This window comes from Conger conger, chromosome 5 (genome assembly GCF_963514075.1).
Source record: "Conger conger chromosome 5, fConCon1.1, whole genome shotgun sequence".
Taxonomy (NCBI): Eukaryota; Metazoa; Chordata; class Actinopteri; order Anguilliformes; family Congridae; genus Conger; species Conger conger.
This window is the reverse complement of record NC_083764.1, coordinates 9,492,878-9,564,966: the sequence shown is the minus strand read 5'-3', so window position 1 is coordinate 9,564,966 and position 72,089 is coordinate 9,492,878. Positions and strand designations below refer to the sequence as shown.

Below are 72,089 nucleotides of genomic sequence, written 5' to 3'. Positions count from 1 at the left end.
GTGGGAATGAAGAGATGTGTATAATGGCACTGCTTTCATTTTTAATGTAAAATAGTTGTGCAATGTAGGGAAAAATAGGAAATGTTGCTTACCAGAATAAATAAAATCAGTAGACTGAATCAACCTTGGTGGGAGTGAGTGTGTGTGTGTGTGTCTGTGTGTGTCTGCGTGTGTGTGTGTGTGTGTCTGTGTGTGCCCTGTGATAGACTGGTTAACCAGTGTATTTGTGCCTCTCGCCAATCCCCAATGCATGCTGGGATAGGCTCCAGCACCCCATGCGACCCTGGACAGGAATAAGCTGGGTAGATAATGAATGGAGGGGTGGATGAATCCTGCTCTTACAAAGAAATATGTTTAGTCTGTTTACCATCAGGAAGGAAAGTCAAATGCTCCTACTTTCAGTCCAACTGGAAAATTATGCGCTTGCTGTACTTTTTCATCCAGGGAAGCCCCTTCTTGCTCATTCAAAGAATATCCTGACAGATGAAATACAGTAGTTATCTCAAGGGCAGGAATGTTAAAAAATGTAATTTTTCCCTTCACTGGAGCTGTAGCTTTATCCGAATCAGCTTCGAGGCATTAACTCTTCAGTGATTTTTCAAATACCCAGTTGATCACGACACTACATCTGCCCAGGTTGACTTGGCCTTCACATTGTGTTGATTTGAGAAATACTCACGGTAGTACTCAGGGAAAATAAATGTGTGACTTATAACTATGCAGGTATACAGGATACGTGAAAGGGCATCCAGACAGTGAGTTTAAATCTAACTGTGGCAGCTGTTCTCTGTTTGCGGGAAGGAAGCAGGCAATCCGAGGACCATGGCTACTGATTAAGTAGGCATACACCTGGGCAGCATTTCGAATCAGTGCAGGAATTTAAAAGTGTGCTTCTTTCCACAGTAGGTGGTTGAGACCAGGAACAAGCAGAAGAGGAGAGAGAGCCAAGACACCAGAATGCTGAAAAGCTCTGTGAGTCGGGTTATTTTCTTTGCATTTGTTATTTTTGTGTATTATTTTAGCCCAAATGGGTGAAGGGTCTTGTTTATTTGTTCATTTGTGGGCATGTGTTCTCTCTCCTTCCAGCTTCTGTTTGCATAAATAAGAGCGGGTGAGAACCGTCATTTTTAATATCTCCCTGTGTCCAGCTCTTCTGTCCTCCCAGGGGTGTATCACAACATACATTGTTTTTACTGCTATGGAAGTCATTTTACGATTAACTGTTACACTGCATAGACAATAAGACAATTAAGTGTTTATCAGAAGTATTTCAAAGAAAAAAGTAATTTGTCATCGCATAAAAAACATGTCAAATCAAATTAACATTGACATTAGTTTGTTTTCGTTTAAATGAAAGCCACTCAATAGAACACAATTTGAACTGAAGGCACTGAAGGTCAACTCCATTCTAACGATGCTACCATGTTGCAATCTATCATTTCGCTTTTGCAATCCAAAGCTATTTATCACCACAATCAGAGACTTTATCCACGAAGAAATGCATGCAGCTACCAGCAGTGAGAAGCTACGACAGCCCGCGGGAGTCATTTTAATTATTTTATTTCCATAATCGTGATCATTCAGTTCTTTGACGGTATTCAGCTCCTCAAGCTGTGCATTACTGCAATTAATAGCTATAATGAAAACCACAGAGCTGTCTAACCACAAGGGATTATGCGGCACGCGATCATGCATTTTCAGATATCGTACAAGCCGAATACACAGAGTTTATTGCCCCATTCCACCGAAGCCTTCAGATTAGTTTTTGAACATGGTCAGCAGATTCACAATTTGCTATTCTCTTGTAACTGTGAAATTAATTTGAGAAATACCCCACTGAGCACTCAATGGATGACGGGCTTAACATGTGAAAGTACCATGAAATTAACGACTGAAAGGTTTCCTTTGGAAACTGCCTGACTTAAAGCAACATGCATTAAAACATTCTCATATGAAGAATTGTGTTTACAGTTTAAAGGGCTATTGTATTTGTTTGCATGATTGTTTTATGGTGTACTGTATAATGTTCAGCATAGTACACTAGTATATGTGTCGTAATGCATACAGCAAATTTATGGTTTTGGCATTTGGTCGGGAGTTTGCCTCGTCCCCTAGCCTGTCTCAATCTGTCACTGGACCACTTACATTTATTCCGGCCTGGATTCAATCAATTTTGTCCTTTAAGTTTGACTTACATATAAGTGCAGGCTGCCACTAACACCGGCTGGCAAGTTTAGCCGCCTCCTGACAGTTGAGGGCAAACGTTGATTTAACTCGGGCGTCTGTGGCCTGGTCTTCTGTCTGTAAAATATGCCTGTGCCTCGTGTCTGTTCGGATCAGTTCCTTCTCCGTTTCGGAATGCTACTCACATTAAACTCAAATCCCGGGTGCTGGCTTCCCGGGCGTTCGAGGGCACAGGTCCGTCCAACCTTCTGTCAGTTATTTGACAGCGTCTGACCAAACGATTGACAGGGTCCCTTAGCAGGAATGCCTTGAGATTCGATTGGGTTTTCACTTAAGTCCATAAGTACTGAAATTGCCTATGCTGAGCAACAAATTACTTTGAGTAGGGAACCACTTGAGTGTTGCTTTAAACGAAGCTTCACTGCTTAGTCTTTCTGAATCTGAATCTACTCAGTTCAACTCAATTCAATTTCATTTGTACAGCTCTTTTTACCGAAGACGCTTTGCAGCAGGGGTCACCAGCCCTGTTCCTGGAGATCTACTGTCCTGTTGGTTTTCACTCCAACCTCATTCAACAGCTTCAGATCTCATTGAGCTGCTAATTAGTAGAATCAGTTCTGCCAAATTTGGGTTGCAATGAAAACCTACAGGTTGGTAGATCTCCAGGAACAGGGTTGGTGACCCTTGCTTTACAGAGTAACTGGCCTGAGTCCACAAATATCTAGCCCATTAGGTAAAAACTCCCCAGTGGACAGAATATCCCTAAAACGGTTACGATAAAAAACTCAATGGGAAGAAATCTCGGAAGGAACCCAGCTATAGAGAGGCTGGGAAGGTACTGGATTTGACACTGATCAACCATTTTGTTTTTTCTTTTTTGTAATGACAACATTAAAGACCAATACGGTGACGCACGGTGAAGGATGCGTGTCTGAAAGCAGAATTAATCTTCTATAGGTGCCCAATCAGGAATAATACAGAAATACCATTGGGGCCAACGGGAGCACATGGAGTCAAAGGTCACGACAAGGCCGCAGCCTGATCTAATTAACAGACGCAGGGCTCCTCTCCCTCTCGGTATGCCTGACATCATTTCTGGCTTGGAGTTTGTGCTGATGAAGGCGCATTAAATGGCGGCGGTGACGTCAAGGTCGCGCGTCGCGTGGGAGACGCGGATGCGGCTGCCTGGTTACCGCTCGGAGACAGCAGGCCGGTAATCCTGCCTCCGCCTGGCCGCGGGAAAGGGATGAGTCACTGCTCCAATCAGCTGTGGAGCTCACCTTCACACACCCCCTCCTCCAACACGCGCACACACACATACGCACACACACACACATACGCACACACCCTCCTCCAACACACACACACATACGCACACACACACGCATACGCACACACCCTCCTCCAACACACACACACACACACACACACATACGCACACACCCTCCTCCAACACACACACGCACACACACACACATACGCACACACCCTCCTCCAACACACACACACACACACATAGGCACACACCCTCCTCCAACACACACACACACACACACACACACACATACGCACACACCCTCCTCCAACACACACACGCACACACACATACGCACACACCCTCCTCCAACACACACACACATACACACATACGCACACACCCTCCTCCAACACACACACACACACATACGCACACACCCTCCTCCAACACACACACACACACACACACATACGCACACACCCTCCTCCAACACACACACACACACATACGCACACACCCTCCTCCAACACACACACACACACACACACACACACATACACATGCATACACACGCGCACACGCACACACCATGTGTGAGACACTGCAGTTCAGAGTCGCTGAGGAGCACCTCTACCTACATAGAGACGGACTTTTTAAAATAGAGTCTACTGTAAATGTATCATAGTGTCCTTGATTAATGGTCCCCAGAACAATCGCAGGCATAATTAATTTAAGTTCTCTGATAATTTTTTGCTTCATTGTAGCTTACTAAGGAACCATTTTAACATCTTAATATCCACACTCACAGTTTTTGCTACACTGGAACCATGCGGCTCGTGTTTTGTGAGCCATAATGTGATGAATATACATTCCATAAAGAGTCCTGGCTCCTGTGCAGTGTCTGTGGAAATAAGAAAAGGAAACATTTAATTAATAGGCCAGAGCCATATGACTAATATGAATAACATGAATTTGAATTCCAAAAAATACCTTTCCAATGTATTGTATCTTATGCATTCAAGTTCAGACGAAGAGGTAACTATTTATAATTATAATTATTTATGGTGCCAGTTTACACACTGTTCACACACAGATATAACTGTTAATAACAACAACAGGTTTCTCATAGCAATTACTGTGTATCTGCTGAATGTGCTGTAAAATGTATGAAAGCGTTAGCAATACACAATTTGTTTATGTTCAGCGTTTAGAGGACATTGCTTGTCAGTGTTACAAATATAGGGCTGCCCAACTCTTTTCCAGGAGATCTACTGTCCTGTAGGATTTCAGTCCAACCTTCATAAAACACACCTCACTCAAGAGCTACAGATCTCCATGAGCTGCCAATTAGTATAATTAGGTGTGCCAAATTAGGGTTTAAATATAAAACGACAGGACAGTTGATCTCCAGGATCAGGGTTGGGCTGCCCTCTGCTAATACTTCTTGTTAACAGTATTTACCACTTGAACTTATGAAGCAAAATCATGCATATGAATCCATAATTAATTTTGAATATGAGAATATAAACATGTTGCGCTGAAACCTATTCCTTAACCTTTTTCACAGCTGTCTAGCTTCCTGGTTGCTCCCATGGTAGTCAGAGTAAGATCACGGCAGACATTGGCACACCTGTGATTTTGGGTCAAACTAAGTTAAGATGTACTGTAATACATACAAATGATCACCATGATCATGAATAGTTTAATCAATAGTATGTGGGAATGCTACCGCCTCTCCCACCGGGCTGCTTCACAGTGCTTACCCAACCCCTCTGCGTCAGGCTCACCGAGTGAAGATTGGCAAAGTTATAGAGCCCTGCATTAGCGTGACATAAACAGAAGTACTCAGGTCTGCCCATTTATTGCATTAGTGCAGTCAGCCGGGCTTTCTGCTTTCAAGGGTCTTGATTTGGAGAGTTGAGTTCATTTCCATTTTGCCATTTTAGAGAGCGACTTGAACCACTTTTCACATTCCATCCACTTATACAGCCGGGCAATTTTTTCACTGGAGTAATTCAGGTTAAGCACCGTTCTGAAGGGCTCAACATCACTGGCCTACCTGGGACTCAATCTTCTGACCTGCAACCTGCAAGTTACAGGCTGTGCCCCCCCATAACATTTTTACTACATTTCCCACCCACTGGTTCATCTAACCGTATTTCAAACGAAGCGGTTTCTCGTTCACGCAGAATCATCGATTTGCCAGACTCAGTGGCCGGTGGAACTGAACTAGTAAAACCTTTCGGTGTCCTCAGAACCCAGCTTGATGTATAGTGCTGCTCACTCCAAGCCCTCCTCTGCGCGGGAGTATATTGAACAACGAACGTGCCTTCACAGCGTTCCCCAGGGGAAGGGAAGGTATGGGGCTGTGGCTATGCAGGACGGCTTCCAGGGAACTCAAATGTAATAATTTTCCACAAAAAACAGAGGCCTTCCACAATTTATCAATTTAAAATGGAAAGGGTTGATTTTGTACTAAATATGAATTAATGGAGTAGTTAATCCATGCCACTAAGATTTAGCATTGTATTAAATACACATTGTAGTTCATTAACATTGAACCTTAAAGTGCACTGGGTAGCCGCAGGAGGTGTATGGTAGAAACCATGGTTATGCAATTTCTGGTTATAAATGGAATTTATAACCAGGCAGGTATTATGCCCTCTGTTATCTGAAATACAGTTTGTGTGAATACATAATATGAATAGATGAGGGGGAAAAAAAAAAGCTGCTTCTATAAACGCTACAAAAGTTGAGGTCGGGGATTATTCTGGCTCTCTGGCTTTTATTTGCAGGCAGTCAAGGGTAGTATATTCTCCTGTGAAAGTCAATAGGCTCACATGTCCATGACACTGCCCTGGCTCTGTGGGATTAATGGATGAGTTTAGAGAGAAGCCCGTCGTGGCACCTTGCACTCAGGGGCTAACACATTAACATACCCGGACACTAACATGCCACCTCAACCAGGAGGCGAAGAAAGGCCTGCGTTTGTGCCAATGGCAGACATTCATAGCCCGATCCAGCTCACAGTTTTTGAAACTGCGAGTAGTAAAATTCTCCAGTAACAATTTTGGTATTTCATATTTGTTGGTTGTTGGATGTTGTGTTTACACAATGTATATGCACTCAGTGAGCAATTCATTGGGTAGAAGTACACAAGCTATTTAATCAGCCAATCAGGTGGCCAAAACTAAATGCATAAAAGCATCCAGTCATGGTCAAGAGGTTCAGCTGTTGTTCAGACCAAATGTCAGAGTTTGCAGAGAATGGTGCGAAAAACAAAAAACAGCAGTTCTGCAGGCAAAAATGCATTGTTAATGAGAGAGGTCAGAGGAGAATGGCCAGACTGCTGAAAGCTGACAGAAGGTGACAGTAACGCAAATAACCACACATTACAACAATGATATGCAGAAGAGAATCTCTGAACACACAACACATCAAACCTCTAAATGGATAGGCTACAGCAGCAGAAGACCAAAAGCCGAAAAAATTGGTCTAAGTGTTCACTGAGTATACAAATCACAAGGCAGTTAGGTATATTGGGAATACAACTGCAATAAAATGCCACACACAGTTTTTCCCATAGCAATTTAACATGTGACTGCTGGTCTGGACACAGTGTCGTGTTGCATTCCGGGATTGAGAGAAAGTTTGCGATAAGTACTACGGTAACAGACTGGGCGATGCTAGGCAGTTGCTTGTAGCATTTGTGGCATTGACGTATTTACAGAGTTGCACAGGACTTGGGCCTAAAGAGGAAGCATTAGACTGCTATAAACTGGATGGTTCCAGAGACTAGTAAATGTCTCTGTCCATTTTACTCACAGCACTGTCAACAGAGATGGAAAAAAAGGGGAAAATAGTGTTTACACCTCATGGGTCAACAAAACATGTTGGACTTGGCAGATATTTCGAACATAATTTAAGCATCTCTCCGACTGCAGACTAATTGTGCTGGCTCCCGTTGACATGGATTTAGTCACAGATCATTGCAGGTGGGGAAGTGTAATATAGACTTTTAGGTCTTTCCTTTCATGGTTTATTCTACAAAATCATCCATCATGTTTGTTGTTGTTTGCTTTCCTCTGCTATGCCCATATTTACCAGTGTGAAGAAGACACAGATTCACTAATTAATTTGTCTGGTCTTATTCTTGTTTTTGTTTTGTGTGTGTGTTAAAAAGCAGCATTTTTATGAAAAAACAAAGCCTAGTGCAAATAAAAAATTCACAGTTCTGCAAAAGATACCAGTTTCTTTAGTGTATCGGTAAAACATTAAGGGAACACTTTTTAAATTAAGTACTTTAATCTTTAGTGTTCAGATAGCTGTGTGATAGTTGTGATTTACGTATTGATATTTATAGGTATCACACTTTATGTGGGGTGGCACGGATGGTGCAGTGGGTAGCACTGCCGCCTCACAGCAAGGAGGTCCTGGGTTCGAATCCCCGTCGGCCGGGGCCTCTCTGTGCGGAGTTTGCATGTTCTCCCCGTGTCTGCGTGGGTTTCCTCCGGGTACTCCGGTTTCCTCCCACAGTCCAAAGACATGCAGGTTAGGCTGATTGGAGAGTCTAAATTGCCCGTAGGTATGAGTGTGTGAGTGAATGGTGTGTGTGCCCTGCGATGGACTGGCGACCTGTCCAGGGTGTATTCCTGCCTTTCACCCAATGTATGCTGGGATAGGCTCCAGCCCCCCTGCGACCCTGTTCAGGATAAGCGGGTTAAGATAATGGATGGGATGGATGGACACTTTATGTGGGCTAAAGAAAAAGACCCATTTTGACACAGGAAAAACATGCACCTACTGCACATATAACTCAATTGGTAATTACATTGTAAACCATGAGATACAATCACAATGCTTAACATTAATTTCTGCATTGTGCTGTTTGTGGACTCAATGGCAACAGAAGTGCCATGTTAGTAAAATAAGTTGCACATAGTTTACATGGCCATTCACAATCTGTAAAATCAAGTGACAACCATTCTTTTCCCTCAATTTTCTGACTTTTTATGCCCTTTAATAACATAATAAATCAAAATTTCAGTTGGACCGTTGCTTTTGGCAACGTCATTTATCAATGTAACAGCGCTCAAAGTGTTGTAACTATAGATGGATTTAATGGAGCGAAAGTCTCGGTATAACTTTTTCGATGCAGTTTGACAATGTACTGAGCAATTTTACAATGCACTGTGCAATCTCATTCCTCACTCTTAAAAGGCAGATATCTTGCCCACCTTTGTGATATTGCCGTTTTGTTCCCTTCCAATTTTAACCAGAGCAGAAGCCAAAACAGGAGATACATCATCCAAATCGGTCCGCGGATTCTGTCTGTCAAAAGTAATTTACTCCCTCGATCATAAATCCACACTGACACCGATTTTATTTTCATGGAAGATATATCAGATTGCAGAACAGATGGTCTCAAGTCAGACCATCTCAGATGAAAGCTAGTTTAAAGATTGATTGGTGTAAAGAACATGAATAAACAAAATAACAACAATTAAACATATTCCTCCTCTGCCCAAAAAGGAAAGTCTTCAGAGTTTGGAAGAAATAAGAAGCTTGACTTTTTTTTACACTGATTGAAAATGGCCTTACAGCAAACATAATTCTACAGTGTCGCTAATGCATTGTAAAATACTGCTACACAGGATTTTGAACACTGGTGATTAAACTGAGCTGTACTACTTACTTCCCTGTTAAGAATATGGCATACAACATTGCTTATATTTCCCAAATCAGTTGTCACAGTATTCCGTATCAGCTGCACAAACTCCATTACAGTATCCGTATTCAAATATAATAGTTATGTGAATAGTTATTTCCCTAAAGGAGAAATGTACCTTTTGTGTAATGTGTTTGTGTTTTGTGTCTGCAGGCTAAAAGACCTTTGAAATCCCTCTCCTGTCTTTTAGCCTTCACATTTGTCGGCAAACACAGCACTCATAATTCTGTTGCATTTGGGTAGCTACAAGAAAACATTAAGCAACATGAAAATTACTCCTCGGGAAACGTTTTCTCTGTTATCCTCCATTTAGCCTCATTAGAGTTTAAAAGTCTCCCCTTTGGACGTTGATTCCGAGGAATGAATGTGCTGTGTTCAGCTCTCAAAGTCAAACCTGGGATTTGCGCTGAAAGAACAGTGTCACGAAAAGAATAAAGACATCATTTGCTCCAATTAGAGCAGGTTTCGCTGGGTTGCCAAACAATAAAAGGCATCACTAAGGACTGACAAAGCTTTAAAAGTGATAATTGGAGTGAAAATGGATGAAACGTGAAACAACACCAAGATGTGTGTAGTCGCTGTGTCGCCCAGAGAGGTGATGTATATTTTCTGGGGTCAGCATCTGATTTCTACAGTATACCCTGGTTAACTGACCTGGTTTAAGCCCAGTAAAAAAATATTATTATAATCACATTATGTCTCAAGTACTGATTGGAACCACTCACAGACACAGAGGTGTAATAAACAACACGCTTTAATCAGAGTTCCACAGACGATGGTCAAAACAGGGCAGACAGGGCAATACAAGCAAGGCAGTTCTGTAATCACAGTCCAGGCAATAGGTCAGAATTATTCAACTGACCACGAGCGTCTTTGCCAAGTTGAGAAGCAGTTTCATTGCTGGAGAACAACAGTGCCAGATCACCTGCAGTAATATTAAAAAAAAGAGCTGATCTCAAAAGGCTTCTGCAGCGGAAAGTCACAAGAGCGGGGATAAGAGGAGAATGACTGATGCAGAGCACCGATAGGTGTAATTTATGGGAATGGCCTAACAGATAATACTGGGGGGGATTACATACTCTCTGTGGCCCATATGCTTTTATTAATAAAAGAGCAGGATTCAAACCATTCACAGTCAAGTCCCAACCGTATTTCAATTAGACCGGTATTATGGAGTGACCTGGCGTGTCAGACTCATGATGCATCCCCCCCCCCCCCCCCCCCCCCCACCCCCCCTGCCAGGCCTGGGCTGGTGGAGTGTGAGCCACGACCGTCCTGGATCTCTTTAAGACGAGTGCCTCCGAAATTACCCCCGCAAGGTGTCAGGAGGAGATTACATGCTGCTCGAAACGATTCATTTCCACTTTAATTCTCTCGCTAGATATGCAAGTGGAGCATGCATACAATTATAATGGCTTTTTAAAATTTATCACGCATGTGCCTAGTTCCACCGTGCGCTGTAAAGGGATTCCGACAGAGCGAAGGTTTGTACGAATCTGCACGGTAGAGAAGAACTCGGGACGAGTTTCAAAAAGGGTCCCTTCCTTTCTTTCCGGTTCCTCCAACGGATGACCCCTCGTCTTGTCGTAACACGATTGCACGTTCTTACAGGCTGGCCTCAGCCCCACTTCCCGTCCGCTGTTAGCCTGCCTGGCCTTTACAGTCGTTCACAAATGACGGGGAAAGCCGGAAAAGCCTCCTAAAATGGCCGCCTTTTGGTGAAAATGCTGCATACGCTCTCCAGAGACCCCTGAGCATCTGGAGCTCCAGCCACGGCTCTGCCTCCGAACATCAATGATTAATCTCAGAGAGAAGTTTCACTCTGTTTCTCTTCTTCTTCTTCTTCTTCTTCTTCTTCTTCTTACTCTTCTTCAGTAAAAGCGCAGCGTTGCAGGGGTGGGAGGACCTGAAAGGGCAGTCTGCCACGCAGAAGCTCATTTTGACAGGCGTGGGCGAAAGCGCTTTAGGCGATAATTTCGGGCCCGTATGCACGGCTGCCAGAACGTTCCGCCGGTGGCGCGCCTGCACCTGTCTCTCCGGGCTCCGGGGCCGCAGTAAAATGTTATGTTTCCCGATGAGGGATTTCCAACTCCCGAAATTAATGTTATGAAAGGGTGCAAATGTGCCTTCTGGTGCCAGAAGGAAAACAAGCACATTCTTCTGTCAGAAGAATGAAAGAATTGAGCGATAGGGATGAGATTAAAGATGTGAGCGTGTGAGTTTAGGCAATTATATCTTTTATATAGTACAATGGAGACTGAGCAGCGAATGCTCATATCTGAAAGAAAACAGCCATGAATCAACCCCAACATAGAACTCGCTTATTGCAACTGTTCATAGTTTACTTTTGTTTTCCGATAATTCTTTAGCTGAGCACTGATGTCATACAGCAAGACAGCATCACCACAAAATGCTGGAATTTGACCTATATAACACAAATACACAATCTAGCTGAGGCTTAATTGAAATTCTCAAGTGTGTTAATCATTCAGGATTTTTTTATTATCTTGCCTTAACATACACAGAATTATTTCCTGTTATGTCAGACATAAAACGGTTGGCTCTCCCTACACTCCTCAACGGAGGCGAAATGTGTATAATTTAGTGCGGATGATGCTTTTATACACGGCTATAACTGTGAAAATGACGCACTGTAGCCCATGTTCCCCATGTCAGGACAGCCACATCTGCAGTCGTAAAAGCGCATTAGCGGCGGAGAGAGGAAGAGCTTTTATGAGGAAGAGCGTTGAGCTTGGACGGTGGCGCATCCGATCGGCTGCCGTATGGGTCCTTCTCATTACCGCAACATCCCATTATCTGAACCCGCTTATCCTGAACAGGGTCGCAGGGGGGCTGGAGCGTATCCCAGCATACATTGGGCGAAAGGCAGGAATACACCCTGGACAGGTCGCCAGTCCATCGCAGGGCGCACACACACCCTTCACTCACACACTCATACCTACGGGCAATTTAGACTCTCCAATCAGCCTAACCTGCATGTCTTTGGACTGTGGGAGGAAACCGGAGTACCCGGAGGAAACCCACGCGCACACGGGCAGAACACGCAAACTCCGCACAGAGAGGCCCCGGCCGACGGGGATTCGAACCCAGGACCGCCTCGCTGTGAGGCGGCAGCGCTACCCGCTGCACCATCCGTGCCGCCATCACCGCAACATCAATCCATCAATTTGGGGGGCCGGCGCAGCAGTCGGCCGAACGCCGGGTTTCCACTCCGCGATCGGCCGAGCGTAGAGCTGCCACAGCCGCGCGGGAGAATTACTCCTCCGCTCACCGCTGGATCGCGGTGGCCCTGGCTGATCAAAGGGGTCAGTCAGCAATAATGACCGGCGATCCTGCCAACCGAGAACCCCCGCGTCCCCCTGGACAGCGTCCGATCCAGAACGGGCCGCGCTGAAAATGGGACGCGATGCCAACAACGGACCGCGTGCGGAATGCTCGTAAGTAATTGTGCGAGAGAAATAAAACCTTGTTCGGAAACTGCATGCGTTGATCCTTTTCCAGGATGATTTGGTCTTTTTCCAGATTTGCTCAATAAATAACTATTTGTTATTTAGTTGACGCTTTTATCCAAAGCGACTTACAGTTGTTTAGACTAAGCAGGGGGACAATCCCCCTCCTGGAGCAAGGGCCCAACAGCTGTGCAGATCTTATTGTGGCTACATATATAGGCTTGAACCACCAACCATCTTGGTCCCAGTCAAGCACCTTAGCCACTAAGCTGTAGGCTGCTCAAGATCTCAAAACCAACCTATTGTATATTCTGTCAGTATCTTGGAACTTGTGAAAGATCGTTTTCCTAAATAGGGGAATCATTGAAGCTTCTCACAGATCTTACATGATCCTGGACAAGTTTGCAGCCAGGTCTGTGATACATACAAATACATACAGTAGAAATTAATTCAATAACTGCCATTTTCCTCACTCTGATGGTGTATCATAATGCATTTCTTTGACAGCATGCGGATGAGTACTACCCTGTGACTACTGTAGCTTCCTATGCACAGTGGGGGGCATTGCTTTAAGCTATTTCTCCCAAGGATGTGCTGTTTTTTCTCCAGGACACGGCACTGTAGGGGGCGTTCGCATGGAGAGCTGATGGAGGCATCAGCATGGAAAACAGCGGCAGTGTGCATTCGCACAATGTCAGAGAGACGTCATTAAATAAAGCATTGGTTTAACCATTTACCTCACATTATAAACCCATGATTTCATTTTCTCGAACGAGCCGTTTCTTTTAAAGACATTTCTGACAGACATACCATTGTTTAATAAGCTCCAGTGCAAATAACATTATTCCACCGAAGAAACTATGACTGAAGTGGAGTAAAGGTAAGGCATGTTTCTTCGCTCAAACTGAAAGACAAAGCGGGTACACTGAATGTGCTCCAATGCCTTTTACAAATGTTTGTCTTTTTGCAGAAATCTCTGAATGCAAAACATCTTGCTGACAGTTCATAGCATTTGCCTCCATTTCAATGGTAAAAACTATTGTTGGTAAAAGCTATGCTCCACAGAAAACTGTCCCGTTCACAGTGCAAATAAAAACAACAACAAAATAAAACAATCATTAGAAATAAATAAATAAGTAAAACAAAATAGCAAATAGACAGACAGACCTACAGATAGACAAATATACAGATAAAGTATAAACAAAGACAAATTGTAAATGAACTCCACGTGAACACACTGAGTCCACACCTGGAAAATTGTGGCCTACATATTTTCAGTTGTACATGTCTGTTGTTCCTTCCCTCAGATAACTACATAAGCACTCTGTGATTTGTGTTTGGGAAAGCCAGGTGGGTTACGCATTATGCACTGTGCCATTCTTCAGCTGATGAGTCTGGCAGAGGGAAGCAGCATGAGTGAGGTGCTTCATGCATAATGGATACGATCTGACAGCTTCCTCAGATCTGAAACGGTAAAGGAGGGTATAGGAGCGTTCACCTACTGTTCAACCGGTGCCAAAAACAAGCAGTGACATCACGTGGGGGGAACACACTAAAATGTGAAAGTAAATGGTTATCATTTATATAGCGCCTTTATCCAAAGCACTGTACAATTGATGCTTCTCATTCAGCCATTCACACACACTCACACACACACACACACCAACAGCGATAGGCTGCCACGCAAGGCACCAACCAGCTCGTCAGGAGCATTTTGGGGGTTAGGTGTCTTGCACAGGGACACTTCAACACACCCAGTGCGGGATTGAACTGGCAACCCTCTGACTGCCAGACGACTGCTCTTACCGCCTGAGCCAATGTTGCCGAAGTACATTTGTAACAGTACACCCATGCCGTGTTTATGTATTTACTGCCAGTGTGTAAAACTGTACGGCTTTGTGATTTCCCTCCTCAGGGATCGCATTCATCACGCTGACAGTGGATGGGGTGGTGTGTGTGTGTGTGTGTGGGGGGGTGGGGGGAGAATCGAAGCTTGTGACAGCAGTGAATTAAATCATTAAAATAACATCAGAGAAGACCTTTATGGCAGCTTTCCCTTCCTTCTGAGCGCCGGGAGAAAGGGACGCTCTTAAAATAATGACTAAATGTTGAGAACATGGATGTGTGTGATGTTCTGGCGGAGACACAAGTCAAAGAGAGACGCGGCACTCTGAAGCTAAAACCCTTTTAAAATAGTTTGATGCCGCTGAAGAATGAAAAAGAATCACATTGAAAAGGCTCTAAATAATTGGGTTTTGAGAATCCACTTTACTGTACTTTCGAATTTTAAAATGGTGAACTATCACATTTGCATCTCATTGCTATAGCATACACAGCCAAGCTTTGTCAATCCTCAAGCAGCAAAAATATTTGCTTCAAGTTTTCATACCCGTTTTCTCTCACCTGCAGTTAGATTGCTGTCAATGAATGACTTGAAAGGAGTAACACATTTGAATGCAGAAGGCAACTTTGAAACATAAAATCAATTAAAATCTAACCCACCTGTTTTTGCCAACATACTTTATGAGCCATGTAAATTAGTCATAATAAAGTAAATGATTACCAAATAAAAACTTCTTCTGAACCAGATTTTACATGTTTCTTGCCTTGTAAACACAGCAGATGTCAAATCATTCGCGATTAGCATTTTGCTGTGATTTTTTTACATTTGCTAAAAATGGCTCTTCTACATCTTGTACGAGGGGTGACTTCAAGGACCTTGACTGAAGGGGCACCTCAGAAATGTTGTGATGCAAATGTCCAATGTCAGATCGGCAATGCCCAAAATGGCTGAATATAACACAGACTGCTTCACCATGCAGAGATGAAGTGACAGTGGAGCTAGGGTTCTGTTCTTCAAAGATCAGCTTTCCAAAATGTACCCTGGAAGTACAGTAATGTTCTCTTTGGGTACAAATGCGTACATTTTCCAAGCAAAACATGTCGATGTGAATTATAAATGGCTGGCTAGGGGTACAATTATATATACCTATAGGTTACTGCCCCAGCGATAGCGCATTTGTACCTTTTTAGGCTTATTAATTCTTCATTAAATATAATTTGTCTCGCACAGATTTGAGAAATCGGAATGAAAACCGAGGTGCACACTAGCCCACTGCCTGGCAGACTGCCACGCATCAGCAAGGTCCCCATGTTCTTGAAGAAAATCAGATACTCTGGCAGAGGGGGGAGGAGCCCACACTTCAGTGCCTACCAGGCAGATCATGGGGGTACCAGAGGAGAAAATGGATACAATGGGGGGAAATTCTCAGGGTAATTATTTCCGTATCGCGCCTCTTTCTCCATTAGCACGGCTTTTAGAGCGTCGGTTATCAGCTTTGCCTTACGGAAACAAGCGTTACAAGCAATTGAGCAACTTCAAGAAAAAGCTACACTTTGCCATTTTGACCAAATCAGCAGTTCTTAAAAAAAAGCTGAGAAGTTGATTTAAATTATGAATAAATAAATAAAATTCATACATGCAAATTGAAATTGACTTTTTGGGAACACTTCCATTGGCAGCTGTTCTGTCATTACTGTGCACGATTGGGACATGGACCTATATGGGCCTCTTGTGGACTGCTGCCTGGACAAAATTCTGTTACTTTTTTAAATGATAATGCTAGAGGTAAATTTTCTGTACCACCAATAGAAAATAGGACGCATACTACCTCTATACTACAACCTATGAATATTATACTACCTCTATACTATAACCTATGAATATTAATAGAAGCTGAAAAGAATCCAAACACCCACAAAATATGTTTTTCCCTTCATAGTAGAAAAAATACTTGTGTGTAATATTATCACTTAAAATGTTATTCTTGGAGCAGGAAATGACTTAATACACACATGTGGTCATGGAACCATCAAGGGTTTTCACTCTATTCAGCAAAGAATATTCTAATCACATATTTCACCATAAAGACTTATTCATTGTGAAGGCAACATGACCAGAAAAATAGTCAATGCAATGTTGTGATGGACTACAGCACCGAACAATTATTATAGCACTTTAGCATTATAGCATTATAGCACAACCGGTGCAAATGACATTACTGGTACATCCCTACAGTCTGCAAGCCTCCAGTAATCCTGAAGACAGAATAGTTTATTTGTCAAGGACTTCCATTTCAATAACAATCAAACAATGCGCAAATTGGTTTTACAATTAATCAAAGCAGGGAGGTTTAATGCACTTGAAAACATGTCTAATTGCAGTTGACATTGTTGCTGCAGTGCGAAAGTCTGTGAACGTTACGCATACCAGGCAGCATCGCAAACTGCACAGTAGCGAGCAGCGAGAAGAATATTCACCGACATTACGCAATATCAGGGTCGCGGAAATCCGAACTTTGCGCCCACATTTACATTTTGTTTTTACATCCTAATAATGACTGAGGACTCAGAAGCGAAATATAAATATTGTTGATTGTTTATAGTTAAGGTGTGTTTACCTCCGTGTTCATGTGCAGCTGGTTCAGGAGCTGTCTGCCTCGCTGGGGAGTTATTACAGAAGTCACAGAAAAATATGCCATCATTTGCATACAGGCTGCAGGCTGGTCAGAAAAAGAGCGCACAGCCAGTGCTCACAGCCCCGTGCTTACTGATGCCTTCAGCGCTTCTTCTGTTTAATGAGTACAATAACTCAGCCAAGAGATCCACCTGGTCTGGCCCTCTCTGAAATCGCAACAGTATATTGCTGATTGTTCACCTTTTAGGACCGTATACATTGGTGTATGAACGGGGGATTAAATTTAAATTAATCCTTTTGAATGTCAACAGTCGAATTTGAAAACAAAACAAGAGTACTGAAATCCCGCCAGAAAGAGCAGATTAATAATTGGGGAAGGTCAGAGATATGAGTTGGCACATGAACGTTAGCTAGAGAACGTCCCAGCAGCACTGAGATGCAATAATAGTGTGATAAGTTTCCTTGTTCGAGGAGGTCGGTCTAAACTCAGTAGGCTAGTTGTTTGTCTTTTGAGCGGAACAGCCAGAATTTTCACAGAATTTTATTTCAACATTTTCATTACTCTGATTTGACCTTTGCTGGGTATATGCACCTAAAACTATTTTTAGTACTATTTAAAGAAAGTGTATTGCTTCATAACTGAAAGTGGTTACATTTAATAGCCCATGATAAAGTGCATAATTGGGGTATAATTTACATTTCCATTAGCAGAAACATCTACTGCAGGCTTGATTAATCTACAATGTTCTATACTTATGGTTTCATATTTCAAATAATTTAATGCTTTCTGAAGCTTTCACCCAGGGCTTAGATTGGTATTCATCCAAAACAATCATTTCGGCCAAATTATCAACTTTGACCAGATGAGGTACTTTACCCGCTAAGGCCTACTTGCAATGACGGACCAAGGATGTTGGCTTTTAACTATTGTGGAGAATTTCATTAGTCTCCAAGAGAGAACTAATTCCCGGAACACTACCAATTAATTACAATCACTCACTTTCCAATAGCAACCAGGGGAATGTCTAATCCCTACACTGGGGCTATATATTTCAAGGAAAGCCATGTCAGCTCTGTGGCGAATATAGCCTACTGTGAAAAGCACGATGATTAATGGAGTTTGAAGGACTAAAGCAGACGCTTAACAATGAGCTAACCTTTAATGAAGACATTTTCTCACAATTTTTTAAAATAACAGAATAAAACGCGCATCTGTCACGTATTACGATGACAGGGTTAAACAAATCTCCCTAACAGTAAGTGCGTTACAGAAACGCACCGTATGTGTAACTCTTGTGTAGGTTCCAAGTCGCCTCAGCAAATTAAGTCTTACTGTACCTCGAAAAATTAGCGTTTGGTGTCCACAGCAGGTGGTGTTTCCTGTTTTTCAGACGGAGTGCCAAAACATTTCGTGATTCATGGTTGCTGTGCCGGCACGGATTTACGAACTGACTAACGGCGAGATTACCGTTAATAATAACGACAGCAAAAGAAGAGCACGCTGTCATTAGCCAGATAATTTCTATTGTGATTTTGATTAACTGCTGTAGAAATAACAAAATGACAGAGCCACACTAGGCACGAATAAAGAGCCCTCAGTGGGCATTGTGGTTATATTCCCCCACTTGTTTTTTTTTAGCAGATTAAATTCAAAATGAAGTGAAGGATGACACTCAGAGCGTTTAATAACTGCGGTTCACACTTGACTTGCCAAGCGTGTTTATTATTTTATTGGGAACTGAATGTGCCATCTTTCGAGAAAGAACATGAACCCCCACCACTACGCAATCAGGAAAATCTTGGCTTGCTCGGACTGTCACCATATGAGGCGGTGATTTAATGAATTACTGGGTGCAAGTCAAAGGGAGAGCGTGAGACACCTGAATTAATGTACCATCCGATTCAATTGTCTTTATTTATTTTTGGGGCCGGGGGTACGTCCTTGGACTGAAAAGATGTAATGAATCCGAGAAGATGCCTTGGGCAAATATTTTTGAATAGACTATGAAATATTTGGCCAGTATGAAGACATGAGGGATACCCAAAGGGACACATTGAGTACTGTGCCCATTAATTATGCATGCTTTCACTTACTTATATTAAATGGATGTATTGACAACATATTTCAGTGATACATTCCAGTGACGACGGAAAGAACAGAGACTAGTAATGTGTGATATGCAAATGTAGGCATATTTCTGAATATCTTTCACAGGATACTCATCTGGGCAATTCACGCTGTAATATCTGCACAATATTAACGTCATTATTACTTGAAGGTGATTTTGTATCATTTGTAGACTGTATAATATATACACATATACAGTAAATATCAACCTAGTCATTTCATTTTCTTTTTAATGACCTCAAGAACTATACTGTTTTAATACTGATTAGCAATTGATTAACATACATTACCTACAGTACGTACATGCATCCTATGTCCTGAAATATTATGTTAGTTACTGTAGGTAGAGTCTATGCACTAAGCAGTCCGTTTATTTCTCATGAATAAACTTGATCTTGGATTTGAATTTATAGGCATTAATCATTGTTCACTAGTTTTCAGTTTTCAAGTTGACGGCTGGTTCTTGCCCACAGCCAAATACATAAGCAGATGTAAAGTTTAAATTGCTTTGAAAAGTTTTGAATGGCTCTTGATTGCAAACCCATCCACATAACATTACTTATATCATGGCAAATTAACTACAGTGGATGCAATTTGAGCATTATTTTTTTGCATATCACTCATTAACCTCATGTGTGAAGCATACAAATTTCTATCTGTACATTTCTAAAAACTGCTCATTGGCATGGGAAAAACTTGAATATTCTTCAGCAGAACATTGCTGTCATTTATGCCCTCGCAGAGTAGGACATGGTTATTATGCTCATTTTAAATTTAACTACCGAAACATGGGAATTAAAACAGGCCACGGGGTATTTCTGACCTATTTTCCCAGATTCGCCAATTCATTCCAAATTTTCAGAACATCACTCTTTCCTATGTGGGCAGACTCCTATGCTTGGTGCAGGAAGATACCTTTGGATCTTTTCAAAGCATTTGTGTTCTGCCAGGAAAGCATATCTATCTATCTATCTATCTATCTATCTATCTATCTATCTATATAAATTGTCATTTATCTGGCGGTTTTATCCAAAGAGACTTACAGTTGATTAGACTAAGCAGAGGACAATCCCCCCCGGAACAATGCGGGGTTAAGCGCCTTCCTTGCTCAAGGGCCCAACAGCTGCACTGATCTTACTGTGGCTACACTGGGACTACTACCCAGTCATGTACCTTAGCCGCTAGGCTACAGACCACCCCAGTGTGAGCCGCGTGCGTTCTGAATCCGGTCCACGCTGTGGAGATGTGTTCTGAATCCTGTCAATGCTGTGGAGATGTGTTTTGAATCCTGTCCACGCTGTGGAGATGTGTTTTGAATCCTGTCCACGCTGTGGAGATGTGTTCTGAATCCGGTCCGTGCTGTGGAGATGTGTTTTGAATCCCGTCCGCGCTGTGGAGATGTGTTTTGAATCCCGTCCACGCTGTGGAGATGTGTTCTGACGGTCACTTCCTGTGCCGCCCCAGTGGCTTCCACACAGCAGGCGCCGGGAGGCTCACCACCTGGCAGGTTGGGCTGGCAGCAGCTGCATGTTGAGCTCTGAACACGGGTCCAGTTTCAGAGCATCAACAAGGGATTCCTGCCCATTCTGCGTCCAGGTATTCCAGTCCTTCTTCCCTCCCCCGCTCGCCTGTTCGGATGTCAGAACCTGTGTCCAAGTATTCCGGGTATTTTGGGTATTCCGGGTATTCCGAATCCCTGTTCCCTCTCCTGCTCGCTTGGAGAGGGAACCTGTGTCCAGGTATTCCGGGTGTTTGGGGTATTCCGGGTATTCTGGATATTCCAAATCATTCTTCCCTCTCCTGCTTGCCTATTTCAATGTCAGAACCTGTGTCCAGGTTTTCCGGGTATTTTGGGTATTCCGGGTATTCCGAATCCCTGTTCCCTCTCCTGCTTGCCTGTTCGGATGTGAGTACCTGTGTCCAGGTATTCCGGGTGTTTGGGGTATTCCGGATATTCTGGATATTCCAAATCCTTCTTCCCTCTCCTGCTTGCCTATTTCAATGTCAGAACCTGTGTCCAGGTTTTCCGGGTATTTTGGGTATTCCGGGTATTCCGGGTATTCCAAATCCCTGTTCCCTCTCCTGCTCGCCTGTTCGGATGTGAGCACCTGAGTCCAGGTATTCCGGGTGTTTGGGGTATTCCGGGTATTTTGGGTATTCCGAATCCCTGTTCCCTCTCCCACTCGCCTGCTGAGCTCTCACAAACACTCAAAAACTTTCCTTTCCTCCTCCATGCCAGCCGCTGAACCGCAAAGCTTTTTGGAAACACACAATTCTCACCACTGCTGCACCGTCCACTAATGCAGAATTAATGCACCAATAACGCGCTGAGCTGTTTCCCAATCAATGCCGACAGCTTACCGTGACTATATGTCAATTAAAGTGCATTTGTGGTTGCACTTTAGAATTTTAAACAGGGCATTGAAAGGCCCTGAGAGTATAGATGATCTCTATCAGAATCAAACTATACACGGCAGCCTGTAGCGTAGTGGGTAAAGTACATGACTGGGACATGCAAGGTTGGCGGTTCCCCGGTGTAGCCACGATAAAATCTGCACAGCTGTTGGGCCCTAGAGCAAGGCCCCGCATTTCTCCAGGGGGGATTATCTAATCAACTGTAAGTTGCTTTGTATAAAAGTGTCTGCTAAATAGCATTCCAAGTAATGTAATACAAAAGCTGAATTAACACTTAACATTTTATTGTGGATGTAACAAAATGCCTCACAGAAAATGCATCCCAGAGTAAATGTAAAACCCATAATTCTCTTATAAATAATGTGGGGGAAGACTAGAAACAAATCCAAGCCTGCATCCTACGAATAAAGGTTCTGACGCTTTAACTAGATATGGTTCTTCTATAGTTCCCATTGGAACCATTTTTTTTCCTGTGGAAGGAATAATCCAGGTGTTTTATATCATTCTAATGGATTTGCTGCATGACTGAAAAGAAAAACTTTTGGGTTTTTTATGACTCTAAATTTAGGTTAAATTAGCTTAGTAAGAAAAGTACAGTCCTTATTTGGTTGCAGTCAGGGGAATTAGGCAAGGACAGGGCAAATTAATCACTGGCAGTTGCCGTCATGAACTCATTCAATGATGCAGCAGTCAGCTTTACAGGACGAGAAGAGACTTGCTTTAACCGTGTCATTTGAACAAAGAGAAATCACCGTTTCACCAATTACAAGTGAAACCCAAATGCAGGTAAGCATTAACATGGTAGCCTGGTACAATGTTTAGCATTTGAAATAAACGTTGCACTGGGTTCACTATAAAACGTGCAATGAACAGGCATACTTCCAAACCTCCAATGAGCCGTCAGTGTCTGTCTCACAAATTATTTTATTTATAAATGTTGCCCTTTCCCCATTTCCAATTATTCTTAAAGAATGGACTCGATGCCCTCATCTCTTGCCAACCATTTGTATAAATTGTTCTATTTCAACAATTATTCTTTCTGGTAAAAATACCAATTGGTAGACATTAGAATAATTTGGAATTGTATACTTGTGCGATTTACCCTCACTTCAAGGTGAACTGCACTGCCAGTTGCCTAAGTCATTTATCAGACACGCCATTTCCCCCTTCATTTGCATTGGAAGTAGCTGAAAACAGGTCTAGACAGAAGGAAAAAAAATGTAATTAAGAGTTTCAGAGAAATCCTGAATGAACGAATTCTTTCAGGGTGCTGTAGGGATATGCGGTCCTCTCTCCCATGCACAGTACCTGCAATGCAAAAAGAGTACAGGTATGAATATATAAAACTAAACCAGCAGTATCTACAAGCCAACGGAAGCATAACTACAGCAGAAAGATACAAATGTAACTTTAGAAAGGCTTTCAAAATGGGAATGTGCAGATCTCTGGGTATGTGAAATACCAGGTCTATACAATGCTATAATCTAATACATATAAAAAACATTTTAAAACAATCAATAAAATGCAATAGATGTCCACTCCGTTTTATTGTGAAATAATCCTAATTCGAGTTCTGGGGGTGAAATATTAGATTTTAAAATGCATTACTATAGTGAGTGGACGGGCACAATAACTCAATCCATACATTTGAATAATTGACTTCATTGAAAGTCTTTTGGGTAGACTGACAGCCAGCTGCTGATTTAAAGATTGCAAAATGATTACAGAGACAGAAAATTGCCTTTTTTTTAAAATAAATAATCCTACATCTACATAATACACACAGATAAGATGGAGTGGGGGAGAGTGGAACAGGACATAACCTTAGATAGATAGCTACATTTATATAGCGCTTTTCTCATACTCAGTGTTTTACAGTGATGAGTGGGAAACTCGCTTCGACCAGCACCAATATGTAGCACCCACCTGGGTGAGGCAACAGCAGCCATTTTGTGCCAGAACGCTCACCACACATCAGCTGAGGTGGAGACGGAGAGAACAATGATTTTGAATCAGGGCATGATTTGGTGGCAGGTTGAAAGAGCCAGTTTGGGAATTTAGCCAGGGCACTGGGGAACCCCCTACTCTTTGTTAAGAGTGTCACGGGATCTTTAATGACCACAGTGAGTCAGGACCTTGGTTTAATGTCTCATCTACAACACAGTGTCCCCATCACTGCACTGGGGCATTGGGGTTTTCATATGACAAGAGGGAAAATCACCCCTACTGTAGTAGTCCATGTTTGAGCCAGTGTCTAATAACATAAAAGCACGACAACTGTAACTTGTGGGCAAATGCAATGCGAAGAATAAGCAGCACGGGAATGAAGAAACACACTCATACTCAACCCACATCGGACAAGGATTCACAACAGACTACTGCAGACAAAATCAATTCCCCTCCCCATTCTGCAATATCTCCCAATCAAAGTTGTTCTGCTCTTAGAGCTTCACACCCAGACTGGCGAAACGCCAAAAGACAAAATAAAACTGAGTGATCCTGTAGGACCTGTGCCAGACCTGTGCCAGATCTTCACTTTTCTCTCTCTGGGTACATCGCTGTTGCACTGCGTTAGGTGGAGTCACTGTGGCGAGAGGTGACTGAGCAAGATAAACCCAATGAACTGAAGCAATAGTCTTAAACCCATTTACCAACGACAGAAACACTGCACAAAACAAAGACTGCACAAAACAAAAACACGGCACAAAACAAAATATCCATGAGTCTGGGCATGACAGACCTGAAAAGCAAACTCCCTCTCGCAGAAGGGTTCTAAATCCATCCATCCATCCATCCATTATCTGAACCCGCTTATCCTGAATAGGGTCGCAGGGGGGCTGGAGCCTATCCCAGTATACATTGGGCGAAAGGCAGGAATACACCCTGGACAGGTCGCCAGTCCATCACAGGGCACACATACCATTCACTCACACACTCATACCTACGGGCAATTTAGACTCTCCAATCAGCCTAACATGCATGTCTTTGGACTGTGGGAGGAAACCGGAGTACCCGGAGGAAACCCACGCAGACACGGGGAGAACATGCAAACTCCGCACAGAGAGGCCCCGGCCGACGGGGATTCAAACCCAGGACCTCCTTGCTGTGAGGTGGCAGTGCTACCCACTGCACCATCCATGCCGCCTTAGGGTTCTAAATAACCTTCCAAATAAATAACATACATTCCTGGGTAAATAACTTTCGAAAAGGGTTCTGCAGTGGGAGTGCTAGAGCACAGAAATGCTGTATTCAAAAACATCTCCCCCAAAAAGACACGGGAGCCGCCACCTTCAGAACTGCAAACGAAGGTTATTAGCAACACCTGACTCGTTCCCTGGCTGTTTGAGGGAACGGGTGCAGCTGATGTCCAAGGTCCTGTACACCTCCCTGACAATTTGAGGGAAAATATCTATCTACTGTCCCAGGTTGTGTAGGCAAGGACATATACAGCTGCTATCCAAGGTCCTGTAGGCCTCCCAGTCTGTGGGAGGGAGGGAACAGGCAGAGCTGCTGTCCAAGATCAAGTAGGCCCCTATCTGTGGAAGGGAACAGGCACAGCTGCTATCCAAGGTCCTGTAGACTGCCCTGTCTGTGGATCAGAACCTATACAGCTGCTGTCCAAGGTCCTGTAGACCTCCCTGGCTGTGGATCAGAACCGATACAGCTGATGTCCAAGGTCCTGTAGTCCTCCCTGGCTGTGGATCAGAACCAATACAGCTGCTGTCCAAGGTCCTGTAGTCCTCCCTGGCTGTGAGAGAGAAGAGGTAGAACTAACAGCAGCCAAAAACAGCCCCCTCTGTCCCATTCTTCTCTATTCACAGCAATAAATACCAATAAAGGTTCATTAAGAGAGGCGCAGCCTCTGAGCTACAAGAGACTTTTTAAAATGCCTCTTCTAAATGCAATCTGCAGACCATTGCTGACATTTGCCGGTAATCTTTATAAAACACAAAAGGGTGGAGGATCTCCACTTTCTGCTAGAGTATCTATCACAATCTCACAGCTCTGCCAAGTACACGCATGTTCTGCGACCCAAAATACATACGTGACGCACGTTAAAGATGACAGTACTTATTTTGTTTTTATTTGTTTTTATTTTGTGATTAGTGTGGTTTTATGGCGTGGATTCGGCAATTTATTTCATAGCACTTTCCTTTCGGGAAAAGAGATACCAAAATGACAAATGGTGTGTTCTTGGCTTTTCGTTATTGTCCTTGCTTTAATATATGCTTCAGGGAACGTGTCACTGCAGTTAGACCCTCTCTGCATTCAGGGATCTCAGTAAAGAGACAGAAAATAAATAGAGAAGAAAAACATTCTATATGCAGATTCTGACAACAATTCATTGCATAGCAATAACTTATTTAATGCTGGCTGCACTATTGATAACACATGTGCTAACACAGGGCAAAATCTGAAGAGACAGAAAGAGAAAGCCATAAGCTTTAGAAAGGGACAATCAAAGGTGTTGAAATGTGACCAGCAGGCGATGACTGCATAACACAAGACAAATGAAATGGTGTGGGTAGAATGTGCAATGATTACACACTGGCAGATGGAAATGTGTAGATGGACTATATACAGCAAGAACAAAGTGGCATGATCGGGGACCATATCATATCATAGCAACATAGGAATAGAATGACATTGTATAAAATACCAACTAAAACACACACATGGGGGGGGGGGGGGGAGAGAGAGAGAGAGAGAGAGAGAGAGAGAGAGAGAGAGAGAGAGAGAGAGAATTGACAACTGCAGACTTGTAATCCTATTAAGGAGTTGAGTATATTGACTGTATAGACGATATTGCTTGTGATTGGAGTGATAAGGCGACATCCTTAAAATTCTGGTTTCATCTCATATGGACGTCAGTGTTCAGTCCTACAGTTTTAAATGTAGGCGTTCCATTCATTGTGTAATGTTAATTGGTGAGAGGTCTGTAGACCTTCAAGGATGCGTACTACTTGACCATTAAGCCACGGGTTATTTTTTTCCCACGTCCCTGTCTTATTTTATCACAATACCGAAAGCTGTAAGCGGGCGCGTGTTCTTAAAATAACTCTGCATCAGCATTTCCGCGAACCCCCACCCCCCCATCCCCCGCCCCCCTGCCCTCCTCCACCAAACCCCCCCCCAACCACAGCACATGGTTACAGTCAAGTATCCTACATAAATCAGCTACCGCCGATAGTGTAGTTAGAACTAGGCACACATGCCTATACCAGACCGCCGAGGACTGCTGCTGTTGCGGCACCAGCAACATTAACAGTCCCGGATCAGCGGTTAAAAAGGGGGAACGATGGCTTGATGAGATGAAAGAAAATAAAAATCCAGGAGTGATCAATATCTGACTCTCGTTGCAAATTGCTGCAGTGTTTTACAGGTGTAGTGTTTTTATTTAAAAAAAAAAAAAGAAAAAAAAAAAGGATTGACAAAGCGGGGCAACGGAGCCACATGTCACATGTGCTTCATCGGAAGAAGCGGGGCATCTGCAAGCTGGATCCGGAGGAGGATGCTGCGGCAAGTGGTTCACAGAGGGCTAAAAGCTTCTTTCTACTGGCTGGGTTTATTCGTTAGCAGGCATCCGGTTTTTTTCCTCACCGTCCCCGCTGTCTTAACCATCATTTTCGGATCTACCGTGCTGAGCAGATTCAAGCCCGAAACGGACCTAGAGATACTGGTTGCACCGACCCACAGCCTCGCTAAAATCGAGCGGAGTCTGGCGAACAGTCTTTTCCCCATCGACCAGTCCAAAAACAAGCTGTATTCAGATCTGCACACTCCCGGCAGATATGGCAGGCTGATTCTGCTGGCGAAATCGGGGGGAAACATACTGGAACTGGCCGAGCAGGTTCTGCAGGTCCACAAGAAGGTGCTGGATTTGCGGGTTAATTACAAAGGGTTCAATTACACTTTCGCGCATCTCTGTGTCATGAGCTACCGGGATAAGAGATGTCTTTTGGATGATATAATTACAATTTTCGAAGATATCCGCTTAGCTATTCTCTCTAACAACACTTTATCAAAGGTGCCAGTGAGCTATCCAAATACGACGTTAAAGGTAAGACGGTAATTGGTTTTAAAAAGCTATTATTTTAAAGATGAACATTAACGAGCAACAATCAATTGTGGAACGGTTGTATGAGTCAGGTACATCCATGGTTAATGGACATGCCTTCCGTAAGCCTACATCATTAGCCAAAAAAACCGAAATTCCGGGATCTCGAGTACTGCAACAGCTTTACAAGCTGGCTTGCTAGCGTATTTTTTTAATAACGAGTGCGGTGGCAGAGGTCTGGTCGTTTGCTACCAATCCGATTCTTCTCTGATTGAAAACCAATTAAAAAGCAGTGCAAACAGATTCATAGTCTCCACTGCACGTAGGAACAATGTTCACGTAAATGTTGCTACAGTGAAGCAGTCTGCGGTTTCTTCGCCCTTTTCAGACATTTCTAGACATATAATGGACTGCCATGGAGTCGTGTGTGTCTGTGTGTGTGTGTGATGTGGCTACCCACAAATACGCGGTGCATTTCGGAACTTTCCCGTCCGTGTACGCTATAAATAAACACTTAAACTTTTTTTTTTTCCTGGTTGATATGTGATATAGGCGTCTCGAAATAGCATTGGACATGTAGGCGGCATGTACAGGTGTATGAGGCGACCATCGGAGTTCCGCGGAATTAGCATGGAATTATGCATTTATTTATTTTTTGGTAAAATTAATCTAGAAAGCACACAAGCCTACAGGCCTGCGTACTGTAAATAAAGCTTCTTTTAGCATTCAGATTGCAAGCGAGCATGTAATGCATTCTTGTCGTGAATATTACGCACACCCCCAGTGGGAGCCCTGTTCACTCTGTGTTTCGTGGTCATTGAGAGAATTATTTCCATGTGGAAAACCCCTGTCTGAGTACGGTGAGCATTTTAAAACCATACACCTCAACTCACTGATCGTAAAAACAACCGTCGCATATGTATTTCATATTTTAATAATATAGTTATGTTATAATTGGGCTACTACAGGGGGTTCGTCCCTGTGAGTAATTTAACTGGAGTCTGTTCATTCATACGCCGTTTCCACTTGATCACTTCCGACCTGAAAGTGGTGACGCTGTAATGCAGCATCCGCGGCTCCGGTACGGTAGTCCCCTCTCCTTTCACTTCATTGCTACACTGTCTGCTCTCAGTAGCGCATTCTCCTCTCTTTCTACAACGCACCTGAAATGATCGCATTGCTCGGGATCCCAATTCACCCGCATGAAGAAGGAAAGCGGCCCCCTTGTAGTTGCTTAAAGTGTTAAATGCTTCATTGATGTTTTTTTTTTTCCCTGCAGCTTTTCTTGACAGATTTACCCCTGCATCATGTGATTTGGAGTGTGCTGTGCGGCTTCCCTGGTAGTCATAGTTTAGCGAGAGATGGGGAGGGGGGAGGGGGGGCATCCCCCTCGCCTTTTGGCAGGATATTATATCATTCCCTCCACGGTCTAGGCATTAAAGAAATGCCAGTCCCTCCCAGGAACCCAGCCAGAGTGTGCCAGTGTTCACGACTGCTGAAAAGCGACCTGTCCGCGCCATTCTCCTGTCCTGAAGGATGCTCGCATGTTTGAAGGTGTAAGCTGCTGCATTTCAAAGTTACAGCCCAACCTGAATGGGACGCATCTGACTCAGAGTCTCAGCAAAGCCTGTGTATTTTTTTCGATTATTGTAACAGCCGGGTGATTTCATACAATGCTCTTGAATGAACATGATCATGTTGATTATTAGTGCCATGGGTAGGATGTCAAACATGAACATGCACCATTATTATTTTTTCTGCAAGAGCCAGATGATGATTTCAGTAGGGGAGAGACAGTCAGTTTCAAAGCGACCGTCAGCCATTGGATGTATTTGTGCTATTATTAGTGGTGCGTGTTTTGATCAGGTTCAGGTCAGAACAGCAGCCGGTGAGCTGTCTGGAAGGAGATTCAGTTTTCCATTGCATGGCTGGGTAACCACCGCTTCACTTATCAAAGAGGCCATTTTAATTTCGGGGGCAAGGAGGGCAAGTCGAAGCAAGTGCCTGAATCAGTTAGCCAAATCTCCACGGGATACATTTCTATTCCTGGTTTCTGTGTTTTAGACAGCCGTGTTGTTTAGAGCAGGATGATTGGGACTTACTTCAGGTGCTACTGAGCTACTGAGAGCATCAACACAGGGGGCAAAGGGACAAACAACAATGACTGGATGATATTAAGAAACCTGTCAAATTAAAACACGATAGGCAAGTAAGAAATGTAAAAGGCAAAACAAAGCCTGCAATATTACGTCCTGTAGTATAGTAACATAATAGTACCTACAATACTTCAATGACTGGAATCTAATGCATTTTTTAAAAATGCATATTTGGCAGACTTCGTTATTGTTTGCGCCTAAAAATAGTGGCAGCTACAGTTACTGGTACAGTCATGATGCTGTAGGCCGATATTGTCTTTGAAGTTTTATATGCAAAATATTTTACATTTTACAACTCTGTAAAAAACATAAACCTTGAAAGGAAACATGACTGTCAAGTGACTTTCCAGTAACAATTACACAATACTGAGATGTAGACGCAGTTAGCCTGGCACAAGGAAGGCCATATCTGTTTGAATTTCATATAAAAAAAAGACTTTATATGAGACATTTTACAGTGACCCAGTCTTGTGCTTCTCAATCTGCATGCTGGGGACAGCTGTGTATGCTGGTTTTTGTTGCAGCTAATCGCTTGCTTAATTAAAGCTGTCGAACATGTGTTTAGTAATTTCTGAATTTTCTCCTGAAACTCCTTAACACAATGCAGGTTTGGCTCATTATCATGAGCATTGTCTTTCAGTTCTTCATTATCTACCGAATGTGCTCAGAAGCCATGTGTCCATGTGTTCTCCACATAGGAGCCTCGTGATTCACCTCAGTCTTTAATTTGATTAGTTTGTTTCTTTAACCTCTTTTTATGTAATCATTTGTAATACAGCACAATAAGCACAATGTGACTATGTGATTTGTATTCTTCACGGCATGCACAGCTATTTCTGACAATGTGGCTTCGGAGAGTAAATAATCCCTGAAAACATGAAAGGGTTCTAATAAAGAAGAATGAACGGCTTGTTAAAATTCTGGGATTGCAAACGCGTTTGGGACGAAACTCAGCATGCACAGGGGTCCCCAGGACCAGGAGTGAGCAGGGCTGGCCTGATTGGTGAGGGAACCAGCATCGGTGTACAGAGTTAATTTGGTAATTAATTTGTGGAAACAGAAACCGGGCCCACCCGGGCTGCAGTAGCTGTCATGTTACTTCTAGGTTTCTGAGGAAACCCCCCCCAGCCACCCTGGGTGAAAAAAATTAAATTAAATCTGTATTCTCGGTTTTGAAATCCATATGCTCAATATTCCAAATCTGTACACTCTGTTTTGCAATCCATATGCTAAGTCTCGCAAACCGAAGCATACAAATTGGAAAACCCAGCGCGTGGTTTGGAAAATCGAGCGTACGGTTTCGCGGCAGGATTACGGATTGGCAAAACAAACACACAGATAAGGAAAGCGAGTGTGCGGACTACAAAACCGAGAGTACAGGCTTTCAGGCCGAAGTATTTGTTTTCACCGATGGCGCTGTGGGGGTTTCGGGTGTCGGGGCGGCTGACAGGGAACCGACGCTGCGCTCTCTCGTTTAGGACGGGAGGGTTGCGTTCATCGGCCACCAGCTGGGAGGCGTGGTCCCGGCGCCCAACAGCCGCGACCAGCAGGTGAAGTCGGCCCGGGCGGTGCAGATCACCTACTACCTCCACAACTACGACTCGCTGGCCCAGGATGCCATCGCCGAGCAGTGGGAGAACGAGTTCTGCAAGCTGGTGCGGCGGCTGGCCGGCTCCGGCGAGGACCTGTACGTGCAGTCGCTCACCTCTCTCAGCCTCTGGAGGGACTTCCACCGCACCGGCGTGCTGGCCCGCAGCGAGGTGCTGGTCAGCCTGGTGCTCATCCTGCTGGCCGCCACCGTGTCCAGCTCCATGAGGGACTGCCTGCGAGGGAAGCCCTTTCTGGGGCTGCTGGGAGTGCTCACCATCTGCATCGCCAACGTCACCGCCGCAGGGATCTTTTTCATCTCCGACGGGAAGTTCAACTCCACGCTGCTGGGGATCCCCTTCTTCGCCATGGGTAAGCGCCGGCCAATGACCGCCCCGCGCCGTGCGCGCAGTACAACGTCCGGTGTCAACCCAACTCCTACAGAGGACATACCGCACACAATATAATGTTCAGTGTTAACCCAACTCTTACAGAGGACATACTGCACACAATATAATGTTCAGTGTTAACCCAACTCTTACAGAGGACATACAGCACACAATATAATGTTCAGTGTTAACCCAACTCTTACAGAGGACATACAGCACACAGTATAATGTTCAGTGTTAACCCAACTCTTACAGAGGACATACAGCACACAGTATAATGTTCAGTGTTAACCCAACTCTTACAGAGAATATACGGCACGGGCTAAAATGTTCAGTGTTAACCCAACTTGGTAGCACTTTATTTGAAGGCTCCTACATAAGAGTTATATAGCTCCTTCATAAACACTACATAGCATATCCATAAGTACTGCATAAGCATTCATAAGCGCTTATGTCAATAACCGACATAAGGATCTTGTGTCACTTCACTTGCTATGTCATGCAATGTCACTTGCTGCAACAATGTTTACATAGTGCACCATATGCCTATTTGTGGTTATTGACATCAGCGCTTATGAACGCCTATGTCGTGCTTATGAGTGTGCGGTGTAGTGCATTATATATATATTATATGTATAGAAATTATATAACTCTTACAGTATGTAGGAGCATTCACTTAGTGTTACTCACTAACTCTTACAGACTACATACAGCCCCTAATGGACCATATGTCCTGCTTTAGAGCTGAATTAACACTGGACATTTACTGTGCACCATGAAGAGTAGAAAGAGTTTTCAGTAATTACTGGGCTGTGAGCCACATCTTCAAAGCGGGGCTTTAATTGTTTTCTGCATCTGCACCATGTTGTGTGACTCCCATGCAGATCTCCATTACGGGCTTCCAGAGGTTTATTTCTATCAGTTCACTGCAGCTGTTGTGTGTCATGTTGCAGTGAGGCTTCACGGGCCTTTCATGAAGCCCCCCTCGTTCATTACCGAGCCGTTTCAACACGGGAAGTTAAGCGACAACGCAATTATCCCACTACTGCTGGTTAACCGTAAAATCTTCCGATAAATTACGGGGAAAAAAATTCAACTGTTGATATTATAACGGAAGCGATTGTTTTGCGCTGGAAGTTTCCTCACTTTCGTATTTCCCTCGATCAGCGGGATTTATTCGACAGTCAATTCTGAAGCGGATTTACATGTTGCAATGGCGCATTCCTTTTAAATGAGAGAAAACATATATTAGGGTAATTCATTCCCTGAGTTCAATTAGGCAAACATGCTTGACAATGACATGAAACCACAATATTGTTAAATTGGTAATGCACTGCTACTGTAATTACAAGTCTCACTAGTATCGAGTGCTTCTGTAGCGTACTGTAGAAATATTGTGAGTTATTCAATGAAGTTGAGCCCTTTGCTCTGCAAACACCATGGTCCTCTGGGTCTTGACTAAAAGCAGAGGATGTCTGGGTTTTGACTAAAAGTGGAGGATGTCTGGGTTTTGACTAAGAGCAGAGGATGTCTGGATTTTGGCTAAAAGCAGAGTATGTCTGGGTTTTGACTAAAAGTGGAGGATGTCTGGGTTTTGACTAAAAGCAGAATATGTCTGGGTTTTGCCACCTGTAGAAAAAACACCAGATGCTGTACCACACAGGAAACACACATGGGATGCCCAGAACTGCATCCTATTTTGTTTCAATTTTGTTTTGCCTCAACTTTTTGTATCATGCACACACTGACATACACACATGCATGTCCACCCTCACATACATGCACACACACGCATGCACACACAGGCACACAACATTATGCTCTTGAAGTGATCTTTACCAATGGCTGTTACTGGACAATGCCAACTAAGTACAAGACTGGTATGATTTCACATGGCTTGCGTAAGCTTTTATTTATGTTGTCTGAGTACTGTTAGCATGAACGAACATGTGTAGTGACCATACCAACACACAAAGCATAAACATAAAAATATGAGCACAAACATAAAATTTCGTGCAGACAGACTGCTGGATATCAGCAGAGCCCATAATGCATTGCTCAAAGGAAATATTTTTTTCCCATTTCCTTATCTAGAACATTCTTCCTGTTTAATGCACCAGCAAACAGTGTTGGCAAAACAATAAGATCCTATCATTAATGTGCCAGTGAGTGTACAATGAAACTGATGATTGTCCAAACAACTGCCATGTCTTTTGTATTATAAAAGGAAAAAATAATCATTTTTGATATAGTTATTGGAATTTTTATATTCATAGATGGACCCTGATTTAATATAAGTGCCAACCCATGTTTCCTTCAATGGCTTTTGCACTTCCATTATCTGCTCAGGTTAATAAAGGCCTGTGATTTTATGCAAGCATGCCCTTGTCCAGTACCTTCTAAAAATACAGCAAATACACTCCGTGAGCACTTTATTAGGTAGACCTGTACAGCAGAATGTTAATGCAAATATTTAATCAGCCAATCATGGGGCAGCAACCAAATGCATAAAAGCATGCAGATGTGGTCAAGAGATTCAGCTGTTTTTTAGACCAATTGTCAGAATGGGGAAGAAATGTGATCTTAGTGACTTTGACCATGGAGTGATTGTTGGTGCCAGACAGGGTGGTTTGAGTATCTCAGTAACTGTTGACCTCCAGGAATTGCAGAGTTTGCAGAGAATGGTGCCAAAAACACCCACTGAGCAGCAGTTCTGTGGGCAGAAATCAGTAGTTAATGAGAGAGGTCAGCAGAGGCCAGACTGGTCAAGGAAGGTGACAATAACATAAATAACATTACAACAGTGGTATGCAGAAGAACATCTCTGAACACACAATGTATCATACCTGTAAGTGATTAGGCCACAGGAGCAGAACACTTAATAAGTCTAATAAATACCTAATAAAGCAATGGGTGGATGTGCCAGCTAGCTCACAGACCTACAGCAGGGATACAGTAAGGATGCCCGTTAAACACTCAGGTCTTAATACAATAGAATTCAGGTTATGACTCCTCAATTGGCAATGCATTATACATAAAGACTCCACAGGTTTAATTCTGTCATCTAGCAATGTTTTTGCACATAACAGGACTTGATTGCAAAAAGCTGATACTGCTTATTCAATTGCTTCAGATTTTTGCCTTGCCTAGTAGTTGCTAAGCAAAGTATAATCACATAGCAGGTCCTTCTACAGTTGGCGAAAAAAACTCTTAGAATTGCAAACAGCAATCTGTTAACTTTTTCACTCAAGATAAGAATTGGATTCTGTGGTTATGCAGCCCCAGGCAGTGGGCCAATTTCAGACACAAATTGGGACACAAAAACTTAAAACGTTCCAAGAGCTTTCCTCTCTAGCGAACCAAACTAACTACAGTATAACTTTGTCCGTGTGAGCTATGCCAGGTGTTGAGTCAATATGAAGCCTTTAATTCCACGTACAGCTTCACTGCAAAAACAATATCTCCCTTAACAAGTGTTTTAGTCTTATAAAGACGTAAAATCTTTTTTTCTCATATTTGAAGTTGCTTTTTGTGTCACAAATTAAATTTTCTTACCCCATTGACAAATATTGAAATGACACAAGCTGTCTCACATCATCAGCAATATTTGTGTCTTATTTGGCAAACAAAAAAGTAATAGAAATCGACTAAAATACTTATTTATTGGTTTTTGCAGCGCTGTTTTCCGGATTGTGTTGCTCAGCTGTATAAATATTACATACGGAAGGAATAAAACTGGGCATGGCTTCATTCTCCAGGAACTGAAGGCACTGTAATGGCCTTCTCTAACATTGATTCATGCGCGGTGGCAAATTGAACCTCAGTCTGACTCGATTTTCAACATATCTGCCGAACACCACCTGCTCTCCTTCTGCGCCAAAATCGCTCTCACCCAGACAAATGATCCTCTGCCATCTTTACAGCGCAGTGGCAAGCCGTGATTTATGCAGCTCCCTCTACATTAAGGCAATGAGGGAAAATATGAGCGAGGTGTTCTGTACATATGTGCCACATTAGCTCAGGAGGTAAGAATGGTTGCCTGGCAGTCGGAGGGTTGCCGGTTGGATCCCCTGCCCCGGGTGTGTTCAAGTGTCCCTGAGCGAGACACCTAACCCCCAATTGCTTCCGATCAGCGAATTTTTCCCTTGCAAGGCAGCCTTTCACTGTTTAAGTGAATGAGGCATTCATTGTAGGGATGAAAAGGCTATATAAATGCAGCCCATATGTTTTTACAGTCAAGGTATTGTGCACATATGTTCTGTACAGCTGTAAGGCTTCTCCCTCTCAAAAACACTATTACTACACTGTAACACACAGGCACACACACAGAAATACAGACAGACACACACACACACACTTACATACATCATACATACATACATACAAACATACATACAGTATATGCATTTCTGGGAGCAATATCAGAATGATGTCATGAATGATGAGCGTTTGACGAGTGGTTTAAAGGCATGCAGCACACATCCCAGAAAATAACCGTAAATGTAATACTAAATGCAATAATTAAATTTAATAGTGTCTTCCCTGTACCACGCACTGCATCAAGGCTACAGGCAGAGGTGGGAAATCCAGGTCTCAGTGCACAGTGTTTTGTTCCAGTCGTCTGAATTTGATCATTAGCACATTTCTTCAGGCCGGAGGCAGAAAGAATACGTGAAATCAGCAGGCCGAGATCACGGGCGGAAGAAGCACACGGCAGGACTTTCACTTCCTGACCCCTGGACTTTCAACCTCCCTGGTCGCATGAAACACACTATCCATCAGACAAAAGATTTAATCCCATCGTTTGAAGTTCTATTAGACACGATAGGAAATTCAGAAAGCAGCACCACCATTACGGCTCCATGCCCTCTGGGCTTCAGAGCACGTTGTGCTTTGTAACCTATACTTGTACGCACAAGGTCTAACTTCAGAGAACACGTATCAGCAGTGCCACCACACATTTATAATTAGGCTCCATTTTTTAAATGGGCACTAAGTTTGTACAAAGGTCAGAGCAGGCCTAGCCTGGGAGAGCGAATGGTGTAGGTTTTACATTCATTTTACATGGCAAACCACCTGAGTGTTGATAGACTGGACCTAGACTGGACCTGCTACTGGTCACATGATTGGCTCTGTAGGGTGAGGGTGTGCTCTGCCACTGTTACCGATGGCAACCGGAAAAATATGTGGTCTCAAGTTCCAAAGATGTTTGTGTGATTTTCAGTTCTAAAATACCAAAATCATTCTCTGTCCAGTTGTACATGTCCCTTCTCTAGTGCCTCTCATGAGCTTTACCAAGAACAGGCTGTTTTAGTGACTGTGTCCTTAGTGCCTCTCATGAGCTTTACCAAGAACAGGCTGTTTTAGTGACTGTGTCCTTAAGCCTCATTGATATCAGTGAACCTCTGTTCTGATTGGCCGGCTAGCACCTTCTTGACTGAGCGCTTGGATTTGTTTTGGCTACATGGTGGAAGCAAATAAGTGCATCGCTGTGGTGTCACAACTTCACGGAAATCCGAACGGCTCGTGCTAAATGCATATTTTCTTCATACAAATTGTGTGGATTTATTTGGGGACTGCGTGTTTAGATACTTTCACAGTTGGAATACACCTTCATTTGGAATGCCCATTCATACTGTATATCTGCGCTCATTACCGGGTCCTCCACCATCGATTTTGGGCAGCGTAGCCAAGCACACGATGTCAAGCGACGCTTCTTATTGGACCGCAGCTTGCTGGTCGCGCTCACACAGGTATGAGTCAGAGGGAGACACCTCGAGTGAGGCTTGCGTCCCTGAGTGCTGTTATCGCTAATTCGTCTCTGCTACTCGCCACAACCGGCACACGTGCGGTCAGGGTTCGATCGGCGCACTGCAACCGGGGCCGTGCCTCAATTGCACCAGCCGCCCACAAGCCTGCGTTTCAGTTTATTAACAGACTGCACACATTCAGCACCACTCTTACGAGAGAAAAGGGCTCGCAAAGCGAATCTGTCACCGACGCATCGATTGCGTGCATTAGCGAAGGCTCTCTCTGAACTGAGATTGATATCTTTGCGTGCTGGTTTTCTGGTGACTCTCGCCCCTCTCAGAGGGGGTGTGACTATTGATTTAAGTACATGAACCTTGTGTACGCATTGTCATTGAGAAGCTACATTGATGCGATTGATTCATCGGGCTCTGAGAGATGGGGAATTAATTAGCTGATGAAACAAGGGATCGATTATTAATCGTTCCCCATTTGAAATTGTTCGTTATCAGCTATGTTTTATCCATGGAAACACATGGCTGCCAAACAGTTGAATTAACTTATTTTCATTGTTTTCTTTTTCTATGTATCAGATACCTTTATTCCACACAGTGTTTCAGGTGCACCTTTTAAGATCACTAAAATGCCACCGCTGTTAATGCCAGTCAAGTCCAAACATGATTTGGCACCCGTCATGGCAACCAAGCATACTGTGGTCACAAGTATGCCATTGTTTAGACACTGTGCACTGCAACTGTCTGTGTTAAGTATTTTAGTCTCGTAATGAGACTTAAAATCTTATTTTCCTTCTCTCAAGTAGAAAATATTAGCCTGGTTTAAGTTACTGTTTACTTGACATGGTTTTTTTTTTAATAATAAAAAATAAGTCTAAATAGATGACTCAGATACTTGTTGAGACTGACTTATTTTTTTGGGTTTTTGCAGTGTGTTGGTCCTGAATACCACTAACCTAGTGGCACTCCACCCTGGTCTTGGTGGGCCACAGCGTCTGCTGGTTCTTGTTGTTACTGCTTCATTGATAGCTGCTGCATCTTCTTGTCTCCTCAAAATAAGTGAGGCAGAGCGTTTATATTGTATTCCTCACACTTCAAAGTAGGGCAGTTTGTATCACTTATTCACCAATCTTATATATTTCAATACATTTTGATATGCCAATAATCTGGCATGTACTACCATTGTTTACATACTGTGTACATACTACATTAGTTTGCATTGCGCTAGTGGCGGAGTTATTTCAGAAGTGAGAAAATTGAGTTGCTGGCTAGTCTTGAGAGACAGATCCAATGGGTTGAATATTGCTTTGTCAGTGTGTTTACGCTTGTGGAGAGAAGGGCTTTGTAATTCCCTCAAAAGGTGAGGAGGATATCCCTTCACTGCTCTCCCTCTGTACACAAGCTATGTCATGTTCCCTCTATGGTGTAGAGTTGCCTGAGGGATTTCAGAGAAATCCCATCCTCTGCTTCTCGTTGCTCCCACCTGATCCCTGGTCTGGCTCCATACGGAAAAAATATGCACGGAAATACGTAGATGGGAGCTACATGTATTGTGTTATATGTACTTACAGTATATTTATTTTGCATTTATTTAAAATATATATAGACATGATATTTATATACATTTAAAATATATGGTCTTTTCAAAAATTGCCTCTTTTGTATTTTTATTACATGAATACATTTAATGCATATGTGCTTACATATAATATATAAAAAAAAATATTTAAATGCATAAATGCATAAATGCATAAAATGTATGCATGCATAAGATGCCTACAGATATTAAACAATATATTTAAATAGAGAATTTCCTGTCATATATTTAAATGTATGTATCAGAATGTATCAGAATTGCATGACAAATAATTATACCGGAATAGTGGGTCAGAGGGGGAAAAAACATGATTTGGATACTGAATATAATAATGGCCGTAACTGGAAGCAATATTTCACATTTAACGACAGTATCCTTTAAAATTACGCAGCTTTGTTTTTGGCTCGAACTGTGTATAGAGGCCCTGGGCTCATTCCAATCGCTTATCTTTCTCCTCTTTCATCTTTCACTTGCTCCTGACCCGGAAAACGAGGACAGCCCAGCCCCTTAAATATTCCTTCAAGGACATAGAAGTTAAAGTTAGGAACTCCCAATATTTCCTTTCAGCAAGAAACATCAGTGCATCCTTTTTGGAAGTATTTTTTTTCGTGAAGTCATACGCATAAATGATCGACCTGTGGATCCACCTCTCCCCATCGACATGGCTTTGAACTGACGTCTGGAGGAACAACGGTATTCAATTCGCCTAATTCGCGTTCTCGATTTTCCCGTGTTTACTTCTTTTCCTAGCCTCTTTTGATGGGTGGAGCTAATGGCAAGAAAAGTAGAAATATTGGAGATTGGAATGAGCCCCCTCGTTGTAGACTAATAATATACTGATTGGCTTTGTAGGCAGTGTTGTGTGTCACAGTTCACTTTCAGGATTTGAACTATGTTGCATATGATTGCAAAATACCTCACTGCACATTCAGTTTAGTTAAACAAGGGCTTTAAACTGCACAGGAGCTAAGTCCTCAGATTCGTCAGTGGAATTAACCTGCTAACAGTTTTGAGGTGATTTCAACCTAAAAGCTGACACATAATTACAGAGCCATTGCTTCCATTGTTGTTCTCTTACAGGCAGGAAGTAGCATACTTACCATATTTTGCATGAGATGTCTATTAGATTACTACTGCTGTGAGTAGTACATGGAACAAATGTAATAGTTATAGCACTTAAATGTGTTTTTAAAAAACTTAAGGGGTATGTAAATTGGATAGAGTCTACAGAATTTATTCATAAATCCCTGGAAAATGGTTGAGGTTCTGTTTATGGTAGACATTTATCTACAACTTTATTTTTTACAGTGACAAGGCACATTAATCAACATTACTGTAAATGTGCCAGTATTACCCAACTGGCTAGTTTTCAACTGCAGTCCCTGGGCAAGATGGAAAAAGCCATTAAAAATACTTCACGAGGTGTAAGCAGCGTACAACTTTAATGTGGCACAATATAATCACTCCCCATTTACATATTATTATTATTATTATTATTATTATAAGTAATGCCTGAAATGGCGTAGAATTGGTATTTAGTATGTAGTGCCTGGCCGTATCTTGTATCATGACGGTGGAAAGTACACAAAATGGCTCAGAACGTAGGCAGATAATCTATCGATATATTGTCAGCATTCATAATTAGAGATCAATCTGATAGTACCTGGAAGTGATAAGAAAATTATGATGATAATATTGCTCATGTGCTATGTAAGCTCGTGGCTAGTGTATTACTACAGTGGCATACAAAGCACAGGGTATTGTGTCCTTACAAAACACGGCAGTCTACTGTACCATTGTTCACTGGAAATCTGCTTGCAAATCTTTTTAGGCATCTGGATGGGCTGGTAGCACAAGCCAATTACTAGATTAGCAGATAATTCAAATCTATATAATAGATTAGTGCATCGTTATTGTAGTGTAGCACAATTTATGCTGGAATGATTAGTGGTTCTGCACTGTGCCGGCCAAGAGCAGATGCCCACGAAGAAATAAACTGTTAATGGTGTAATGTCATATAAAGTTCACTTCCTAAGCACTATCAAATGTACTGTATTCTCTAGTCATAAATTAAAGTACTCATGATTCATGATTTGGGCTTTACAGTAAATACTATGAAAATAACTATTATCTGCTACTACTACTACTACTACTACTACATTACAACTGTTATTGTTACTACTACTACTACTACTACTACATTACAACTGTTATTGTTTCTACTACTACTACTACTACTACATTACAACTGTTATTGTTACTACTACTACTACGATGACTACTACTCACAGTAACTATTACTAGATGAGACTACATGTGGATGAAGTTTCTGGCTTGGATTTATGGCAAGAAAGCAGAATAATTTCTGTGCTTCAGTTATTTTTAAATTGGCCCAAAAAAACCCCCAAAGATTTCTGCTGCTCTGTTCTGCTGAGTTCCTAAACGCCCTCAATTCGTTTCTGTGAATCACGCATTGACAGCCCCGCTTCGCCGATTGGTAGACCTTTTGATTTACTGCCCTTTGTGTTTTTACATTGTCTTCAAATGGCAATTTGAGGGAATTGATTTTGTCCTGCGGGGTAAGATGCTCCTGTTCTCTGCAGTGATGTGACGGGTCTCCTGAGACAAAGCATGAATTTGATTGACTCCAAAATGGGTGAGGATTGCAAGAGTTTTGCCAAGGGGATGTTTGCATTGTTAAAAAACGTATGCTGACCAAGTTATTTATAATAATGTATAACGTTGTCCACGTAAACAGCATATACACTCAGTGGGCACTTTATTAGGCATTTATTACACCTGTTTTTTTAGACTTATTGGTCTTCTGCCGCTGTAGCCTATCCACTTCGAGGTTTGACATGTTGTGTGTTCAGAGAAGCACCCTCAAACAGACCTCATACACACCCATCAATATGGTGTCAGAAATTACACAGCTTCACGTTCTCACAAATGTGAAGCTGTTGTAATGTCTGGTTATTTGCGTTCCTTCCAGTCAGCTTTGTCCAGTCTGGCCCTTCTCCTCTGACCTCACTCATTAACAACACATTAAGCAAAACTGCTGCTCACTGGATGTTTTTTTTGTTTTGTTTTTTATCCCAAGGGATAAGCAGTTTGAGATACTTAAACCATCCTGTCTGGCACCAACAATCATTCCACGGTCAAAGTCACTAAGATAACATTTATTCCCCATTCTGACATTTGGTCTGAACACCTGAACCTCTTGACCATGTCTGCTTTTTATTTTAAAACATGATAGAATCATTGGTTTTAACCAAAATCCTTTTAAAAATATTTGGTGGGTATGTGCCAGCTGGTACCCAGAAGCAGATTTTCTTTTTTACATTTCCAAGACAGCTTTGATGATCGATAAAACCTAAAACGTCTGAGAAATATTTCCACTGTCAGATATGTTTTTTCGTAGGTTCTTCAAAAGTCACTCTTTTGAGCTGACTCTAGGGAGTTTCAGTAATTCACTCTTTTCTATAATCATTCTTTCATCTTAAAATCTCAAAATGAATTTTGTATTTTTAGTTTCTTTGTTATATGCGTGTTACTGTACACATTGAAAGATGTAATCAAAAATAGCCTTGTTTTATGTTGAGTAGGAACTCTAACCCTAATATGCAGCACCAGTTACTAGAGAGTGCATGAATATTTATCACTACCTTCACAAAAGAACAAAAATTGAATACAATTAAGCAATGAATTTAATGCTGTGAAATTATGTCCCATGCTGAACTAATACAATTTACCTCACATATTTAGTATACATTTGCAAATATTTGCAAATATTGTGATGAAATGAGATTGGACAAAAGCCAGAGTTCTTAAAATTATTTAGGAAAGTTAGTGAGCCAACTCCTTAATCTCATTTTGAATTTCCCATGGCAGGCATATGATTCTTAAAGCAGAGGCAACAACATGAAGCTGCGCCATTTCGGACGCCATTTTGATGGGCGTGTGTGAGGTCTGTTTGAGGGTGCCTCTGAGGACACAGATGAGTAGGGTAATCAATCATGAATCAGTTTGGAAGACTCCCGTCTCACTGCTGCCTGCTTGAACAGCCTCACCGGGGAGACGGGCAGCATTTTTAAGCTGAAAAGATGCAGGTGTTGGCACAAAGTCAGGTTAATATAGTAAAGTACCGTCGATAATACTTTCAGGTTGTGAGGAGTTGGGGGGAAATCAAGTGATTGAGTGTGTTCAAAATCGAGTGAGTTAATGCATTCATAAAGACAAAGCAATGATCAGGTTTCCTCATTCTTCATCTGTCCTTTGGAATTAGATCCATACTTTCCTACCCTCAGCCCGCGGCATTCCCCACTGGCCGGATCAATAGCTTACAAAATGTCCGCCGTCAGTACAGTGGACAAGGGGAGCGTGTCAATGCTCACTGGCCACTCCCAGCACATTGGCTCATTGATTCTCATTCATTAGGGTCCGCTGTCAGGGGAGCTGTGGTCTCCCAGCGCAGATAAACCAGCCCGTAGTCCACAGAATATGACTGTGCACTGGGATGGCACGTACCACTACAGACTCACACTGTCAGAAATAAAGGTAGGAAAAGTGCCTAAAAACGTACAAATGCTTGTTGCATTTGTAAATAGGTAAAATAAAATTGTAACCCTAGTTAACCACATATCATTAATTTGCAAAACGTACTCATTTGTATCCAAAGAGTACATTACTGTACTTTCCGGGTGCATTTGAGAACTGTAATCCTTGAAGTACAAAAATTTACCTCCACTATCACTTTATTTCTGAGAGTGCAGAGTATGCAGTGGGAGGGCAATGTTGTGTGGCAACGGTATTACCTTATATTTTTATCCACCTTATCCATGATTTTTAATAACCCGTTGAGCAAGGGCTAGAATCTCAACATCTAGTGGAGTGGAGATCTAGGTTGAGAAAATAGGTTAACCCCAATATTGCTCAGGTTTTACACAGATATACTGAAGCCTGGCTACTTATATAAAGCTTTCACTTTTAACTTTTCTCTTATTCAAATGTAGCTAGGTTTTCACCTGAAGGCCCAGCCGGTGTTTCACATACTTTTCACCTGAAACATTTTACTGGGAATTGAGTTATTATGAGATATATTTGTTAGAATCATTCGATATAGTTCATAGGACAGGATACACAGGGTATGGTCCTTGCAGTTTGCAAGGTCTTATGACCCTTCCCACTCTCAAAGATAATTATTGTCATCAATGTATCCTGGCCAATAAAATTAGTTATCCTCGTATCTTGGAGTGGGGTTCACTGAAAAGTTAATTAAATTCAAATGTTTCTCAGTACAAAAAACGGAATTGTGTGAGGTTTACTGTACAGAGAAGACAAAGACAGGGGTAACAAATCTCCAGAAAGAGATTAGACAGATTACAAGTAAGCTACTTACAGTGAATGCCTTGAAGAATTACACATTGTATTCCATTAAGTGGTCAGTTATTTAATTTCCTATTGTCATGTTGGACTAAGAATCTGGGGGAGGGAGATATCTTGCAGGGTGGCTAACTGCAGCCAAGTTTAAAATTGCATTTTCACGGCCAGTGAGGTGAAAGGAAAGAGCCATTCAAAAGGGCAAAATGTTTGGGGCAGGTGGTATCCCTTAAGTCTTTCACGTCCTCAGAAGCATTCATCATTTGGTCAGGTACTGTATTTATGGAAGACACTATTCATAGTTAACAACAGTAATGTGGTTATTGCTGTAAGGGCCATGTTTTTTCCACCCTTTTGCCTCTCAGACATTTTGCTTCTGCAGTTCTATATTTTTACTTCAGTTGGCCTGCCTGCTGATATCCACCACTGTAGCTCTATTGTCTGGGTGGGCTCTCTTTGTAGCTGTTAATGGATGTGGCTAAAATACAGTAATCCCTGTTTAATTGAACAGACAGCAGGGAAGGTGCTTTGAGTTGACAGATCTCCACTTCATTCATTCATTCATTCATTATCCTAACCCTCTTATCCTGAACAGGGTCGCAAGGGGGCTGGAGCCTATCCCAGCATTCATTGGGCGAAAGGCAGGAATACACCCTGGACAGGTCGCCAGTCCATCGCAGCAGATTGCCATGGCTAAATTTAGTTTCACTCACTCATATGCCAGATACCCCATGTTGAGAAATAATAACTGTGGGTTTCTCAGAATGCACGCCGTACACTTTGCAAAACAAGAATAAGACCGGTCTATGCTTCTTTTTGACATGATCTGACCTATGGAAGAATTGTAAACATGGATAATTACCGAAATGTAATGTGGGAAGTAAATACTAAAAGCACAGCAAAAAATGAAACAAAAACCACAAAAGAAATATAATAATAATAATAATCGCCTACATATTATATAAACGGGCCTGTTACAGTTAATTGGACTTGACGCTATCGCAAAGTTTGGAGAACAAACAAAGTTCAGTGCATGTTTGTTATATGGAGCTAGATTTTTTGTGGCTGCAGTGGAGATATATTCAATCTTTACAAAAAAACAAACAAATAAAGCAAAACAATAGCTAACACAATAAATGAGCCACAAACCTAAGGTAGTACTGCCTTGGGTGTTCTATTGGATATATCAAAACCAAGAGCACATTAGCTTTCTTTAGAATCACACAGGCCATACCTCAATGCCATATTATCAAATTATCCAAATATTAATTATCAAATGTTGTTGCTTTAACAGTTGGCAGGTAAGAATCGGGCCCACTGTCTGGTAGATAGATTTTATCATGCTAGATTTGATATTTCCTGTTTTTCATTTGCATTTTTCTCCCTTCATGAAATCATTTCTTGTATTAATATGTCAGAAAAGAAAGCCATCCTGCTTCTGAGTGCGTAAAAGCAGCACAGCAGCGGTTAAAATAAAGAGTTCAAATCGCTGCCGCATCGTTTGAACAACTCGGTACACTGTGATCAAAGTTTATGACAAAACTCAAGGGCATAAATCTTTGTCATATGGCTCTCAATCTCTCAGGGTAAGAGCAATAAACCTTCCCCTGTCCTATTTTCAAGTTCTGTAAGAAATTTACACAAATTAGAAACCGTGTGAGGAGCATCATGGGAAACCATTAAATCCTCTTAAACCTTGTGTTCACTTTGAGAATTTTGGCAATCGTACAGTATTATCAAGTGAATGGAAAAGCAGTGTAGCCGCTTTGTTACTGCATATTGTATTGGGCACTGTGTGTGTCACGGCCCAGACGGGGCCAGAGTAAATGGCTTCATTAATCTATAGGCGGCGACAGTTCTAAAAAACCATTAGGCTTGATGAAAACAAATGGTCCACTACGGCGATCACACTCGCGGAAGTGTTCGCGCCATTTTGTGACGCCATTATCAGCATTATCACCTTGTGCAGAGGAGACGAACCGAAGTGGCTAAATATCATAAGTGTGTGCTGTAGCCCTGAGTAACTAAGGCAATTTACTGCAAAGCCTGCTCACTTCATCAAGTGAACATCGCTTATGATTCCTTCATGGAGACAAGGAGTCTATTACTGCATACTGCGCACATCTATAATTATGATAACTCGTATTATTTCACTTTCAGTTTTTTTTCAGTTTTACTTGCGGAGAATATACCTACAGTATTTACTTACATATCTGTAGCATTTAACTTGCACACCTGAAATGCCATGTCTGACCTTTGCTGTGAAGCACTTTGGCCTTCACATTTATTGTACGGACGTGCTATAAAAGTAAAGTTTCATTATTGTTATTATTATTATTATTATTATTATTATTATTATTATTATTATTATTATTTCACTTCAGTGTCACTTACAGAGCAGGTACCTACACACTCTGTTAAAGGTCTGCACCTGGGTGGTTAAATACTACACTTAAATATACTACACGGGCAGGAGAAGTTGTATTTTAATTAAACATAGAGTGGTTGCCCTCATGGATCTATGTGTCATACGTGCATAAAATCTAAAGGAGCCGCAAGGAAACGCGCGTCCCATGAATTTCCGGAGCACGCACTGTCAGGAGCGCAGATTGCCTTTGTGTCATTATGAGTTACTCCATTAATTCTCCCGCAGTAGGCCCATTCTCCTCGGTGGGATACTGAGGTGCTGGAAGCGGGGCTCAGGGACTCGTTATGAGCGGACAGGATGTAGCCCGTCAAAGTAACGGGATGGGACTTCCTCTTAATGCATCTGGTGCTGTACCTGCCTCGGCAGCATGTAATTAGCAGGGCTGTTTTACACCGTTCTGTGGGGTTGTGGGACGTGTTTCGCTGGCCGGCTAGGCCAAATATAGCTATATTATATATTTGTGGTGTATGCAGCGAAGCAAGATATTGCTGTGTAGCCAATAGAAACAACAATTTTTCTGTTGAGTTGATTTACCAATAATTCCATGACTTTTCTCCAATGGCACCAAGTAGTTTCCAGTTAGAAGGACTGTATATTATATCACATTTTAGGACAGGAGAGAGTATCAGTGTCAGACAGGCGCTTACATACAGTGTATTGGACAGATAAGGAGCTTCAGCTCTGTCGTGTTCCTACACTGTTGTTCAGCTTGACCTTTCGATAAAGAGCATGTCTGTACCTTTAGCTGACCTTGGAAAATGATTCCACTTGCACTGCTAAAGATAGTCTCAAAATTGGCATCAAGATTTGGGGATGGGGTAAAAAAACTACAATTTTGATTGATTGATTGACTAGTTTATTGTCCTTTTGGAAATTCATCATGTGCCATACAGCAATCGGACACAAAACCAACCAACAACAGCTACAAGGAACCCCAACATAGTAGGTCTACACACAATTAGTGCTCTACATATAATAATGTCTGTGAGCTACCGAAGCGCCACACATTAACTATGTTGCCATGGGACATTGACAAACCGCTTTAGTGTTATCAGGTTGGTGTATTTTAGGAGACCAGTTTTAATTAGCAATTTTGTGTTTTTATTACCAGCTCTTAAGAGACTGGCTTTTGTATTAGATGGAGGTTTTATGGTAAGTTCATATTTCATTGAACGTTATCCTAAATATATCCCAGTATAATTGTGGAATAATTTGACCTCCCCGGTCCCGCCCCACTCTGTGCCAGTGACAGACACCATTGACATTGAGATTTTCAACATGTTTTTTTTTTTTTTCAGAAGGCCAAATTTAGTTTCTGTTTTTTTGCATACTAGCATGAGCAAGGCAAATATTGCTCATGAATGCTGCATATAAGTACGACTTGTTCACAAACATGTACTCCAGTTGTGAAATGTCTCTCGCTGATGACAACGGGCAGCCAGGTGGCTCCTTGCACAGCGGTAACCCTGGGAAACCCTGGTCGATCCAGCCAGCCTCAGCTCCGTGGACTGAAGCCAATGGCATGGAAGAGTCCTGCTGTGGACTCACAGCCCTATCCCGCTAATGACCTACAGCATGGCCAAGGCCTGAATTAGCATCCCAGAGGCTGCAGCCTGAATTAGCATCGCAGTGGCTACAGGGCACAACCTGCGTTCATTCATCCACAGTGTGCGTGTGAGTGTGTGTTGCTCACTGCTGTACCTTTCTGTAGTTTTGGTCAGGCCACCATTGTAAACAAGAATTAGTTCTTAATGACTTGCCTGGTTAAATCATTTTTATGTTATTTGATAAATATTTTGTGGCAGTACTGATACACAAACTTCAGCCGATCAGGAAGAAATCCGAGAACCAGTTCCCGAACACATGGCCCTAAAGCATCAGAATTTTGAGCCCTACTGGTTTTTCTGCCATGCGGTCTCTCTGCATAAAGGTAGGATCAGAAAATCAACCAGGTGTGCAGGTTACTGCCTCTCTTAAGCCCACAAGCCCGGGCGTCATCACACCCTGATTGGCCAAGAGGGGAATGCACCATGCTGCTCTCAATGACCAATTAAGAGGCAGCTCCCACACCCTGAGCTGCAGGTGAATCAAATCACCCTCCAATCAACACAGTGGCAGTTTTCTCTGCTGCAAACTGAAATCAAGATCGAGGAAAAAATATGCGAAAAACGAAAATAAGTCTTTAAAGGAGCTACTAGCCAGCACTAGAAAATGGGTGACTGCTACAATTTTATAAGTAACTTAAATGACAGGTCCAAGTCTATTATTATTTAGTAGGTATTTCATTGCTCTCATAGAACTGTATTACATGCCATTATTGTTTTATGTTTTTACCCTAAATTACAGATATATATTATTTAAATAACACCCAGTACAGTGTAGATGGTATCACAAATTCCTTTCTAAAATCCATGCACAGTATAATATATTCTTCCAGAATCACAAACACAGTTCCATTGATTCTGAGTGCATAGAACACCTGCAGAGGAATTGCTATCATTATTTTGGTTGTCTTAATGAAGAATTGCTTCTTGTCATTTCCAAATTAAACTTGTCTTCAGTTCATTAGAAGTGTGCTTGTAAGTAGAGCTATTGATTCTACCCATTGCATGTCCTTGTCAAGTGGAAGCAAAGAAGATTAGTCTTGGCACTCACTGGTAGAATTTTCAGCTTGGTTCCAGCCTTGGTTTAAGCAGGGCCGACTGGTTTTAAGCTAGCCCAGATGGGTTTAAGTTGGTTGAGATAGCACCCGTGCTGGCAAGACCAAGTCCAGCTGGTGGGCCAGCTTAGTACAGACAACAGACCATCACCAAATTGCAGATGGTGTTCTGCTAGAACAGAGGCTGGTTCCAGCTAGACTCCATCTCAGGCTGGATGCTGGAATTACCACCAAGGCTACACACTAGCTATCGCTCAGTCAGGGCTTGTGTTACACACTAAAATTCATATGCAGAATTTCATTAGGTTCTCCCACTCAAAACCATAACACTCCTCTGATATTAAATAATGTAATTTTTTTGTGAAATATATATTGCCTTGCAAGCAGGATAATTTCATTGTTCTGTTGTGGGAGAAGCAGCAGAAGAGTGAGGGCGTTAGAAAGCAAAAAACGTTAGTAAGCAATGTTTGTTTATCATGTTAAATCCCCCTCTGTGAAAAATTGACTGTATGACACGTCGTGAATTAAAAATCAATTGTGTGGTGTGTCCCCTGGCCGATGATTTATGCGTGGCCCGACTCTGCAGCGGTGGAAAGGTAGCGGGGACTGTGCTTAGGGCAGGGATTTTCACTCCCAGTCCCAGTCTTGTTTTCCCAGTAATATCAGCACCCGACTCGGACCCGAGAGACCAGGTGAGCCGAGTTAGCTGCGTAATCAGCCACTTCACTTGATCAATGAAGTGCAGAGTAAGGACATGAAGCAGCTGACCCTGCGGCGCGCCAGGTCCAGGAATCAGGATTACTGGCTTAGGGGCTCCCAGCCGAGGCTGGTGACGGGGGGGGGGGGTGTGGGTTCACGCTCTGGGGCAGAGTGAGATTGGTGTGGGGGGTGTGGGGGGTGTGGGGGGGGGAAGGTTTCCACTGTTGTGCCCGAAACGCCACCGGAGACCCGTGACAAACAGCCCTCTTAAGCGCTGTCAAACCCTGTACCTGCCTCCGCCTGACATGACATACAGCCTTTCATTTCTCCTCCCTGCGCCTGCAGAGACACCGGCGGTTTAGCTCGAGATCGCTCCTCAGCACATCCCAAAAACCATTCAACCTCCCGAGACCCTGTGTCCTCAAACCGGGACATTACATTTCAGCTTCCCCGAGCTCTGCACAGTATTTCCCTTAACCCATTCAGTCCCATAGCACTGGGGCACTCTCGACCGTATATCTTTTCAACCAATCAAAATGACTGTTATACTATTGTTTTGAGCACCTATTAAAACCCTACTACATTTTCTCAATTTTCTCAACAAAAGCCAAAACCCCTTGGCATTTGGGTGGAGCACTTCATGGGATTGAAAGGGTTAACATTAAGGATATTCAATAAAAAAATTTTATAAATCATATATTTGAAAATATTTTAACTGCAGCATCTGTCATCCAAGACACTTGTATTATGTCAAGGACATTTAAAATACTTAACCTCCTGAGAGCCAGGAGGAAAAACGTTTCAGGCAGGCGTTCCTCAATAGCTGGTGCTGCAGATTTAGATTATTTTGCAGGGTGGAATAATAAACTCCAGAGGAGCGAGCGTGAGGTATCCCAGGGTGCATTAGTCCCTTCGCGGGGCGGGGCCCAGCTGAGATCCCAAACCTGGCACCGCCCCTGAAATTTGGTCCAAGGACATGGGGTCCCAGCAGCTGCATGGGCGCGATTAATAAAAAATGACGAGTGTTGGAGCGGGATTGATCTGGGGGTGGCGTAACCATCCGAGTCCCTCGGTCGCCCTCAATTTCAATTAAGCAGCTCATAAAAATCTCAGAGACGATGCCCAACCGCCTGCTTTTAGTGATTCATCACTCCAAACACACACCCCCCCCACACACACACACCCCCTCACAGCACCCCTACCCCCGACACACACACACACACATACACACACACACACACACATGACTTTGTTATCGTGACTGTGACAGTCAGTGCTATCTCGTTTCCTTCACAGCGAGGTCCCTTGGAGTCAGGGGAGAGTGTGACTGATTTTAATATGCCAAACCTGCTGTTGCTGAATAATGTGCCACTGTCCATTTCAGAGAGCCAAATCCGGGCAGATACCCTCTGGGCCTGTACAGTAGGACATCTTGCTTAGCTTACAGGAGCGCCCTTGCTTAGTAGAGTTTCATTTTTGCTGCCCCCTTCTATGTGTGCCATGTTTGCTTATTAATGCTTTGAGCCTCCTCTATGATGCGATTTCCACTCATGCGTTATCTAATAACAATTTATAAATAATGATAAATTCGATAAAATAAAATGTTAAAATAATTGATTTACCTGATGCTTTCGTCAAAATCGACTTACAGTAGATTAGACTAAGCAGGGGACAGTCCCTTCCTTGACCAATGCCGGGTTAAGGGCCTTGCTCAGGGGCCCAACTGCTGTACAGAACTTATCATGGCTACAGCAGGGCTTGAACCACCAACCTTTCGAGTCCAGGCCATGTACCTTAGCCACTAGGCTACAGGCGGCCCATAACTATGACTATAGCTACATTGAGCGCCGTAAGTATTTGGGCTGTTACAATTTAAAAGTGTACGTACCCTTAAAGTTGACCGCATTTACATCCATATGGAGTGAATCGTGCTGGAACTAGAGCCCTTTAAAATAGTGTCATAAAAAGTGTCCAAATACTTATGGACCTCACTCCATGTGGGTAGAGGTTCTAGGGACATGCAGGTTCACAATCCATTGACCAGTCTTCCATAGACCGTGACAGCCATCCCTCTAGTGGCTGTTTTGCATTTTTCAGGGCAAGATCACGAATGAAGCATAAACATGAAATTATAATGACCATTTAAATCATTATAAAATGATTTTCTGAGCCATCTATCATTTTTTTTGGTCTTACTCAGGATTTATTTTCACAAAACAATATTAAGATGAAAATATAATATACAGTATATACAGTATATACAGTATATAGTATATAGTAGTATAGTAGAGTATTGCGAAATTAAAAACTGACTATAAATTTATTTGTATATATTTTGCAAATATTTCCTGTGCATTTGTTTACGATTTGTTTTACCATCAATGTGACACATTACATACAGTATATTCATGTGGTGTTGAAAAAAACATTTTAAAGTTCCATTAAATCCATTTGTGATGAACTAAACATTTCATGATTAAACGCGAAACAATTGCCCGTCCATATACTTAAATGTGCACTTACACACACACGTTTACAAAAATATTGTGAAAGTTGACAGTGTTCTGGCGGAGGGGTTAGTTAATTGAATTATTGATGGGCTTTTCTCATTAGCTGGAGAACGTCTCTCTCTGTCCATGCATCGTGCTGAGGCCTGGTCACATGATGCTCAAATCTAGCCATGAGGAGGCTTCAGAGAAGGCCTTTTTTATTCATTTAAGAGCTTTCCTCTTGACCCCCCCCTTTTCACTTCTGTGCTAATGGCAATATAGGCAGATGATTCATATGGCCACTTGGACTGGGAGGCACGGGCCTTCTGTGAAAGCTGCCAGTTCAGATCCTTCTCCCTCCGCTTCCTTTCATTCAGCCTAGAGCTCCTCCACTGCTTCCCGTAATGAAATATTAAGCCTTCGTTTAAAGCCGCCGAGGTATTTAGCCATCAAACTGCCGGCTTACGGCGTGAACTCTTGAGTCGCAAGCGATGTTTTATGACGCAACTGTGTTTCTAACATTCCTGAGAGTTTCAATTATTGAGCCTCGTCGTAAATTTGAGGCCCGCCAAAATCGGAGGAGTCTTTCCGAGCCCCGTGTCGACGAGTCTGCCGCTCGGCAAAGTTAAAAGAACCTCATTATCACACTTTGGATACTTTGAGACGAAGAGTGACGTGAAGTGCGAGTTTGTCAATTCGCTATTAATTCACCATTAGTTTGAAACTGACCGGTTTATGGGCTCGTATATCTTCAGTCTGAGTGTGAAAGACACTAGAAGGCCCGTTCGGCCTCCTGAGATGCCGGCTGCCTGGATGAAACCCAGCCTGTCACGTACTCCCAGAGATGTTTTCTGATGAAACGGTGCTATGGATTGGCCCGACTGCACTTAGCGTACGATATTGGCTTGGAGGTGACTTTCAGGAGTAAGTAGGTCAGCATCTTTTCAAAGCGCACCTCCACTCCCTGCCTGATTGGCGTGTTGTGACAGAGAGAATCTATGAATGGATGAGTGGTCTTTCCCTGCAGGGGGACACCCATATGGGGGGCTGATGGGGGGAGGGGATTGATTGGAAGAGATGTTGGAAAGTCAGAGAGAATAAATAACATGGCTTCCACCACACGCATGTTAAAATATATGACTGAACTGCCAGCAAACAGATTCATATTCCTGACTCAGTGAAAAGGAAGGATTCATTCCGATCAGGTTCTTAGTATGGCTAGGTTTAGCTGAAGTTGTATGTTCTGCCTTTAATAAGTATGCTAGGCTACTGGCTTTCAACAAATGAGGAAGACATGCTCTGTATTTTTATCTGTGCGTTTGCATAACATTTACTGCGATTATATGATCATTCCTGTGTGTTTACCAAAGTCGACAAAGGCCAGGAGATAACACTTGGAACTGTGCCAATTCCACCTCATTAAGGTATATGGGCAAATTACATCTAATTTCCATAAATAAACCAAATCTATCAGTATTTTTTCCACACCTGCCAAATTAATTGACACTTTATTAATTAAATTGCACTGCAATCTAATTAAAGCTAAATCAATCATAGTCCATTATCCACCTCACTCACTTTATTAATGCAATCTTACAAAATTGATTTGTTTTTGTTTTTTGTGGCTGATGATTAAAAATGTATGAAGCTATTGAAAGAAGAAGGAAAAGGAAGAAGGGAAATATTTCAGATCTTTGTGGACAAATCTTCCGGAAATCATTTTGATTTGATTATGGCCGTTTTGTAGAATTGCCCAAATATATGACTCTTTTTCAGGAGTGCTTGTATGTGTGTGAGAGTTACAGTTACTTCTAGCGGCCCTTCATAACCGTTCGAACATCACCTGATTTCTAATGAAATGTTTTTCTTTGTTGCTATTCCAGGACACGGAACAAAGGGAGTGTTTGAGCTTCTGGCAGGGTGGAGAAGAACCAGAGAAAACCTGCCCTTCAAAGAGAGGGTGGCCGACGCCTTTGCGGACGTGATGGTGTGCTACACCATGACCAGCTCCCTCTACATCATCACCTTCGGCATGGGCGCCAGCCCGTTCACCAACATCGAGTCGGTGAAAATCTTCTGCCAGAGCATGTGCGTGGCCATCCTGGTGAACTATTTCTACGTCTTCTCCTTCTACGGCTCCTGCCTGGTGTTCGCCGGGCAGCTGGAGCAGAACCGGTACCACAGCGTCTTCTGCTGCAAGATACCGTCGGTGGAGTACCTGGACAGGCAGCCCACGTGGTTCAAGACCATGATGAGCGATGGTCACGACCTCTCCACGCACCACGACAGCATCCCCTACCAGAACCACTTCATCCAGCACTTCCTGCGGGAGCACTACACAGAGTGGATTACCAACACCTACGTCAAACCCTTCGTCGTCATCCTCTACCTGATTTACGCTTCCTTCTCTTTCATGGGATGTTTACAGATCAGCGACGGGTCGAACGTCGTCAACCTCCTGGCCAGCAACTCCCCGAGCGTCTCCTACGCGCTGACCCAGCAGAAGTACTTCAGCAACTACAGCCCGGTGATCGGGTTCTACATCTACGAGCCCATCGAGTACTGGAACTCCACCGTCCAGGAGCACCTGAAGACGCTGGGCCACGGGTTCAATAAGATTTCGTGGATTGACAACTTCTTTCAGTATCTGAAGGTGGTGAACGTTAGCGCGTCGACCAAAAGCGAATTCATAACCATCCTCCAGTCCTCCTTCCTGAGGAGCCCAGAGTACCAGCACTTCAAGGACGACATAATATTTTACAAAATAAGGGACGAGACAGAGATCATCGCCTCCCGGATGTACCTGGTGGCCCGGACCACGGAGAAGACCCGGGAGGAGGTGGTGGAGCTCCTGGAGAGGCTGAGGCCCCTCTCCCTCATCAACAGCATCAAATTCATCGTCTTCAACCCCACCTTCGTGTTCATGGATCGATACAGCTCCTCGGTCATTTCGCCCATCCTCACCTCAGGCTTCAGCGTCCTGATCATCCTGATCCTGACCTTCTTTCTGGTCATCAACCCCCTGGGGAACTTCTGGCTGATTCTGACGGTCACCTCGGTGGAGCTGGGGGTCCTGGGCCTAATGACGCTGTGGAATGTCGACATGGACAGCATATCTATTCTGTGCCTTATTTACACTTTGAACTTTGCGATGGATCACTGTGCCCCGCACCTTTACACTTTTGTACTCGCCACCGAGCACACCAGGACCCAGTGCATAAAGATCTCGCTGGAGGAGCACGGGGCGGCCATTTTACAGAACGCGTCCTGCTTCGTGATCGGGATGATGCCCTTGGTGTTTGTGCCTTCCAACCTGACCTACACGCTGTTTAAGTGCTCCCTCCTCACCGCCGGCTGCACGGTCCTGCACTGCTTCATCATCCTGCCCGTGTTCCTGACCTTCTTCCCCCCGTCCAAAAAGAGACACAAGAAGAAGAAACGGGCCAAACGGAAAGAGCGGGAAAGGGAGAGGGAGCGTGAGAAAGAGAGGGAGCGAGAGAGGGAGAGGGAGGAGATAGAGTGCATCGAAGTCAGGGATAACCCGGATCACGTGACCAATGTCTGAAGGGCTGTAGTCCGAGTGTAAAAGTGCGTGGAGCGTATTCCTCCAAAATGGTGGCGGGAACAGGCGGTGCCTCTCAGGTCAGGGGGTGACAGAGCTGACCAGGTCACAGATAGACGAAACCCAAGGACAGGTACTCCAGATCCCAGCAAAAGCCAGCCAGTCTCACCCTCCTGGGTGAAGAACTTTTCCATAGTGCACTTTTCCACTATACGATATCTACGTTTTCCTCTTGTTTTCATTTTAGACATTTTAGTTCATGTGTTGCTGTAGCCATTCTGGACTAATGACAAAAAAGTGTTGCAGTTGGCGTTTGTATTCATTTTTTTTTTCGGTGGTGCGACAGAGAATAGGATACTTGCTGGAGGCTCTAGTCAAAATGAGGTTTAAGGTAGCATGTGTCAGAAATCATATCATTACTGTTATGTCTTAAAATAATTATTTTGCTGCAAAAGCGGCACATTCATGGTTTATTCCGGTGGTGCCCATGATAACAAGACAGTAAAAAAATGGAAAGAATGTTCTGTTCTAAAGAAAATGTGAAAATGCATTCTGCTTATTCATGCATTATGCCAACACATAATTATCTTTCATAATTTCATAATTACATTTCATATTTGATGGAATTTGCTTCCACTGCCCCGTCAAACCAGTGTGTCACTCGCTGTCAAATACATTTGATTGACTGCCCTGGTTAGATAATTGCTAAATAAAGTAATTTAAACTTTATGTATCATAATTGGCCTTCAGCTATATTTTCCCATCAAATAGCATCCAGCAGTTTAAAATAATGATTGGATCCTAATTGGGAAGTTGTGAAAATGTGATGCTTCTTCCAGAATGCCTACAGCCTCACCTGAACTTGTGAACCCCATGAACATCTCTTTGTGGTCTTTTGAATCTAATTTCAAAGAGAGACCCAGAGGAGATAGATAATAGTTTTCCTTAAACAAGCCATGCAAAGCTGAAAGATAGAAAACCGTCAAGGGACACTGAAAATTGATCTTCGATCTCGGCCACCATATACATTTTAAAAAGCATATACAATGAAAAAGATAGTTACACATGTGCATTCCCTACCCTGACCTAAATACAAACCAACCAGTTAGAGCAGATGACAAATTGTCCATTATATAGAATCTTCCACAGTGTGAAGGTGGAATCTTGAGCATTTATTTTTTTTAGTTTTGAAAGGTTTAGTTATCACGTTCATGTCTGCCTATGTCTAAGAATGGAACTGCAATACACATTTTAATAACATTATGCATGTGGTTAGATAATAGCAGACCGGTATACTAATAAAAAAGAATTTTGGAGAAATCATACCAACAATACTCCCAGCCAACATAGCCTACGTTTTCACTTTTATGAAATGCTCAAGGAGGGTAAATTAAAAAGGCTTTTCCATAATGTTCATACTTTATATCCAGCAGCATGAGTGTACTGTGGAAATGTTAAACACAGGACTTGTCTGGAGACATTGGTTCTTATCCGGCCAGAACAAGATGTTCTGAGAATGTGACAAACAGTAAGAATATTTGGGCATGGTCACTACGTACCTGTCTTGCCCTGGTCCCACTGTAAGTGGACGCACAGACCAAAACTGTCACCCATACGATGAACTTGGCATGCCAAGAAAATTTGCCTCAAAAGGCAATCTGTCTAGCAGTGTTTCAGTTAAACCATCCAGCTGTCTAGATGTTGGTCTTCATAGCCATGTCTTATGTACCAAGGTCAACTCAGAAACATGGAGAAAACCACATAGTATGCCAGCACTAGAAACACAATGTCAATATATGACAGGAGCTGCTAATATAATCAATACAAAATGACAGATTACAGCCTTTGGAAAAGAGGTAATTTCCCCCACTGCTGTGGATTTTAGTGGTTGAAATGAAGGGGTTTTGTCTACTTTTGGGGGACTCGAACACAAAATAATTGGAGTGTGAATTCTGATTGTTGATTACAATTATAGAAAACCCCATAAGCAAAACCCCGAGTACGAACCTCATTATTGTTACCAGGTGTCATGTAACCTAACTGTGGGGACAGGTGAATTTTCAGTTCACCGGTCATTGAGGGCATCATTGTGTTCCTGCCATATCATTTGTGTATAACAAGGAGGCATGAGAATCAACCTACTATAATGGGGGGAAAAAATGCAAATTGAATTCATAAACTTCCCAAATTGACTGTGAAAGCATGGCGCTATATTGTATGTATGTTTATGCATGTATCTAATAAGTGTCTGTAACCCCCTGTTTATTATTGTTTTGCTAGGCTGTTCGAACGTTTCTTGTTTCGATGCATATTCTAAAGACCATATTTTGTGACATTTACCGTATGTGTAAACCAGGGGTGTCCTGTCTCGTCTGCAAATGGCCAGTGTCGGTGCAGGTTTTTGTTTTAGCCCAGCGCTATGTTACTGATTCAATTAATTAACTAATGATCTTCCATCAAAAACTAGATACAGTCAGTAGAATCAGGTGTCTTAGTGCCGGGCTAAAGCAAAAACCTGGACCAAACCAGCCCTTTTTTGGATAGAACTGGACACCCATGGTGTAAACAAACAGAAAAAAGCCAGAAAATAGCATTATTTAATGTAAAATACTTGTACATGATTTTATAATTTTATAAAAAAAGAAAAAAGAAAATCACTGAAAAGATTTTTTTAAAGCTTAAATTCTTACATAAAAAGCAATAAAGAAAAAAGTTCAAAAGTCAAACACAGTAGGCCAGTAATAACTTGACGGATTTTCATTCATATTACAAAAAACACGATGAACACATAAATTAATTGCATACCACCGCATTATACCTTTTGTTGCATTTAAAATGAAGTGATGACTAGTATGATTAGTATGGGAGATGGTGGATGATTTTTATTCAGTTGTTTGTTTGCTTATTTAGATATACTGCAGCATTACCGGGAAAAACTGCCTCTTTCAACTAAACTGCACTTTCACTTGCCCTGGTAATAATATTTTTATTACCAATGTAGGTTGCATAGACACATATATATGTAATAAAAATAAAGCTAACCAAATTATACGTGAAGTAAATCCATTAAATACCTTTGTAAATTCAAAGCTATTCTATAGATATACGTAAATTGTCTAAAGTATATTGTCACTGTTTAATATCCAAAAATGAAGAACACATGTAATATTGTGTTTATTTAAAATATTTTAGCTTATTCACAGCTTTTCAGGTTGTAGTTGGTGAATTAATGTTCGACGGCACATTCCAGATCCAGTGTGTTTGCACTGGAATCTTTGTCATCTGTAACCTCAGACAGAAGCTTAATCGGTAATATTTTACAATAAGGTTCCATGAATTGCCATGAACTAATGTACTGTAGCTGTTAACTACTACTGAGAACTTAATCTGTACAGCTCTGTTAATGTACTGTATTTGTACATCATTAATTCATGTTAACAGCTACATTATGCCAATTCATATTGGAATGAAAAAGTAAATGTATTTGTTAATGGTTAACTAATTATGAGTTCATCCTTTGGTTTGCTATTGTATAAATATCATGTTATAAATACGTAGCTTGATTCGTTACAAATACGTAATTTTGTTAGTTACAAATGCATTAACTAATGAAAAGTACATTTCATACTTAATTAATGTATTTGTCCATCATTAATTAACGTTAACAACTGCATTAGCTAATGGCAATTCGTGAGCCTTATTGTGAAGAATAACCGCTTAATTTCACATACAGTATACACCTCTGGAGTCCATAAGAGCTTGGTGCTGCTTGTCATCTTGAATTTGCTATGCACCGGCACAGGATATGATGCGAGTGGCACTGGTTTGGCATGTTTCCAGAAGGGTAGCAGGGAGCCACTTCACATGTCAGCAGGAAGTACAGTCGAGCCTCAGAGTTTGGTCCGGTTGGCCGAATATTGTGTGAACAGAAAGGTAGTACGAGCATTTTGGTCTGTTCAGGCTCAAATCTTTTTACAAGGCACAGATCATATTTGGTATTATCACTAATGGGGAAGAATGAGCATGAAATGAAAATGAGTCACACTTTCCACTGATAAATCCCGAAACTGGAAATGCAGCACCGTGTGTTGGGGCCCATCCAGAATCAGCGGGATGGAAGCAAGTTTCCAAGGGAACAGTGCAATGAAACAAAGGGCGATTGTACCTTCTGGTGTAAAATGACACACGTTTTAATGTGTTGCTCGTCACGTTGATGGTTGCATTTACTGTATACGTTTACAGAGCTAGAAGCCATTTAACTTACATTGGGTGCTTGTTTATATAGCAGTTCCCCTTTCAATGTTCCCATGCTGATGCTCTGTGTCTTTTCTAATTCATGTAGAATCGGCCCAAGCTTGCTTCAACCTCAGAGCCTAGTCCCTGGATCCTAACTGCTGCGTTTTTTTGGTCAGCAGTTTAATGTTTCTTTGTAACTGACAAACATACAGTACATTCTTAATTTGTGAACCTGTCATTTTTGATAAACTATTTTTGCAACTGTTGTAACCTGCAAACAAATGATTCTGCATCTTATTATACTGCAATGTTAGGACAGCCTACATAAAAGAAATAATGTTCTCATCAGACCTGAATTTCTCTTATTGGGCTAAATGATTTATTATTGGATAATAACTCACAGAAAAATGTACAGCTACATTATGACAGCGATTTTAAACAATATATGAACAATAATGGAGTGCTTTACATAATAGTTGCAGTAAATTATTCAAAGCTATGAAGGACCCCCACTCTTCCCTCAGTGTTAATATCTCTGAGGCTCTGCTGTATGTTCCAAGGTGACTGTGAGCCCTGTGCTATTGCCATAACCACAGCAAGAACAAAACGCAAATAGAGTTTTTCAGCAATGCTGTATAAAGTGTGCATATGCAGCATTTATAATCATTCCTAGAGCATCATCCCAAATCGCTCCTCTTTATGGTTAAAAACCAGGTTGTCTTAGTTCATAAATGGCTTCTGCGGGCCTCTTTGACACTGTGTTCATATTGCATATGTGCGTATATCGTTGAGTAGTCATTGGCTTTAGGTGAATAAGGATTTAATCTTCATGGGTGCTTACAGTTCTGTATGTGATGTGCTCACTTCCATTGCTGTTCAGTTCTATTTCCACGATCAGTGTGAAATTTAAAAGAAAATTCCACTCAAGTGGAAGCCCTACACTGTTGACTCAAGTGTGTGTATGTGTATACAGTGCACCATGCTACGGAACAACAGCCACTGTAGTGATAGTTTCCATTCAGCAATATTGATTGATATTTAAAATAATTTTATTAGATATGATATACAATAACCTGAAATTAAGAATGTTAGGTTAAATATATTTAAAATCTTATTCAGTAGACAACCAATTATGCTAACTAAAGTGGTACAACATAGAATTTACACTGACGATACTGTATACATTCTCCCTGCAGGACTCACAGCTTACATACGAAAACACTGAAAACAAAAAAAAACACTTCTTAATTTTTAACCAAAACTTTGATGAAAAATCTACTTAACAAGCGATCGTTATGCATTTTTCCAATTTACAGTTAATACATTTTTCTGAAAAATGGGAACAAAAAATAACCAAGAAAACAGCTCTACAGTACATATTGTATCTGTGAAATATGAATTTGTGGATGTTTGGATGTTTGGCTGTGTGTTTGGCTTTGAGGGTGTTCTGTAGCCTTGGCCAATTATACTGGATTCTTAACAAAAGCCCCAGCATCCTGTTTGACAGGCCTTCTAACAGCTGAGTGTGGGCATTGGCTCAAGACCTTTGTTCTGGCGTCGACTTTTGCCTCTAGTTGCCCCACCTGACAGAGCCAGCTGTTCGATCGGCTGACAAGACCATAGACTACAAGGTCTTTACAGGCAAGATACAATCTGTTTTTGTCACCGTTTCTTTTTTACCCTTTTGGTGCTGAATTGAACACATCATAGGTTTCATTCAGTCTTATGTATGACATTGCTGTCAGTTCTGAGTTCATCAGATCATTTAAACATGGTTAGTTTCTGTTCTTGGAGATAGTGGAATTGAGTGAGCAAGGCTATTTAACTTGGTAAGTTAGTTGTTAGCATCACCAAATAAAACACCAGCAGTTGTACAATGCATTTAGGTTATGCATTGCAAAACTAAGTCACTTTGTTTAACTAGCATCTCTCACAATATCAATGATCCCTTTTTTCAGTAAGTGGTCGATTTTGATTCAGTAGCGACAAATACAAGTTATATGAATAGTATAATAGCTATGTTACGTATTCCAAATGGATTTGTAATGCTAGTAATTTATTGAAGGTACAATAAATTAATTATTTACCCTTACCCTGCAGTTCTGATTATGTTAAAGCATTTTTTATTTTATTTCTGCAACTACATGTGAAAATTATATACAAAAGTGTATTGGCCAATGGAATTTCATACCTTTTGTAACAGCCTAGGGAGAAGGGATATTATTTTTATTTAACTATTTTTAGAATGTAGAGAACTTGTGAAAGAACCTTTTGCACCTTGGCAATGGGAGAAGAATATATGACTGTCAAACCTATGATTAGGCTGCATTCAGTTCCCTTGGTTTGTGATTTGTCCTTAAATTCTCACAAATTTATGCAAAATATACTTTTCTTTCTGACAGAATGTCATTATTTGGACTGTTAAACAAATAGCAGGCTGTCTTTGGAACAAAAAGCATCTCAAATGTGTCCAAAATGTGTTCAAAGGCAAGGGGAAAGCACACCATGGTCGGATGCTTGAACAGAACAAAGATTATTATGGAAGTTTATAAACAAAAATTACCTTGGAACGGAGGAAGTAGGTAATTTATTGAATCATCAGTTGGTTGAACAAACAGTGGCTTTCACGCAATTTGGAAAAAGCGGAGAGATATTTGACAATGTGCTGCTTTAGGTTAATTGTCTTGCCCAGCTGCCATTTGCCTGCATACTGTACCTTCAATGGCACTGTTCTGATGGAAAGATTTAAGTTTGACAGCCAGAGTCATACAGTAGGCCGACATTTAGTCCTGCTGACCATTGGCCTTACAATAGAACAGTTATTTTACGTACAGTAGAGCTAAATACCTAGAGAGGTGCTGCAGTCAGAATTTGGGGATTCAGTGTGGTTCAAATGACCCTCATGTTAAAGACTGATTGGACTGGCTACAATTAAGAGAACACAGTAGAGCCTATCCCTGCAAGCTAACTTTAAATTGGCCTATATAGTATACTATTTTATTTATTTTTACTATTTTAATTGAGAGTGGGAAAGAAATTTATAGTAAATAATGGAAAATATATCCAAAAAAGTAATTAAGCCATGACTCATAGGCTTGACTCATTTACCGGGGTTGGGGTGGCTCGAAAGGCCTGGATGAAAAACTTAGCCTGGTCTACAATTTTAAGGGGGCCCACAGAGACTGTATTTGTACACGGCCCAGAATGTTGTGCTGCAGTCCTGCTAATTTCTTTTAATTTGTTTTATTTATTCAGTTGCCCATAACCCGTTTATAACTCTGTGATCATCCGCAATATGATTTATGTCATTGAAAATGTGCTAATTCACTTAATTTGTAGCGTTCCCTCGTCCATGACATGACTATTGACGAAGACTGTAGCAGTCGATTGAGAATATGACAGAGACGACATTTGTTTGCATCACTGTGACAACGCGAGGTGTTTGACTCCCACGTTCAAACGGGAGCGTATCCATGTGTGCTGTGAAACATAAGTAATTGTGTGTGTGTGTGTGTGTGTAAGTGTGAGTGTGAGAGGGAGACAGAGCGAGGGAGAGACAGAGGGATAGGGAGAGAAATAGAGGAGGGAATTGTATTTAAAGTGAGGAAACAGACGATCGGTAACAGTCAGGGGTTAGCCCTTCATTTCAATATCAAAAGATTGCAATCGCTCTGAGGGCGAAATCGTATCACTCACCCAGAAAATGCTTATGAATTATCCGCACCATCAGCCATAAGCCATATTTAACCCCCTAAAACTGCAATTTACCACGTTGTGTACAGGGTAGTAAAAATTCATCGTTTTCATTTTCCCCCCAGATATATCATAGGGACTACCTGTGAGAGGGACATTCGGTATGAAGGAATGTGTGTTAGGCCTATACATCCAGTCTACGTTTCTTTATTCTGTTGACGTATGCGCAAGGACATTACTGACTCCACTTTGTGATAATCTGCCTGGATTCTTTCCTGGCTTTATTTGTTTTCCGGGCCTTTCTCCCTCCCCCCATCACCGGCACATCGGCTAGGCCCCAGCCACTGCAGGGGGTTAATTCAGTGGGGTTGCGTCTCCTCGGTTACGTAACCTATCTGCAGTGTCTGCTTCAGCCATTGTTCAAGCCTGCCAAGCCTCCAAAAAAAGAGCAAGGTTAAACTGAAAGTTCAAAACATGGAGATATTCCTTAACTTCTCCACATTGCCACAGCCATGGAATATGATGTTGTGATATGACAGCACGGTGTAGGTCCGATGTTGATACGTAGTTCACTGCACAGCCATCACCAGGAGTCCGACGTTCATCTTCAACATTTTCGCTTGTACAGTACAGTTAGCCTGTTTGTTTGTGTGTTTGTTTGTTTGTTTGTGGGCACACCGGTGTGTGGGTAGTGGAATAAATACCTGAATTAATAAACATAGATGAGGTTCTCAAATTATGAAAAAGAAATATTACTCAATACAATGTTTAAAATATTGTAGGCCGTCATGTGAACTTCAAATTATTTGAAATATTTAAAGTGTCTGTCCAGCATTTTTACAAATTTTCTAAATGAAAGATTTCACATACCACCTGATTGAGGGCAATAGTTAATTATTTTGGAGATTTAAAAAAATATCAAATAACTTATTTTGCTGTTTTAAATGCTGGATTTACTAAGAGGGAATGTCTTGCCATATGATATGCATGGGGAATCAAAGTATATTCTTCCTATTTTTGACCAATAATATATGTTGCCATTTTGAATATAAAGTCATGACTGAGTTGTGGACGTCTTACAGTAAATGCCAGCCATGATTCTGAAAGGTTACCATGGCTACCTAACAAAACGGATAAAGATCGATGTTTTTCATCCCAATGTATTCATGTCCACCAGGTTTGCTGACAGCAGTCCTGTGTCACCATTCTGAATGTGTTAATTTATTTTTGTCGCAGATGTCCACAGATTAAAGAGAACATAGCGTGAGTTATACGTTCCAGGAAAATCACTCCGATCTGCTCATCTGTTAGACCTTTTACTTTTACTCAGTTTATTAGGTTACTTTCAATTTAGCAAGAGCTTGAAATACACCTTCTGCACGTGCACCTTAAAATACCAGACCTGTAGCTCCTCCCTCTCTTGTGACAGATTGGTTTTCAGTTTTCAGTGTCAGGTGATGCTAGGCTATAGGCCACACACCTATTTGAATCGTTTTGCTTTACAAACTATCGTCAGGCTCATTATAGCTCATTAGCTCACATCCCTCTCTGCCACAATCACTCTTGATTTTAGTAAACTGGTTAAATTTAACTGGCCGCAGTTGACCACACATTATTTGCTTTTGCCCACTGTTAGAAAATTGCTAAACAAGTTCTATTTTAGCTGGAATATAGATCACTAGCTAGTTTTTGGCTTAGATACCAGTGGCGGTTTTGGCTACTATTTAAAACACGCGTTAGTGCAGAGAGACTAAAGGACTAAACAAAAATGTAATATTTTATCAGCTGTCATTTCGAGCATCAAGTTCTGACATTGACATGACATGTTTCAATATCTTTCATGATTTCAATATATGGATGAATATTTGAAAACAAAAAGTTCAGGATTTTTGGTAGGCTTTCCAGAGAAAGAACAGGCAGTCTTGTGAATGCTGAGTATTTACTGTATAACCCAGCCTGTTCCCCATCGCACATCACAATATAAAATATGAGAACACTCCAAAATATTTAACTGCATCCAAAAATAACTTTTATATCAGAGTCCAACCCTTGGGGAACATACTGCGATGTATTAAAATTTTGCTGGATCGACACTTTAAAAAAGTATACACTGTAGCACCAATGACAAACCGTCTTCCATTTAAACAATTACAGTACAATATAATAAACAGCTGGTAAAAGCTCAAGGAGAACACTGATTTCAGTTAACCTACATCAGTACAGTAAATATATAGGTACAGTATGCACATATTTTGCTAAAGTATATCAAGTCCTGGAACATCTAAGCATTTAATGTTGTAGTGAAGGACAATAAATTATACAGACATGCCAAAAAAAAAAAACAGATCCTAATGAATTGAAAACTTAAAGGAATGTTCAAGTCTGAAATTTACTAGAAGTATGCTTTTGAATGCTTTAAATATTTTCAATGTAAACTATTTTCTACAGCCTGCTATGTTGAAGCTATAAATATAATGCCTAAGTGATTTTTATATGGGAAAAATACAATTTTCATTAAAACTTTTGTCTATGAAACAATATTTGTGTTGATTCTTTGGGATGGGGGGTGTTCATATCCATATACAGGCAGCCTGTAGCCTAGCGGCTAAGATTCATGACTGGGTCCCGGAAGGTTGGTGGTTCAGGCTCCGGTGTAGCCACAATTGAGCAGGGCTCTTAACCCTGCATTGCTCCAGGGGGGATTGTCCACTGCTTAGTCTAATTAACTTTTACTTTTGATAAAGAGTATCAGCTAAATAACGGGTGTTATCCATTTTCTCATTGGCACAGACTGACTCTGGAGACTATGGACTCCATTGTTATTTGTCCTGAACTGTGCTAAATGCGAGTGTTAGTGTTCTGTCTTCACACACAGTTTAACAAGTACATTCTGGTGATTACTGAACTGCCAAGGTGAGTTTACAGTGTGAGGAGGAAAAAGCAGCACTTGCATGCAATTGCCAGACAAATTATACTTTTATTTTTATTTGATGCCTTTATGAGGGACGATGTGCAATTAAAACATGCATGACTATCATTCAGTGCAGTGTAGCCATGTTATCCAATATACTGCTTTGCATACTGTCGTTAATCCCAAAGTAGGCAGATAGCATTACATACAGTAAACACTGCACATAAAAGCACAAGACATTACAGACCAATGTAAGTGCTCCAGGTGTCTTTATTTCCTCTTGTGAACAACTGTATTCAGTAGATAAACTCCACAAATTTCCTACAGACGCATACTACAAACCAAACAGGTTATTCATTTGGCAGTTCTCCTTAACAGTGACCGCGTATGCATTAGCCGTTAGTTTAAGCCGGATATTTACTGAAGCAACGACTTCCCACCGGGGAACTAACCTGGCAACCTTCTGGCTCCAAGCCCAGCTCCACAGCCTACTCTGCAGCCTGACATGTAATCTGTTTTTATTCTGAAGGTAACCTGGCCACCCTGGAGCTCCTCACAGTCATAAGGAGCTAAATCTGTGTAAAAAAATAAAAACTACAAACAGCCTTTTAGTATTTGTTTTTCAGGTTCTATTCCATCAGCATTCCGCAAAAATATGTTTGAGTGAATTTTTCTTTTAACCGCCATCAAAGGCTGGAGGTCTCATTCCCAAAGCTGATTGAAGTGACATTTAAAATTAATGAATGGTAATGTGAACGCATCCCAAAACGACATTAAAATTTGCTCTGCTCGAGCTGACAAGATTCCAGTCTTGTCAGAGACACTGTGCATCACCAGACCAGACTTATTGGGGTCCATGGACTGTCTGCACACACACAATATTCGCTGCATCACAACAGCCTGTGCAGAAGTCAGGTTTAAACATATTGGAGCAAGGCTGCTTTATTGATTCATATACAGTACATACACTCAGTTTATTAGGTATGTATTAGACTTACGGTAGTGTGCAAATATTTGGGCACCCCTGGTCAAAAAGCCTTTTGTAATTCATATCTAAGTGAACAGAAGTGAATCTGACCTCGAAATGGTACAAGGATAAACATATAAATACCTAGACGAGTGGTTCCTAAAAGGGGGGCCGGGGCCCAAAAGAGGATCTCAGGGAGCCTCAGGGAGACCCAGGGGGGCCTTCAGATGATAAGAAATTATTGAAAGCTGACAGTAACATCTGTTCTAACATTTCGCGATAAAAGTATGAGTTTTATATCCTTTACCATAATCTGACATCATCTTATTACAGCTGTTATGTCATATAAATGACAGTGTTATATCAGCCTCATGGCAAGGGGTTCGAGTAAAGTGTTACCAAATATTTTATGGCAAATGGTTTAAAGTCACTGATGTGTATTTTTCTTGTATCGGGTTAAATGGAATAAGCTTGACTAACTGCATTGGAGTGTGCACATATGATGACAGGCAGCCAGGGGGGCTCCAAAACATTGATGGACTGCAGCATTGGAAGCAGTCTGTACATGCTTGCCGTTGGGATAATGCAGTGTGTTTGTGAACGAAGGCAATCACCTGGCACAGAGAGTACAAGGACGCGATTCCCGTCGGGAACGTAGAATATTTCCGGACATTATTTACATAGACAGCCTCCTGTGATGTCTGCCGCTATGGAAACCTTCCACAGAGATCCCAAGGTCTCAGAGTGATCTCAGCACTACCCCGGGAAAACGGAAAATACTGGGAGGTGCTGTAACGTGACCTCAAAGCTACCAAATGACTTCTCCTTTCAAAGCAACCAGTGCAGGAAGACTCTCGACCCTGTGCCAGGTCACTTGAGTAGTGTGCTATCAGCACAGGGCATTAGAGTGCCCCCACCTGTTTAATCCTTTGAAGAGTAGGTTTTTTTGGAATGTTATTTTTTCAAAAATACTTCCGTAAGTCAGTGTTCTAGAACTCTGTATCCTTCCATTACCAGTAGCGATGGTTACATCAGCATTAGAATGCTCAGTAAAGAACATTCTAATTACACATCTGTGACCTCGCACATTAAATGATTAAGCCCGCAATGAATACCCTGGGCATTCAAATCTACTGTACCTTGTGTGTAAGGACAGAGAAGGATTCAAAGATAAGCAGTGACAGCAATACCCATGTCCTGTTTGTGCCCTTAAAGCCACTCAGGTCCTTCCTGGTGAGTGCACCCTGTCCATCCGATCACAAGGAAGATCTGGCACATATCCTTACTCCCGGAAGCCCCTCTCCCCCATCCCAAAATAAAAGGCAAAATCAGGGAAGCAGTCTGAAGTATGATGTTAAATACTTCACAGGGTGAGATTAAAGTGGACAAGGCAGAGTTTCCAGGGGGTTAATCTTCTCACTGGATAAAGGCTCAAGTGCTGTTCTGATTGGCCTTAAAGTCTCCCTAGTAGCCCACTGTACATACCAGCATTGCCCAGGCAGGGTATTTTATGACGTTAAACCACGGGAAAGGGGCACATGACACAAAGGGTTACTAAGAGCCCAATAAGCATATTATTGTTGACACAAAGAAGATTATTCATATAGATGAGCTATATATCCATAGTTTTTGTTTTTTTGGGGGGTATTTGAGTATTTTACAAAATGCATGCCATTATTGTCCTGCCCTTCACCAATTTTGTGCAAAAAGATTTTCTTTCATCTCAAACACTGCAAATCACAGTCACCAATACAATTAATTATCCACTGACCTTTATAGTTCACAGTGCATTCCGGGTTGCCGAACAGAACCGGAAGATAATCAGTCATTCAAAATCACAAACCTGCATTTTCCTTACAGCCAAGTCCTATCCAAATTAAAATCAGCGACTACATCACTCGTAGTGTAGCAATGCATAGTGGTTAGAAGCATGCGTTGGGTCTAGCCTGCCTCAATAAATAATTTATCTGGGAGTAAAAAATAGATCAGTCTCCCTCTGTCGTTAAATGTCCGGGAAATAACATAACTAGCGTAATTAATCATCTTCAAGTCTTCAAGTCCAAACATATTAGCAATATAACGTCATATTCACGAGTCAAAACATGCCGAAGAGGCCAAACTTAACGCATGCACGTGATCGTGTGAAGTAACCCGCAGAAATCTCATTTTGCTCACACATCACATCTCATGCAGTGAATAATGAAAAGTTCATGTCTGATTCAAAATTAATCATATTACAGAGAATCTCATCTGTACTAATTACAGATCTCATCAGATTACGAAAATAGTCAATTTCACTCGGCCCGTAACGGGGGAGCAAAACCACGGTCGAATGATTTCTTTCCCCATCAACTCCCCGGTCTGTGCTGCGTCGAGGCAGAATCACAGCGCTCCTAACCTATTCTGGAATCTCTCACGGAATAAAATATTAATGGAAGACCTGGATTTCATCTCCTGCATACCGTATCCCCTAGAGTTCACTCAGTTTATTTCAAGAGCGGCCGCAGCAAGCGAAGCATCTATCTTCCACCCACCACAGAAATATGAAAAGGAAAATAGAGAGAGAGAGAGAGATAAAAAAAAACGAAATAAACGTTCGTTATCTTAGAGAGGAATCTCCCGTAGGCAGCTGGAGTGTGACTGTAGCAGGACTGAAAGGTCATCCCATTCTTGGTTTGCTAATGCTGTTTTTCTGCACTGATCATTAGACTTTAATTGAACGTTTTAGCGTCTGAATCACCACATGACCTAAATAGTGCTTCATAGCGAAGTTACCTTTTTGTATTGGCCTTAAATGTGGGGTCTGGCATTATCTGTAGCAACATAATGCACGTAGCGCTCAAATGGCTGAATTGTGATGGGATCTCAACTTGTGGCGATACTAAGACATAACAAGGCAGAAATCAGGAAAAAAAAAATCTGGGTTGGGTGGTTTCAGGGTTTAGCCCGAATGTGGGAAAATGTCTCGAAAATATTATGGAGTTATGAACTGAAAAATGTTCCCGTATCAGTGCTGCAATGAGTTCAGCAATGCAATCCCTTCCCATGAACAGTAGGGGGCGATAATACACAATGCTAGATATAATTCAGATTTTCTCGATTAATTCCGGATATTATTCTGGATTCTCAGGGAGACGAAACAGGCTTTCTTAAAGTATTCTTTAACATATTTTTATAGGATACATATGCACCTCAACCATCTAGAGACACGTGCATTCTTTGAGTGTTCCTTTGCTTTTTCCGGTTAGATTGGCTTGGTAAAAATAACACAGGGTCACTCAGGTGAATGATGACAGACTCTGGCCTGTCTAGCACCAACCAGTTCAGAACAGTCTGTTAGTCAGGATGAATGAAAAAAGGGATAGACACCAGCATGAAGGAAAAAAAATCATTTTTTTAAATGTATTTGCTGTTTATCCAGATTTAGTCCCATATAATGTACTGTGAACATACTGTGTATTATTACCATGCCTTTCACTCATCACATATGGTATGCACAATGTACAGTACTGTACAGAAGTCTTAGGCACCCTAGACTTGTCCATCCATCCATCCATTATCTGAACCCGCTTATCCTGAACAGGGTCGCAGGGGGGCTGGAGCCTATCCCAGCATACATTGGGCGAAAGGCAGGAATACACCCTGGACAGGTCGCCAGTCCATCGCAGGGCACACACACCATTCACTCACACACTCATACCTATGGGCAATTTAGACTCTCCAATCAGCCTAACGTGCATGTCTTTGGACTGTGGGAGGAAACCGGAGTACCCGGAGGAAACCCACGCAGACACAGGGAGAACATGCAAACTCCGCACAGACGGGGATTCGAACCCAGGACCTCCTTGCTGTGAAGC

The 72,089-nt window shown here is 42.0% G+C and overlaps 1 protein-coding gene across 1 annotated transcript; it reads left to right on the top strand.

Annotated features, from left to right (window-relative positions):
- The first annotated feature begins 27,121 nt into the window (after positions 1-27,121).
- ptchd4 (patched domain containing 4) lies at positions 27,122-56,428 on the top strand. Its single transcript, XM_061244188.1, has 3 exons — positions 27,122-27,721; positions 31,353-31,833; positions 54,747-56,428. Exons 1-3 carry the CDS (start codon positions 27,122-27,124, stop codon positions 56,426-56,428), a joined length of 2,763 nt encoding a protein of 920 aa, XP_061100172.1.
- The last annotated feature ends 15,661 nt before the right edge of the window (positions 56,429-72,089 follow it).

Coding starts and splice junctions, on each gene's coding strand:
- ptchd4 (XM_061244188.1), top strand. CDS start 27,122: ATGTGCTTCATCGGAAGAAGCGGGGCATCTGCAAGCTGGATCCGGAGG. Junction 27,722..31,352: donor ATCCAAATACGACGTTAAAG/GTAAGACGGTAA, acceptor TCTCTCGTTTAG/GACGGGAGGGTTGCGTTCAT. Junction 31,834..54,746: donor GATCCCCTTCTTCGCCATGG/GTAAGCGCCGGC, acceptor TTGCTATTCCAG/GACACGGAACAAAGGGAGTG.